Consider the following 72089-nt stretch of genomic DNA (forward strand, 5'->3'; position numbering starts at 1 on the left):
GAGCCTAGTTATTACATTTGAATTTCTACAAAATACTCCAGGAAATACAAAGAGCTGTTAAAAAAGAAATCAAAGTATAACCTCTTGATCCTAAGCTTAACTGATTGAACTAACACTGGAATACTTCACTATATTTTTTGGTAAATGACTTAGTTTTATCAGAACATCTTCAAATCAATGTAAAAATAATATTAAAAGTTCAATGTATTTTCTGAGTTTTTGGCACTTGTAAAGAATATAATGAATGAAATAGAATGAACGGAATATAAAAATTGTGTGAAATATCAAAAACTGTAAAGAGGACAATAAAACAAACTTGTAGTCCTGCGGCAGAGACATACATAGCTAATATTCTGATACCTTCACATTGTCTTCTTTCTCTGCATTTTTTAAAAATAATTGAGGTCTCTTTATATTCTTTATTTTGCTTGGTTAGTATTTTAGCATCAGCCCTGTCCTACTGTGGTAGTCAGCCTCCAGTGTCCCTCAACGATCTCTATCTACTGGTATCCACATTTTGTATAGCTGCCTCTCATATTGTACTAAGTTTGGTCTGTGTGATCAACAGCATATGACGGAAGTGACAGATTAAGTTATAGATGATTTCAGTTTTCATATTGGCTGTGATCGAGTGTTCTTTCCCCCTCTCGCTCTCTTTCTCTCTCCCTACCCCAGGGAAACAGCTGCCATATTGTGAGCAGTCTTATGACAGAGCCCATTGAAGCCTCTAGCCAACAGCCAGAAAGCCTCTAAAACCATGTGCATGAGCTTGGAAATGGCTTCTCCAGCTCCAGTCAAGCCTTAAGAAGACTACAGGCCTGGCCAGGAGCCCAACTTAAATCTTGAGCCAGAACCAACAGATAAGCCACTCCCGGATTCCCAGTCCTGAGAAACTGGGTGAGATAATACATGTTTGTTGTTTTAAGATAATAATATGCTTTGGTGTAATTTGTTGTATAGCAAGAGAAAACTAATGCATCCACATTTTGAAAGATTCTTCCAGAAAACTATTTTAGTGGTTGCCTAAGATTCTGTCTCACAGATTTATCATGATTTATTTTACTTTCCTTTTATTGAGTTTTCAGGTTGATCTCGATTTTTTTGCACATTTATGATTGCAGTATACATCTTTTTGCACATTGTCCATATCTGTGATTAGTTCCTTAGCACAGACTCTTAGAGGTAAAATTATTAAATAAAAATATTAACACTTTCAAGGCTTTTGATATTTATATATTGTTCTCCAAATTTATTGTACTTGTGAATAGCCCCATCAATTTAAATTTTGACTCACAAAAGGCAGGTCTGTGACATGACTGAACTGTATCTGTTACAGCACCAAATGTTCTTGATGTACGCTGCTTTCTATTTGATTGCTTTTTATTTTATGTCCTATTCCAGAGAATTAGATCTTAATATCCATTTGCTTATTGGTTATGTCTGGTGATTCAACCATCCAATGCAAACACATTAGCTTTCCCTCCATACTTGTTCTCTTTCTGTTTTTTTTTTTTTTTTTTTTTTTTTTTTTTTTTTTTTTTTTTTTTTTTTTTTTTTTTTTTTCTCATTCCGGAGAATAGCTCCACCACACTCACAGTCTACCAATCCAGAAACACAAGAGTCATCTTAGGACTCTTCCATCTCACCCCTCACATGCACTCTACCCCTTACCTTCAAGGGGTACATTCCTTTCCCCTTTCTAACCCCACGGCTACTGCCTTAGCACAAATCTTGTTCCATCTCCCAGACTGTCTCCTTGTCTTGATTTTCAATCTTTTCTTACCCATGGCTCTCTGTCTCCATAATGGATTTGTTACTCTAGGAAACCCTAATGATAATTTGATTTTATTCAGCTGCAATCACTTACTTTCATCTTCCACTTCTACGACCATTACTGAACATTGTAATGCTAATATTTTTTGAACAAAGACTATAACTGTTTTCTTGAGAAAACAAACAAACAAACATGTGGACAAATTATACCCACCCATCCTGGCAAGGCATGGCTTTCAGTGACCATGTCAATGAACCATCCAAGAGGATTTGGGTACNGACTATAACTGTTTTCTTGAGAAAACAAACAAACAAACATGTGGACAAATTATACCCACCCATCCTGGCAAGCTTGGCTTTCAGTGACCATGTCAATGAACCATCCAAGAGGATTTGGGTACTGCGGATGCAAATCTTGGCATTGTCATGAAAAAATCTGCCCTGAGGGAAAATCATTCCTTCTTCTACCCCTCTCAGCACATTCACTCTAGCTGGGATCTTGTTTGGCCTTAGGAAATCCCCTCACCCCTCCAGGTAGATTTCACAATAGACTTGGCACAGGCTGCAGGACCGGAGGCAAACTCAGGCAGCTCCAGAGTAGAGTGTAGACAATGAGGAAAAATAACAGAGTGAAGATGACTCATCATTTGCTCCACGGCTTTCAACAGTTACCTACTTCGGAGCATTTTGGTATTAGGAGGGGAAAAAAAATGGTAGTTGTTCCAAATAATGTTAATTCTTTGCTAATTATTATAAAATTTTTCTTGACAAAAAATGGATGTCCTCTTCAATCTGTCTTTGGATTATCCCATATCAATTCTGGGCCATCAATTTTGTCAGCTGAAGTAACCAAAAAGAACTAAATGTAGGTCAAGTATGAGTTTGAATGTATTTTACAGATATTTACAGGAATATAGCATTTTTAACGTAGCTGCTCTAGTGAATAGTATATAATAAAATAAAAAATATTTTAAAATGATGTCTTATTTTAGCCAAAGCTAAAAATTAACAATATGTTTATGTTCTCTGGGCACAAACACGATTTCCACAGTTCAAGGGATACATCTTCTAGATTGAGGCTGTTTCTACTTAGTCTAATGTCACTAATATCTGAAGAGACATTGAAAGAACATATTAGAATATGATTCCCATTTTGTTTGGTTCTTGTTATCTAAGCAGTCATTTTTCACTCTCAGTTAAAATTAGCACAGAACATTCTTCAGGACAGCCCCTGCATTCCTAACATATTTCCACAAAGGGCCCTTGTTTAGAGGCCCCTATCCTCATGGTGGAGTATTTTTGTGAGTATTTTATTAATAATATTATTCATAGTCATAGCTACATATTATTTGCTGGACACGGTGCTAAAATTTTTACATAATCTGCAAGCCAAGACTGCAATATACCATTATTATCTCCATCTTCTAGATGAAGAAATTGAAGCTTGTAGTTTGAGCCAGTTGACCAAAGTCACAAAGTGAAGGCAGGAACAGGCTAGTTTAACACCAGAGCAAGTTCTCTCAGCCTTGATGCTGTTTCTTCTCTGTGACTCATTGCCTAGTAATTCCATATCAGATTGACTTATGACCTTGATTTTTCTAAGATATCTTCTGAGACTTTGACCAAGTCAGTGTACATTAACACCCTGATTTATGAAGAAACATCCCCACAGAGAATTAACCTGGATTTAACGAATTCCAATTGTTTCCTGCTCAGAGGAGAGAAGCCTGTCTATAGTCTGTGCTCTAGTGACTTACACACTCAGTTTCTATTTTTAATGTCTCATCAGGGGTGATAATATTTCTCTGAGGGCACTAAATTCTCAGGGTCTAACCCTCAAATGGCATGAGCTTTTGCCTGGATGGACTTATGACTTCGTCTGCACAATTTAAATTTTTCCTATACACAGGTGGGAACTTCCAGAATAACCTCCTACTCCTCAAAAGTATATTTTCAGCCTTTTCCAGACCTATTTAGTGAGATGCATTTACTTGTAGGTGTCAAATGGATGTTTCTTTCAAAATAAACTAGATTTTAAAATGGTTTTCCATGCTTTAAAGTCATTAGGAGTACAGGCACGTTCAATCATCCACAGGGTAGATTGTCCCACTGCTCCTGTTTCCCTTCTTTGCTTACTTTCTTTTGCCCTCCCCACCCCCACCCTATGTATTTTCTTTTTTACCTTTGGAGCATTTGGGTGTTCAGAAGGAAGATGATAGTTATTCCAAATACTGGAGTTAGTTCTTTGTTACATCATTTATGATTTTTATTGGGAGTAAATGTAAACTCCCTAAGATTTGGTTTTGGATTATCTGTTAGAATTCCAATGTCAGTTCCAGGCGATAGAGTTATTGTCTGAAGTTGTCCAAGAGTACCAAGTGCCTATCAAATACAGCTTAAAAAATAACATTAATCATGATTGACATTTGATTGGCATTTTGTAGGTGACAAAGCTCTTTTACAAATATGAAGTTATTTAATCCTACAACTTTCTGTGGAAAGAAACAAATTTTTATTAAACATTTACTACAAGCTAGACATTACGTTAACGCTTTACATTTAGATTCTCCTTGTCTTCACAACAGTCTTCCAAGAGATGTATTATTTCCAGTTTACACATGATAAATTGGTATTGAAAGAAGTTAAATAACTTGTCTAGTGTCACAGAGCTTTAGGATTCAAGCTGAGAGTACTGAGACCCAAACTCCGGTTCCTGGCCCTATGCTGTTTCCGACATCCTGGCCTACTAAGGTGGCCCAGTGTCATCCCAAAGAACATAGTCAAAGCCATGGGAGCCTTAGCATCTGCCATGTATCTCATTTTCTAGCAAGAGTTTTCATCTAGGAGAATGAGTGGAGAGGCTTACACATTTTTATCTACATCACCAGTATATCTATAAATTCTCTTCTTTAAGGTTTCTTCCCTCAACTTCCCAATTATAGACAAGTGAATAAATTCCTTTCTGGTTTTCCTCCAGATGTCCATGGGAAGGTAAAGGGTTGATATAGGAATGAGAGCTCTTGTCTCCAGATAAATGAAGAGCTTATCCCCTCCAAAATGTTCCTCTAGCCCATGGGTAACTCAATTATACCAAGTTCTTACGTGTATCACTGTTCAGATTACATGTCCAATAACCGTAGTGGGTTTGTATTTTGATAGGATCAGACTTACTCAAAAGAGAATTTAGCTCTTCTAGATGGCCTGAAGGATAACTCACACTCTTTGCTACTTGCAGGAATAGCACTGAATTAGTAACATGAACTACCCCCAGGACACTGCTAATGACCTGGGTTAACAGAAGTGTGCTGGTTCTCTTTAATAGAGGAAAGTTCCACTTTGCAGATTTAGGCAAAGGAGAATGACTAGGTGAGTGAGGTATCACAGAAGAGATAAACAGTCCCTGGGTGGGCTAAATTTCAATATCTCTCAAAAAAGAAATTTTCTCTCTTAATACCTTCTAAGACAAATTTTATAAACAATGCATAACTGATTCTACTTTTGTGCCAGATGAAAACTTCACACACACACACACACACACACACATTCATGTATAATCATGTGATTGTATATATGTGCTTCATTATTAAATAAAATTCCCTTTATCATAATAAGAAAAAATAGTCCCATAAATCTGAAGCATAATAAGAGTAAAGTAAAATTAATGAGTGTTTGATAGATGGATCTGAATCACTTTATAAATACAAATGCAAACCTGGGCGTCTAGTAGACTTTGGAATACATAGTCTGTGAAATTCCATAAAGCAGCCAGCTTTCAGTTATAAGATCTGCAATATTGGAATTCCTATATAAATATTTCCTTTAAGTTAACAGCTATTTCTTGGTAATGGCTTTTAGGACATCATTAACTACTATCTATAGTTTTGCATTTAGCTAAACTTCTCACTCGAATCCTACGACAGGTTTCCAAAAACATGTTTTCCAATGTGCCTCCAAAGACACAACAGAAAATGTGACTTTTATTTACAGCTTAATAAATAGTGCAATGATGTGAAGTGTTTTAAGTACAGCGATGTGCTACTTTAAACAAAGTGGTAAAAATATATAAATGACTGTATCTAGTTGTTTTCACTTCTTTTAAGGTTTAGATTTCCCATGCATGCTTGCCTGATTTAACTTAAAAAAAAAAAAACAACTATGGAAAGTGGGAACCTTGGACACTTCAAAGTTAACCAAGATCAAAGGCAAATGAAGTCCACTGACTAAGGAGCAAGCCTGGATGCAAAATGTATCACGTTGATATTGGCTTGAATTCTCTTAGTTTATGGTTGTACCAAAGCCTTGACCTTGAATTTGTCAGGTATCTGAACACTGGGTGTTCTTATAGAATAGAATGGTTTGCTTAGTTTCTCTGGGAGGCTGATTCAAACATAGACTCACCAACATGACCAGGTAACTAACTTACCTGTTGGTAACTGAAACACTGAAAACGTGAGAGGCATCTCACCTACTGCATTTCTGTCCACTGTTTGTAACTCTGACAAACATACACCTTCCACACACCACATCTTGTCTAATTACAGAAACCTCATTTTTAAATCTGAATTAGGGGAGCATGCTAAGAACCTTGAAATTAGTTGCTATATCTTCAGCTGCTTGATGCACCCTTTGGAATGAGACCCTTTTCTTTGAATGTTTGCAAGATTCCAATCTAGCTTTTAAATCTTCACCGGTTCTCCATAATTTTAGGGTCTGGGGATTTGGGCTTATGTTGAATTCAAAAAATGCAGAATTATTAACATGCAAAAAGGTAGTGTGGTCTGTAATTCAAAAGATGCAATGGGTGTTCTTGAATGTTCTGCTTCATTGAAGCCCTCATACACCACACATGTTACCAGTAAAGGTACAACGTTTTTCCTTGAAATGGTCCATGCTGTTTCATTTGAAACGATGTGTGCTGCTGCTGGGTGTTCTGTGGTTCTGTCTCAACAACATTGCTCAGAACTCACATTCAGCAGGTATCAGCCAATAGGCCTTTTGGTATCAGAGGAGGAAATAAATCACATTCTACAGAAACACCCATCTGTTTTGAATAGTCCCATAGATAGATGACTCTCTGTTTCAGGGAATATTTAATGTTAGAAAAAAACTAGTCCAAACAGTTTACTCTCCTTAAGACTAAGCAGCAAGAGGTCTTCCAGTAAATGCTTCAAAAACTGCATAACAGGAGAGGCCAGAAACATCCTTCTGTGACTCAAAAATGGAAAGGAAAAAAAATTACTAATAATCTTTATGACTTTGGTGACCTCTAGTGATCAAAAGGGGGAACAAACATACCAGGTTTTTTTTTTCTTTATTCTAGAAAAGGTGAGATCTTCCAAATTCAGAAATGATATATTTGTTTTGTGATTTTTCTAGCTATTCTTTAAATAAATTAACTGTAACTAATTTGTCTTATTAGTAAACAGCAGTGTATTCTCATAGTAGAATATTTCACAAGCAAAAGGAGAAAAAATCCCATTACTTCAGAGCATATTCTTTTCAGTCCCGTTTCTGTGCATTTACATACAGGTTCCCAGCAACATACAAAAGTAGGTAATTCTCCACAAAGGATCACATGGGACATTTACTTTGCCACTTACATTTTTAACAGTATATTGTGAATATCTTTCCATGCCATTAAATATCCTTTTATGACATTTTTTACTGCCCATTTAATAGTTCATAATTTATTTAAACATGTCTCTACTATTGGCTATTTAGATTGTTTTCCATTTTTCTCCTTCCTTAAAGCNAACAGTATATTGTGAATATCTTTCCATGCCATTAAATATCCTTTTATGACATTTTTTACTGCCCATTTAATATTTCATAATAATTTATTTAAACATGTCTCTACTATTGGCTATTTAGATTGTTTTCCATTTTTCTCCTTCCTTAAAGCTAATTCTTTGAACTCTACCAGCATTATAGCATCAAAATAAAGTCTCAGAAATGACAATTTCTTGTTCAAAAAATAGGCAACACGGCATTGTTTCTAATACATATTGTCAAATCGTCAGATAATCCTAAGAAATGGTCCCCTAGACACGAGTCAAGTGTCATCCACAGGGAACATATGGTAAACTGGGAACTCTCTGGAGGCTATGTGCGGACCTACACACGAGATTCCTTGAAGGACTTGTGGCTGAAGAGGGAACCAAGAGTGACCCAAAATGCTGTATGCGAGCTGCATAATAGCCCTTCCTCGTTAATGCAAGCTTACGCCGCTTGAGAAAAGGACTATGCCAAGAGTTTTCAGGTTCTGAGGAATTTTGCTTTGTAAACACACGCAGACCTACGGTTCCCACAGCAGCAAAACCCTCCAATCTCACATAAGGTATTGATGCACTAGCTATCAACTAAAGGCTATACATGGAAAGCTGTTGCTAAAGGCTTAAATTTTTTTTTGAATGGTTTTTGCATTCACAGGGTAGTTACACAGTTCTCCTCTTTTTTCTCTTTACGTGAAAAATAATGCCCAGGTAAAGTTTGCAATCTAAGGGAAAGCAGGGAAAAGAGAAATTCTGGACATCTGTTTTTGCAATTATCCCAGTAAGGGTAGCACATTCTGCAATACGTTCTGAACGTATAAATTAAATTTCCTGGCTATACTGCTTTATGAGTTTACACAGTCAAAGAGATGTGCTGTATCCAGCAACCACTCTACACACATCCGCTCCCTCCCAGGGGGATGTCTTAGAATCTTGCAGGCCTGTGCCATTTTTAAAAACCATGTTCACATACTCTTTGCTTCTCAAGGCCAATTACAGAAAGTGAAAATCAATACAATCTCCTGGGTTGATTAAAACTGAGGAAGGACGGAAGGGATGAATGACACGACCTGAAAAGATGGAGAGGCGCTGCCTCGGAGCAACATCTGTAAAGCGGTGTTGGCGGTAGAAGCCTCCTCTGGTTGAGTTGAAGGACGGGTGACAAGGTCCAACCACCTAGCCCTGCTTTCACGCCGTGCTCTCCAGGTGCTGCTGGCCTGCCAACAGCTAGGACTCACCATACTGGCTTTTTCCCAAGACCGAATGACAGAAGCAGAAACACCACCTCCCCAGACCTTGGGGCCTCCTGGGCTGTCTCCTCAGTCCTCAGCCTTCTCCCCACACAAAGATACAGATGCCACAAAGATGCCGAGGCTTTGATTAGAAGACCCCAGCTGGATCTGGACGTCCTGGTCCCCTGGGTGCGGCATTGCCTCAGATCCCGAATTTCTGTGAGTGCTTCTACTGGAAATCAATGCTGGCAAGTAACGGAAGCCAGAACTTAAAATTTAAAATAAATAAATAAATAAATACAAAATTAAAAAAAAAAAAACCCATAAATAAAAAGAGTAGCTCAGGGGATCCAGGAGAAAGGTATTAAAGGACAGTTTCTTCTGGGCCTCATTGGGAAGGACCAGCTCAAGCAACGTTCTGTGTTTGAGCCCCTCTACTCAAAATACCATGTGGAATATACACAGTTACCTCCTCGACCGCGTTCACCCAAGGCAAAGACGAGCCCAAGAAATTGCTCTTTACTGAATGGTACGTATCGTCAAAGTGAGACATTTATTTTGTACTTTAACGTTCTCCCCAGGTAAGCAATGATGCCCATTAGGTGTCTCGTTGATAGTCTTGTACCTTTTTAAGGAATCACTTTTAAGTTAGTTCTAGGTTCTAATTTTTTATTAGCTATGGCATCTTGCAGAATCATTATCCTCTATAAAATGTAAACAGGGAAATCCCTAAAACACTATGGAAGCTACTGCAGGACCCCATTACTGCAACCTGTTTTCTCTCTTATGACAGTATTTTCTTGGATATTCTTTTAAACTATATCGGGCATATATTGTATTGAAGGCATTAGAAACATTCCCATATGACTCATTTATTAAATCATACCAGCTAATAGAATGTGAGTCTAGTAGCACAGCAATTAAGTATGTATTTGAAAATGCCTTCTCCTATCATTTCTTGTTCCGAGAGAGTTTTTGTCCATAAAGATAGACATCGAAATTTTCCAGTAATTTCTTCTCCTTCCCTCCTATGTCCAGGATCTGAACAGAATGTCTGAATAAAAAGGATGCCGACCTTCTGTACTGCCACATTCTATGAGGGAAAAAAACAGCCCTGGCTCTTGGGCTGAACCACATAAATGAGAAACAGATTTGTGCGACATGAGTTTGCTCCAAGCCACAGAAGGCCAGCACCATCCTCTGGCATATTTTTAAGGCTAAAGGATAATTGAATCCCTCTACACTAGACAGATAGTAAAAAGAGGGGGGAAAAAGCCGTCAGGGTTTGTCTGGAAGAGACGGTGCCGGCTCACACCTCACTTACAGGAGTGTCAAGGCGGGACTAGGGGCCTATCTGGGTTGTGCTCAACATCCCACCTGATAACCCATGCATACAACGGCTCTGCAGTCCTTGGCAGCCAGGTGATCTGCAGTGACTTGAGGAAGCTCTGTCACCGCAGTCTTCGCTCCTGTCATGGGCACTGGGAAAGCTGCCTCTCTTGGTCCCCGGCCAGGTTAGCCCAGCCTCGGCTTTGCCTCATTCTGGTAATGATTCCTTAATTAGACACATCAAGGCCTGTCCTCATTAAGATTGTCTTGGTTACGAGTATTGCAAACCCACTTCAAAATAGCTTCCTAGAATGAGAGAATTTATTGCAAAGACACTGGGCTATCTCACAGACTCCAGGTGTCAGTAAGGGTGGGAAGCCCCGCAGTTCCATGGAACTCAGGACATTTTTGATGTTCACCCGAGAGCGCCATCATTAATAGAGCTGAACCTCTTACTTCCACTCTTCTGTATTTCTCAATAAAATATTCTCCAGAGGGGAAGCAGATGGTTGGATCAGGTGTCCACATGTGAGCTACTCAGCTATGGTCAAAATCAATGATCACACAATAAAATATATGTCATCTGTGGGTCCACTTCTGAAGGGCAGAAAGGTACCCCAAGAATTCTGGGCAAAAAAAAAATGTCTTTTATAAGGTTTCAGCTGGATGTTACAGGAACCTGGAACTTATTTGAGACGATATGGCTTAGACCACCTCCATGTCTCTAGTTCTCGAGGGGAAAGCTTAGCGACATTCTGGGACCTATCCACTCAGTCTAGAGACAGTACAAACTCTACCTTGTCTCCTGTCCAGTAGTAGCAACCTTCTCTCCGTGTATAGGCTGACAACTCCGTGTATAGGCTGACAACTTCTGTCTCCAGTTCAGATTCCTCTTCTGAGTGCCGAATGTAACCATCCATTTCCTACTTGACCTCGCCACTGGGATCTTCTGGAGAAATCCCAAACTCAATATATCCAAATGAAATTCATGATCTTCCTTCACCAAGCTGGTTTGCCTGCAGAATCCCCTATCTCTGCAAGTGGGACCCCAGTCATGCACACTGGAAAGCTTGGAAGCAACATGTGGCCTGCCTCTCATTCCCCTTATTCAGTTAAACACAAGACCATTCAATATTGATCTCTAAATAGTTGTCGAATCAGCTCAACTAACCCCTCAACAGCTGCCTTATTCAAACACCTGGCTCTTCTGTTCTTCAATTTCTGCTAAGGTCTTCTTACTCTTCTTGTCAGAAGAGTTACCTCCCCAGCAGCTGTTCTCTATCCTGGGGACAGAATGGCTGTGGCTTACCAATTGTCCATGGTATGAAACCCCCAATCCTAACATGGTTTATGACCTCACTGACTACAGTCTTTAGCCTTGTATCTTGCCATTCTCACCTCTCTCTCTCTCTATTCCCTGGCTATAATGAGTCAAGTTCACTCCTCTGAACAGTATACACCTGTCTCAGGGCACAGAGAAGTCTCTATTTAAAGGCTCTTTACCTACCCCTGCATGCAACTAGGAACAATGTCCTAATTTTAGTGTTTGATCTGTTCCTGTCCCTCCAGACCATGCTAATTGACCTTTCATTGTATGGTCTAGTATAACAGGAGGGAATATAGTTTACAGAATATAAACTTGGGCCTTGGTGACAGATTGTTTGGATTCAAATCCTGACTCTGCCACACGTTAGGGAATGGTAGTTAATTCATAGACATATGATGAGGATTAATATATTATCCATAAGAAGTAATTAGTACAATCCCTGATCCTTGGTTAGTATTCAATAGCTTTTCATCAATGTCATGGATTTGTCAGACAAAGCCAACAGAGTAACAGTGTAATAGGTATCTTATGGTTTTATAACCTGAAAATAAATGTACTTTTTTGGGTTTGGCTGGCTCTGAGGGCCTATAAAAGATCACCTATATTTATTACTACAGCAAGCCCCATAGTTTCTGTCCTCTGACTCTAAGAGTGCAGCCAAGAAAGACAAAATACAAGGGATATTGGGATGAATAATCCCAGACTTTTATAAAATGCCACCAGTTTCTTTGGGTTAGTTTTTAAGTTTTTCAAACATTGGAAGTCTAGCACTAAAAATGACTCTTGGCTATTTGCTCACTGACATTTGAAACCCATGATCCGACTACTCCTCCAAATTTGGCATATTGGGGGAAAAGGTGAGAACATCATCAGGAACATTCTGCTATTGGCATCATAATGCTCTGCGGATATGAGAGGTAATAGGGAGTTATATAGTCACATAGAGGGAATCTTTTCTTTCCCTAGGGGAATTTGCCTATCTGCTGATTTCTTCCAAGGGAACATTAATAGGTTGCAAGCAGAAAGACACTATAGGGGGGAAAACTGTCAGAGATTTTGGTGGTTTCTCAGGGCTGCCATAACAGATCGGGAACTAGAGGAGCCCCAACCACAAAGCCTGCTTCTCCTGTGGGATTCTAGAATGGCCCAGTAGTCTGGGGAGCTAAATTGGAAAAACAGAACAAACGCCTGCCAGAGGGCAGAGCCTCCAACAAACCATAATGAATCTCTTCCTCAGGACATCTTCACTGAACCTGTATGGATGGGAAGCTAGAAAGCTAAGGTCAAAAGAATACATATATATATATATATGTATGTGTGTGTGTGTATATATATGTATATATATGTGTGTGTGTATATATATATATATATATATATATATATATAACCCCTTCCCCCAATTACACACAGAACTCTGGGATCATGCCCTGAGCCAAAGGCAGATGCTTAACAACTGAGCCACCCAGGCATCCCTAAGTATGCCATTCAAATGTAAGCTTAAAAATTGTAAAAATGATAAAATTTATGTTACACGTATTTTGCCATAATAAAAGTAACTAAGATAAAAGCTGAACTACTGCTGTCCAGGTTTAGAGTCAGCAGACAAGAACATTAGAATAACTATGATTAGTTATGTTCAAGAAATCAAAGTAAAGGTGTACAGAATAAATGAAAATAGGTAGAATTTTAACTGTGAATTGGAACCTATAAAAAGAATCAAATGTGCATTCTGAATTTAAAAAATGCAATATCAGAATCAAAGAACTCATGATATAGGTTATTTTTTAAAAAGATTTTATTTATTTATTTTAGAGAGAGGGAAAGAAAGCCAACTGGGGAGAAGAACAGGTGGGAGAGAGAAAGAGAATCCCAAGCAGACTCCCTGCTGGGCATGGAGCTGGTCATGGGGCTCGATCTCACAACCCTGAGATCATGACCTGAGCCAAAATCAGTTGCTTAATGACTGAGCCACACAGGCACCTCTCATGATATAGGTTTAACAGCAGACTAGACATAGCAGATGACAGGTTTATTAAAGGTCTTTAGATAACATCCAAACTAAAGCACAGTAAGGAAAAAAGGAATGGAAGAAAATATGTAAAATAAGTAATAGTTAAAAAATCTAATGTATACATAACCGAAATCCCAGCGAGGAAAGCGAGAGACAATATTTGAAAATATTTAAAGGGATAATGGTCAAGATGTTCCAAAACTGCTAAAAATATCAATTCACAAATTTAAGAAGCTCAGATTCCCCTTCCCCAATTACACACAGACACATCATAACCAAAATCCTAAAAATCTAAGACAAAGGGAAAATCTCCAAAGCAGCTGGAAGACAAAAGCACACATTACCCTCAATGAAGGAATGATAAGTTGGGAATAGATGATCTTTTCAATAAGGTGTGCGGAGTCAGTTGGGTAATCACAGTGATATAAAAGAAAGATCTCCTCGCCCACCTGAGTGAATCTCTTGAACTTTATGTTAAGCAGGGAAAAATCCAGACATGAAAGAGTTCATAATATGTCATTCGATTTATATGAAAGTCAAGAATTGACAAGTTCATCAATGGTGTTAGAAGTCAGAGTAGTGTTTACCTCGGTGCAGCAGGATAGAGACTGAGAAGGAGAAAGAGAGAAATCACTGGGAATGTTCTATACCCTCATCTGAGAGGTGGTTTCACACACACACACACACACAAGTGTATGTATGTATGTGTGTGTATATATAACTGATCCATCAAATTGCACACTTAAAATTTGTGTATGTTACATCTCAATAAAAAATAAATAAGAAATTACCATATATTTGTCTTTTATCTTTTGCTGATACACTTCCCCCAGTATTTCCTTATGTAGAGAATGAGGGCCAAATTCATGAGAGAGAGAGAAAGAGTGTGTTCGAGCATGGGTTGGGGGAGGGGCAGAGGGACAAGCTGACTCCCTGCTGACCGCTCAGCCCAACTCAACTCCGGGCTTGGTCCCACAACCCTGGGATCATGACCTGAGCTGAAATCAAGAGTCTAATGCTTAACTAACTGAGCCACCCAGGCACCCCTGTTATCACAATATTACTGACTCTATTCCCTATGCTGTGCTTTTCATCTCTGTGACCCACGTTTTCTATAACTGGATGTTTGCCCATCGTAATGCCTTCATTTTGAGTTTGGAGCCTCTCTTTATGCTCCCGTAGTGCCCTTTGCTCACAATTATTTATCTCTGGCACTCCAGAATGCAATTGCCTTCTTACCTGCTTGTCCCCCACGTAAGCTGCAAGTTCCCGAAGGGGACCCTGAGTTACTGAAGGTTGGCTCTCTGGCACTTGATACAATGCCTGGTAGGTGCTCGCTAATCCTTTGTTCAATGATTGAATGGATGCAGAATAAACTGGCCCTGGTTAGCTTCCATGGAAAGATCATGTCTGACACCGGATTCCAGGAGGAGAGCACAGTGGAATTCGAGCCAACCTGGAGCATTCACTGTCTACTCATGTCGGGATGAGAATTTCTGACTTTTACTCAGCATGCCTCCAACACACAGCACATCACCGTATGGTTGTAAAGAAAGGAAATGGGGACCTGGGCTAAATCTCAGTCCTAAAAGGCCTTCAACAGGTCTCCTAACTATCTAAATTGGATTTACAAACTCAAATGCAGAGCAGAGCTGTTCAGAGAGTATAAATGGATATGGTCGATTCTATCATTGCTCTCAATTATCCACTGTCCTTCCTGAGAGTGAGTTCTATAGCCTCACCATTGCCGGATGACTTGCAGGACTTCCCTTTGGAGGAAGTATACATCCTTGCCCCGCTGATGTCAGCTTGGCCTGTGATTTGCTTTGGCCAATAAACTGTGAGCAAAAATGGCATGTCCTGTGTCTGAGCAGAAGCGTTAAAAGCCATTGCCCTGTTTGGCCATTTTCCTTTTCCCTCCGCAACAAGAGCAGCAGATTCCAAATGGGGGCTGCTCCTTCAGTCTGGATCCTGGAAGCACTAGCCTTTCCACAGATAAAATGTAACGGGAGCAGGAAACGAACCAATGCTGCTGAAGACACTGAGGCTTTGAGGTTCCTCCCGATTATGACGTAGTCTAAGCTGGCTGCATCCGGTGAAGGACTTGGCTAACTCCAGAAAGACTACCTGACCCAGGGGAGAGCCAGTCTTCCCTCAGCTCCAGGGGATCCTGGCTATGTGGCAACGCAAAGCTCACTCCTGACAAATCTTCCTGACGTTTAAGAGGGGCCAGACTTTCATTAAACCCCCTCCTAATAAATGTCTAACATGTACAATGCATACCTTTTCATTAAAATATTAAAAAATAAGTAAATCTTCCGATTTTTAATTAAAATACACCTCCTTCTAAACATTGGCAGCTAAATCAATATGCTTAAGAAGACGCTTCGAGCCAATTCAAATTAAGGGATACGTTTGCAATCTCTTACCTACCCCTCGATTTTCTCTTGTATAAAATAAGAATGACAATACGGGTATCCCTCGCTTTTTTTTGAAAGGTCGTGTTGCACCACTTTGCTCTTACGAAGGACCTCCATCCGAACCTGTTTCCAGTAACCAAAAGAAATCCGAAAAGGATTTTTGCTTTTAGGAAAAGAAGAGGAGAAGTGAAAATAGCCTTCGGTGTGTTTGGCAGCTGACACCCGCGGAGGCGGCGCAAACTGGGGCTCCCAGAGTGGCGCCACCAAGCCCCTTGCCCGGAACTATGCTCAGCAGCATCTCAGCGTCAAGCGGCCACAGCCTCGAGCTGCGTCTGTGCGCACCTGTGCTTTATCTACGTTTATTTTGTGCATCCACTAGCAAGATGTGTCTTAAGGCATTAGAAAAGCCGAAGGGAGGTTTTTTTTTCTGGGGGCGGGGGGGGGATTCTGGAAATGCTCAGATATGTTTCTATATAAATTAATGGCAATAGCTTTTTTGCTTTATGCCATGTGGCTTATGAAAATTTTCACGAGAAGGCTCTACATTTGGATGGCAGGGGAAACCTGTATTCTGCCTGATAGGGTTACTTTGAGCATCAGATTTGCCAAATTTGTGTTTATTTTAATTTTGAAATGCTAAGATAACAAAAAAAGGTTAAGGAAAGAATTTAAACCGTTCTGGCAAAGCAGGCTCTGGCTTCCTAGGGCGACAAACTAATAAGGAAGCCACTGTATCAACTTGCCCACATCTCCCCTCCTCTTCGGTTCTCCGCGCAAAGCACCTGCAGTGGACTTCTCCACAGAGAGATCAGACCAGCATGCAAGTATCTTGAGGCATAGTCTGATCTTGAAACAGTTGGGACATTAGTAATTGACAAAAAAGGGATACTTCCCCTGGTGAAACAAGTTCCAGCTAGGTTGGTAGATGCGGACTGACTTTCCTCCTTTGCCACATTGTAATTCATCCTTCTTCCGGACTAGTGACAGTCAAGAAAAAATTGCACAAAGACATACAGTACCAAGAAATTGAGATAAGGTTTCTATGTTTGATGAAATGTCTCCAAAGTACCTGTTTTACTTTAGGCATAGACTCAAAATTCTCAAAAGGTATATAAATTTGTCTGACACATTTACATGATGTATCTCACAGGTAGGGTTTTATGGTGATCTGGAATATGTGTTTCAGTAAGAATATAAAGAAGATTGGAGAAAGGCGTGGAAGGAAGAAGGATAATCTGATGTATATTTTTTTCCGTTGCTTTTTCAGGTCTCGCATCTTTCCTTCCATTACGCAGACGTGCCACTAGAGGTCACTGCGCAGTTCTGCTTCCGCGCACCCTGCGTGTGATGCCAGGCCCACCTCCAGTTTCTACACTGAGAACCCTACAGGTCTTGCCTTTAAGCTACAGGTTTTGTCTTTAATCTGGCCAGGTCGGGTCAACATGTGTGCCTGCAGGAAGCTACAAAGCCATACTTGACCCAAGGTCAATTCCCGCTCCCCACATTCGTAATAAGAGCTAACTAGTCCTTCCCAGCAACCAAGAGCAAAGCATCCATTTCTCTCTGGTGGCCTGATGCTCATGTAGGTGGCTGCTTATGTGATCTGGTGGCCAGCACTGATGACAGTTTACTGACTGCCCCTCAGCCTGTGTAGGGTATTCTGCCAGATACTGGAGGTAGAACAAGGGAGACAAGACTTACCAATACAACGAAATAATCATCCAGGAACATAAATGAACTAGCTTACGTGTTAGAGGAGTTCCAAGAGTGGTTAATGAAGTGATTCACCAGGAAAGCAGGAGGTCGTTAAGGAAAGTATTCTCGGGGCGCCTGAGTAGCACAGACGTTAGGCGGCTGCCTTCGGCTCAGGGCGTGATCCCGGCGTTCTGGAATCGAGTCCCGCATCGGGCTCTTCCGCTGGACGCCTGCTTCTTCCTCTCCCACTCCCCCTGCTTGTGTTCCCTCTCTCGCTGGCTGTCTCTCTGTCACATAAATAAATAAAATCTTAGAAAAGAAAAGAAAAGTATTCTCAGGGGTCAATCAGTCCAGGCTGAAGAAGGTATGGATTTTAGGCTGATTTTCCTTTTCTCCTTCCGCCTTAGTGAGAGACTTCCATGCTGGGAATAACCTGAAGCTACGATGTGACATAGGAGATGGGTAGATAGATAGCTAGGCCCACCTCTGCTCCCCAACATTGCCTAAGAGAAATTGCTTTCGTCTGCAGTGCAATATTCATTTTGTCATTCATTGCTTTGACAAATATTTATTGTCAACTGTGTCCCAAGCACTCAGTGGTAAGTAAGATAACCACAGGCTGGGCATGGACACTTAGAATTCGTGGTGCAGTGGGGACACAAAGATGACTGCAGTGCAATATGGTAAGCCCTGTGATAAGACAAGGACAGAATACGATATGAGTACAGAACAGGGACCCCTGATGCGGTCCTAGGAAGTCAGGGAAGGCTTCCTGGAGGAAGTACTCTTCAATTGAGATCCTAAGCAGAATAGAAGTAGATCATGTCAGAAGAAAGTAAGTGTGTTCCAGGCAGAGGTTACAAGCACAGAAGAAAAAAAGAATCAAACAGGATTTTATTTTTGTATATAACAGCTTGGGACCTTGCCACTTTCCATGTTTATCCCAAGTCTCCATATCAACTGTTTTTGAAAACATGAGTTCATTTTAGTATTTGAAAACATGATTTTAATAGCTGCCTAGTACTCCATTGTGAGGATAGTGATTAATTTATTTACCTATTTTCAAAGGGAAGTAGCATGCTTAAGACTCATGCTAATTGTTCTCACCCTAAAAATATGAAATCATGTGAAATAATCTTTATTGCTCATATTACTATCCAAAATAAATCTCCTTTATTCACTATCTGTTAGAACAATTTCTGCAACCCAACCTGATATCCAGCCATAGCAAATACTAAATTTAAGCAAGCTATTGGCTTCCTAAATATTGGTTACATTGAACTCTGTAATTTTGCTATAATTGCCTTGCATGCATTGGTAGGACCTTCAGAGGGGTCTCCAGGATTCTGGGGCTTTAAACATTCTGGCACTGTCCCTCAGTCCTAGTCCCCCTTCAGCCCTGATCCCAGCGCCGGCTCTGTCCCTTACAGCCCCCTGTCTGGGATGTTAGTTGACATTTATCTCATCTTTTCCCCAGTAAAAGATTTCTTTTTTTTTTTTTTCCTCTGTGGCTCTATTTCCTGAGGCTCCAAACCATTAGTTTCATAGTTTTTTAAACCACATTTTGGGTAAAAATATACATATCATTTTTTGACAATGTGCTGACTTAGCAAGTCAATTTTCTGGGGCAAGCAGGAAAAATATTCACGGCTCTAACAGGAAGATTTAGGTAGATTACCCACTTGCCTTCTTTTGAGCAGTTTCAGATCTAATTCATATTGTTTTGTTTTGTTTTTTCCCTCCCTTTAAAATGGACCTTCCTCAGACAGCCATACCCCTCAATTTAACCTGCTTGACAACGAGGTTTTGGGGTCATTCGCTTTTGGTTTTGCGTGTTTGTGTGGTTGTGCTGGCACGCACTTGCCCTTGCCTAAGTGAGGCATATTTTGGAAACAAACAACGCCCTAACTCCAGCCATTCAGGCACTTACTGTTGCATTGAAATGCTGGTTTGAATTGAAATTTTCCTGTGTCTCATGTATTCTCAGATCACTGTGTGACTTGTCATGAGTGTGAGAGTCCTTTCAAACCTCAGAGCACTCAACAGCAACGTTAAGTTCTCCAATACATTCAGTTCAGAGGTTAAGAAGTCACTTTCACCTTGGCCTGCAAGGATCTCTACATGAAACATAAGAAGGTCTCTAGCTCCCTAACAGCTACCCCAGCCTGGCTCAGGGCCCCCGTCTCAGGCCTTCAAGGCCCACTTGGGCAGCTCCGGAAGACCAGTGCCTTACAATGCCCACTTAATTTATGCCAAGTAAATTTAACATGTAGCAGCCCGTTCCCTGCAGTGAAGATTTTACTTAACGTTTTCCTAATGCCAGTTAAGCAGCTATCCACGTATCTTTACTGACAGATGTTTGCCAAATTTGCATAATTTAAAATGCCTCCCAGGCCTATCAACTACTGCCTCAAAAAAGTGTGTCTGAAAGATAACAGCACCCGGCGGGGGCCACGGACTGCCACACCAGTCCGTCTTTGGTGGTTTCCCGGCACTGACTTTTGAGTCACGATCTCAGGATGTACAAAAAAATAGTAATTATATTACTACTCTCAGGTAAGTGGATTTTTTTTAGCATGATGCTGTTATATTGGATATTAAATTATAGATTAAAATATAAACTGCCCGCTCTGAGATCTATCTTACTTAAATGAATAAATGAATGAATAGTACCTCAGATCCCAGTCCGGTGGGTGGATTTTTACTGGAACTGAGCTGGTAAGGTGGAAGGAATTGGCTTACAGTGCTCAGGTGCTCGGTAGTTGTGGCTGGATCACTATTTCCCAGTCTGAGAAGCATGCTTCAGTTCTAAGCCTAGCTACAGTGAAAAGAATTGTTAAGAAATAGCCCTGTGCGAATAAATTTGTTGCCTTCTTTGTGTTTAATTTCTAAATCAAAGCGTCACTAATGAAGGTGAATATCCGACCTCAGTTTTCAAAAAATTTTTCTGAAAAATACTGATTTCCTCCTTCTCCCGCCAAAAGAGTACAAACTGCACGCGTGAGCTCTGAATTCACGGGGGAGCAGCTGCCCACTCTGTGTCTGTTACTGAGGTACGAGGGAGGAAAAGGAAAAAGCAACTCTTATTGGCTTAGGTATTCTGTGGTTTGGGGAGAAATCAAAATGTCAAAATCAATTCATTAAGATAAAGAAATAACATGGTATCATTTATTTGTATTTATTTTATTTTTTAAAAACATTTTATTTATTTGAGAGAGACAGACGGATAGTGAGAGAGAAAGAGCACAAGTTGGGGGGGTGCATAGGGAGAGGGAGAAGCAGACTCCCCACTGAGCAGGGAGCCTGACGTGGGGCTCCATCCCAGGACCGTGGGATCATGACCTGAGCCAAAGGCAGATGCTTACTTAATTAACTGAGCCACCCAGCCACCCCTGTTTTTATTTTTAAAATTTTTTAAATTTTTTTATTTTGAGAGAGAGAGAGAAGGGAGGGCAGAGGGAGAGGGAGAGAGAATCCCAAGCCTGCTCCATGCTCAGTGCTGAGGCTCAATCTCACGACCCCGAGATCATAGTATTATTAAGTTGGATTAAATTAGCAATATTTTTGGCCTTTTCCTGAGAGTGGTGTGGTTAATGTCTTCTCAAAAGCAGTGTTTATGTGTTAGAAATACTAGTGCCCAGCACAGAGATAAGGAGCAGGCAGTTACTTGAAATGTATTTAGCCCCCAGACATTACTCTGACTCAAATTGGAACACAGATTAAGGATCTACTGGGCACTCTGTAGGAGGCAGGGGAGGGATCCAGCATTTTCTAAGATATATTAGGGGATAAAATAGTGTAATGGTTAAAATGCAGGCATGAGAAACAGATAGAACTAGGCTCAAACCTGCTTCCACATCTGAAAGGCTGGGAAACATTAAGGAGAAGGATCCTCTTTGCCTCAGTATCTTCATCTGTAAAATGTGCACAATGTTGGTGCTCGCCTCCTAGGAATGAAATAAGGACTAAACAAAGTAATAGTAAATTAATAAATAATTTAGCTATGATAGTAATTATTGATTAGGGAGCAAAACTCTGTATGTGATGATGATTGCTGAGAAGTCAGGGAGTGTGGGATAATTACAGGAAAACAGAAGACTGGGGGCGCCTGGGTGGCGCAGGTGTTAAGCATCTGCCTTCAGCTCAGGGCGTGATCCCGGTGTTCTGGGATCGAGCCCCACATCAGGCTCCTCCGCTAGGAGCCTGCTTCTTCCTCTCCCACTCCCCCTGCTTGTGTTCCCTCTCTCGCTGGCTGTCTCTCTGTGTCAAATAACTAAATAAAACCTTAAAAAAAAAAAAACCCAGAAGACTAACAAAATTGCTCTAATTTTTTTCAAGTAGCCAAGTATAAAGACAGCTTGAAGAAGGGAAAACAAGCAGAGGGGATGTGAATGATATTCAAATATATTCCATTACTTGTAGAACTATCACACAGAAGAGAGGAGGTATTCTTTGTGGTGTTCAGAGGGGGAAGGGGGTCTACTTAGTCCAACTAAATGCATTACCTCTTTTTTTCTTTTTTTTTTTTTGCGGTGGGGGTGGGATGGGATATTTGAAAAAGGTTCCTGGAAAAGAAATAAATTCTTCATATCTACACCTGCTCAAGCGATAGTGTGCTAGGGCCTTCGATGAAAACTTCACAAGAGATCATCAAGGCCACATGACTCCAGCGGTCCCCTGGGCCCTCAATGCCAATGCTGCTACCGTCTTTGCCTTTTCTGAAACCCTCTGAAGAAATTCTCTGGATGTGACTACTTTATAGAATAATGGAAAGGTGTTTGAGCAAGATCCTGCCCCCCCCCCAACTCATCAGCTGAAGTGGAGAATCTGGAAAGTGTGGGGCTGGTTAAACATCTTTGGCTAAGGAGAAAAAAAGAGAAGATTATTTTTCTTTCCCTAGGAATCTTCAGGGTAAAACCAATATTTCTAATTCTAAATTTATCAGATGTCATCCTCCAAATGGAGAGTAAGTTCTCTTGAAATTATTTGATTCCCAGTCCCTGAATTCATGTGCTCCCTCAGCCCTTAAGTGCCAGGTGCAGGACACCGAGTCCCCAGCAGTAAGATCAGGGAGCTCCTGGGGGGCAGACGGTGGGAGGGAACACCAACACCAAACCGAATAAGTGAACTAACGCAAGAACAGTGAAATAACACAAAGAGAACCAAGCCAGGAAAGGTAATAAGCATAATGCAGCAGGCTGCTTTACAAAAGGGTAGCAGGAAATGTTTCTCTGAGTAAGTGACTTTTATGCTGAGAAATGAACCACGAAAAAAAGCCAGCTTGAGAAATCTGGGGACAAGGCACTGAAGGTAGAGGGAAGAGCAGGGCCAGAAGCTCTGACACAGGAGACGACATAGTATGTTCAAAGCTTGTCTCTGAAAATCAGATTCTGACGCTAAGAAGGAGTTTGAGAATAGAGTCCTGCAACCCTCCGACCAACAAATGGTGTCATAAGCCAGGACCCTCTAAAAGTGTCCTGATTTTACTTTAGAATGTATGCAGAATTTGTGTTCTAGGCCATAGTATACTGATTGAATCGGAAGATCCAAAGGCACGGATATTATGGCTGTTTTAGTCATTAGTGTATCTCCAGAATCCAGCACAGCTCTTGACATGTGGTAGGGTATTGGCTGAATCAACAGGGAAGCAAGTAAAGGGAGGGAGGAAGAGGGAAAGAGAGGGAGGGAGGAGAAGAAAGGAAGGGATGTTTCTTTTCTTTTGTTTAGACAAAAGGAGAGCTCCGTGTAGATACACCCTGATACCCTGAGCATCTTAGTACATAGGTCTATAGGACATCAGTTTGAAAACACATGCTTAGAATGACTGAGTGAAGAAACAAGGCATCTCCTTCTTCCTCGGTGATCCCAGAGTCTTTCTGCCCATGTAGAAATTCTAGGAAAGCGTTCTGAGCTGGGTTTCAGGGACCACTTTGATTTCTTTGAAGTAAAACCTGTATCTTTACTTAAGCATCCCACACATCGCTAGGCACAAAGGAAGCACTCAATCAATAGTACTTGCAGAAATGACAACTGACCAGAATTTGGCTGCAGACTAGTTTAACTGTGGAGAACCAATCCAGTCTCAGTCTCCTGTGCCTATAGAACAAAGCACAGAATAGATAGCACCCAAAACCCCTTCCATCTCTAAAGTCAGTGGCTTCTCAAAGCTCGGCCTCAGGTAACCTGTACTGTGGTTCCCAAACCTAGGAATGTCATTAGCCTGGTGTGAAATTGGGTTTTTAGAAAGAAATGGACACCCCACTATGAACACCTGGGGAAGGATCCCTGAGAGGGGAAAGAAGAGATGGTACATCAAAATTGACACACACTTGGGGTGCTTGGGTGGTTAAGGGTCCAACTCTTGGTTTTGGCTTATTTAATAATCAATAAATAAATTTTTTAAAAAACCCTGACACACACTAATTTTCAATTGGGAAGCCAGACTTAATATTCTTCCAATGAATTTTTTTTACTTTGGTTCTAGAGGATTATTGAAGACACCCACGAACCATTTTAGGAGGCACATTTTAAGTGATTGCTCCAACTTGTCTTTATAGGTTATGCTTCTACTCAAGAGGACCCTGCTTCAACAGCTCATAAGTCACCAAGTAAGTTACTGACAAGAGCAGATGGTAATAGACTTCTAGCCATTAGCATTATTTCTGCATATTTAGTAAGTCCCTATCTGTGTGGTCATGTGATACATGGCCTAGATGGAAACTAAAGGAAAAGTCCTGAGAAGAAACATTCCAGGGTCCTCTCTGAGTGTTGGGATTGTAGGTGACTTTTTTGTTTTGTTCTGTTTTTCGACACTTTTTAAATTTTCTGCAAAGAGAACCAAAATGTAATTAGGAAAAGTTAAAAACAAATTTAAAGCAAACTGAAAAAAATCTCTGCTTTCTAAGAGGCCTCTCTCATGAAGCAATGCTGACAAATATTAACAAGAAAACCAAGAGCCTGGTAGATGCATTTCATTGTGGTTATTACTACTCAAATATACTTGATTACGTCTAGTGAAAAAGATTTCAGGGATCTGGTAGGAAAAAAAGCAAGAGTTTTGGTGAACAGATGAGATTAACCATCATTAATGATTTTCCCATTTTCCATTTTCTATAGGGTTTGTTTCTGTTATAATACACAGCTCATACACATGTGTCAGGGTGCCCAGCCCCCAGCTGCCAGCTGCCACATTCCAGCAGCTCAGAGTATCAGAAAAGTGACAGCATCTAGCACCTTAGGATGCTTTATTCACTAGGAGACTTGTACCACATCATGGGACTCGGGGAGTGTTCTGGCCCATGCCTGTCTGAGAAAAGTAAACGACTCTAAAAACATAGCAAACCCCAAATCATAAAACATTTTTCAGTCCTCACTTGCAAATAAACAAGTGTCTTCAGAGGAGAGCTGGTGGCCAAGGCCAAGCTCACCTCTCTGCACCTCCCCTCCCCCTCCAGAGCCCGCAGTCCTGGTAGGCTCTGATGCCCTCCCTAGATGTTTCCCATTTGTCCAGCTCTTCTGCTTATCATGGACAGAAGGCTTGGTCTGCAACACGCTAATTTCCCTTAACTAGAAGCCAAAAGTTTTTGTTTATTCCTCCAGATGAGTTTCAGAATCATTTGGGAAACTTATTCCTTATGCAACATAAAAGTATTCCCCTGTTATTTGGTTAGAATAAATTGAATGATGGAATTAAATGAATAAATTAGCTCGTAGCAAATAAAAAAAATAGTAAAAAAAATAGTAAATCTCAAAATTGGGACTATATCATATATTTCTACTGAGTCCTATCTTACATCCTCTGAAGAGTTGAAAAAAAATTCTGAAAGAAACTTTAGATAAGCGGGGCACCTGGGTGTCTCAGTTGGTTTAACGTCTCCCTTGGTCAGGTCATGATCCCAGAGTCCTGGGATACAGCCCGGGGTCGGGCTCTCTGCTCTGTGAGGAGTCTGCTACCCCCTCTCCGTCTCCCTCTGTGCTCTCTCTCTCTCTTCCTCTCTCTCTCAAATAAATAAATGAAATATCAAAAAAAAAAAAGAAACTTTAGATAAATTTATGGGTTTCCTTTCTGAAGAGGTATTTTTTATGTTCTGTTATTGTCTTAATTAAAACATGCTTTGGGGCACCTGGGCGGCTCAGTCACTTAAGCGTCTGCCTTCCCCTCAGGTCATGATCCCAGGGTCCAAGGACAGAGAGAGCCCTGCATCAGGCTCCCTGCTCAGTGGGGAGTCTGTTTGTCCCTCTACCCCTCCCCCTCCTCTGGCTCTTTCTCACACTGTCTCTCTCTTAAACAAATGAAAAGTAAAATCTTAAAAAACAACGTTTCATTATACTTTCAAATTGTTTATTGATAGCCTAAGATGAATTTATTATTTTGTATATGCTCATTTCATATGTGACATCACTAACCTTTTTCTGGTTAAGATAGTTGATTCTTTTCAATTTTCAAAACTAGGCAACTGTGTTCCCTATAAAAGTGAAATTTTGTTTCTTCACATGAAAAAAATATTTATAGCTGCTCCTTTGCTATTGTATTGCACTTGTTAGAACTTCTAAATGTTATATATGTTCATGTTCTATAATGGTCATGATAGAAGACATCCTAGTCTTGAGACTGTCTATAATATGAATGTCACACCATTAATTGTGATGTCTGTTGCGTTCAGTAAATTATCCTTATCATGTTAAGAAATTTCCCCCTAACCTTAAATGAAGAGATTTAATCAAGAAAAGATCTAAAACTCTATCAAATACATTTTCTGCATCATAGTTGAAACTTTGACAGTTGACTCCCATAGCTTAATGGTATAATAATAAATTTCCTGACACTTACATGAGGGAGAAAATACCTACTATACCAAGTATAACAGGAATATTTTTTAAACATTTCTTTGCTTTCCTTTAAGAATGTCTCTTCATTTTATTAGTTTCTGTTTTTTTACTGTATTTTTATTCTTCAATATGTTGAAGTGATGAATTATATCAATGGATATTATCATATTGCCCTATGCTTCCCATCCTACTATCAGTTCCTTGGCTCTTGGAAAGTTTTCTTTTAATATTGTGCTGCATTTAATATTTGTTTTAGGATCATTCTACCTATATTTGTTATATATAATTTTTTCTGTTGTTAATTTGTGTGCACACATGCGTTTGCTATCAAAAAGGAAAATGAATTTTTGTGCCTTTTTTTCAAAAATAATTTATTAATCACTATGCCAGTTTCATGCATGAATGATATTTTGAAGAAGAGTCATCTCTTCCAATTATAGTAGAAGGATTTGTTTTTTACAAAAATAGGCAAAAAAAGACTTTCTTCATGTATACATGAATATGGTACATTTTACTATCCCATTTCTTTTCTCTAAATTTGTATTTTGAAAGATTCCAAACACATGGGGAAAAAATCAAAGAAGACTAGCAGAAATATTCATGAATTATCTTTCTGTTTTCGATAATTGTGAATAATTGGCCACATTTGCTTTATCTGTCTATAAATGTATATATATATATATATATATATATATAATTTTGTTGTATTATTTGAACTTTTTACAGACATTATGACACTTCACCATAATCATTTTCATATTCATCTCCTAAGAAAAAGGACATTATCCTAAATAATCACTATTTCATATTTCAGAATATTAATAGTAATACCACAATATAATCTTTCTATTCACACTTCCCCAATTGTCCATGAATGTCTTTTATAGCTGCTTTAAAATCAAATTTTAACCTACATTCATTCATTGTATTTGGTTGCTGCATCTATTTTAATTTAGAATAATTACCCAATTTTTTTTATGGCATTGATTGTTTTGAAGGCTCCAAAAGAGTTGTCTTGTTTGATTTGCCTCATTATTTCCTGAGTGTATTTTCTGAGAGAAATTTTTGACAGTGTTCTTTTTTTTATGGCTATTTTTTCTCAGGCTTTTTTTTTTTTTTTCCATTAGATGCTTAATCATGTATATTTTTCCAAGACACTTTTTATTTTCTTTTCTTTTTAATTTTTATTTAAATTCAATGAACATGTAATGTATTATTGGTTTCAGAGACAGAGTTCCGTGATTCATCAATCTTTTTTTTTTTAGGTCGTTAATTTGAATGCTTTTATTTATTTATTTTTTATTATGTTAGTCACCATACAGTACATCCCTAGTTTTTGATGTAAAGTTCCATGATTCATTACTTGCATATAACGCCCAGTGCATCATGCAATATTGTGCCCTCCTTAGTACCCATCACCGGCCTATCCCAATCCCCCACTCCCCTGCCCTCTGAAGCCCTCAGTTTGTTTCCCAGAGTCCATAGTCTCTCATGGTTCATTCCCCCTTGTGTTTACCCCCCCCCCTTTCTTCTTCCCTTTCTTCTCCTACTGATCTTCCTACTTCTTATGTTCCGTAAATGAGTGAAACAATATGATAATAGGGGGCGCCTGGGTGGTTCAGTCGTTAGGTCTGCCTTCGGCTCAGGGCGTGATCCTAGGATCCTGGGATTGAGCCCCATATTGGGCTCCTCCGCTGGGAGCCTGCTTCTTCCTTAGGGCACCTGGGTGGCTCCGTCGTGATTCATCAATCTTATATAATACCGGATGCAATGTCCATTACCCAGTTACCCCATTCCGCCAACCTTCTCGCCTCCAGCAACCCTCAGTTTGTTTCCTGTGGTGAAGTCTCTTATGGTTTGTCTCCCTCTCTGATTTCGTCTTGTTTTATTTTTTTTCTCTCTTCCCCTATGATCCTTTGCATTGTTTCTTAAATTCCACATATCAGCAAGATCATATGATAATTGTCTTTCTCTGACTGGCTTATTTCACTTAGCATAATACCCTCTAGTTCCATCCACATTATTGCAAATGGCAAGACTTCGTTTTTCTGATGCCTGAAGAGTATTCCATTGTGTGTATGTGTGTGTGTGTGTGTTTACATATATACAGATATATATACACCACATCTTCTTTGTCCATTCATCTGTCGATGGGTATCTGGGCTCTTTCCGTACTTTGGCTATTGTGGACATTGCTGCTATAAACATTGGGGTGCAGGTGTCCCTTCGGATCACTACATTTGTATCTTTGTAAATACCCAGTAGTGCAATTGCTGGGTCATAGGGAAGCTCAATTTTCAAACTGTTGAGGAACCTCTGCACTGTTTTCCAGAGTGGCTGCACCAGCTTGCGTTTCTACTAACAGTGTAAGAGGGTTCCCCTTTTCTCCACATCCTCGCTAACATCTGTCTTTTCCTGAGTGGTTAATTTTAGCCATTCTGACCGTCGTGAGGTGGTATCTCATTGTGGTTTTGATTTGTATTTCCCTGATGCCAAGTGACGTTGAACACTTTTTCATGTGTCTGTTGGCCATTTGGATGTCTTCTTTGGAGAACTGTCTGTTCATGTCTTCTGCCCATTTCTTGACTGGATTATTTGTTCTTCGGGTGTTGAATTTGATGGGTACTTTTTATTTTAATTAAGGTTTTCCAATTAAAAATGTTATCTGTGAATTTTATGCATGTTTTCTCATTCCTAATAATTACATATTTGTGTTCTATGTTCTCAACTTGTCTTGATTAAAACCTGTAATGGTTTATTTTATTAATTCATCGAAAATTATTTTGACATAGTAATCAATTTTGGTATTTTACACTTAGTCATTTTTGCTCTTATCTTTATTGACTTCTTCCGTAATTTCTGTAAGCTTTATTTTGCTATTCTTTTGCTCATTTTATTTATTATCATTTTTGTTTAATAATGGTCAGTTGAGATTATGAGTTTTGAAAGTTTACTTTTGGCCATTAATACTAAACTTTGATAAGAGGTGTTCTTGTTGTGAATTTCAAAATAGTCAATAATTCCTGCATTAATACTTTACTTTGTTCCAGTTGGTTGCTTCCTTAAATTTTTTTTCCTTCACTTTCTTCCCCATATAAATTTCTCATTTTCTTGTGTTGTGGTCACACACTATGCCCTATATAATTTCTCCTTTGGGATTTTGGTTGAGTTTCTTTGTAACCCAAATTATTATATGTAAGCACTAGAACAGAAGATGTCATCTTTATTTGTAGTGTACAAAGTTCTATAAATAGCTATTTAGTCAACTTCAGTACATCCATCTCTAGATTGGTGTAGAATAGGTTAAGTTCTGTATACAGTTAGATTCCAAAGAATAATACCACTATTCATATAGCATTTAGTTAGTGCCAAGCTCTACTCTAAGCCAGGTATATACATTTAACTTTTTTTATTGTGGTGACATACATGTCACAAATTTCACCATTTTAACCATTTTTAAATATGCAACTCGGTGGAATTTAGTATATTCACAATGTTGTACACCCATAGCTACTCTCTGGTTTCAGAATATTTTTGTAACCCTAAAAAGGAAATACCAGATACATTAAACTCTCATTCTCTCTCCCACCAACCTTGGTACCATTAATTTGCTTTCTGTCTCTGTCAGTTTTCCTGTTCTGAATATTTCACACGAATGGATTTATACAATACATGACCTTTTATGTCTGGCTTCATTCATGTAGCATAATGTTTTCAAGTTTCATCCATGTTGTAGCAAGTGTTAGTACTTTGTTCTTTTTTTATGAATGAGTAATATTCCATTGCATGGATATAACACATTTTATTTATTATTCATCAGTTGATGGATGTTGGGTCATTTCTACTTGCTTGGCTTTTGTAAATAGTGTTGTTATAAAGATTTCTGTACAAGTTTTTGGGGGGCGTCATATGGTATTTTATATATAACTTATTGAGTAGATGCCATACTTTTTCCATAGAAGCTGCACTATTCTACAGTCCCTCAGGAGTCTATGAGAGCTCCAGTGTCTCTACATCTGCAGCCACACTTGTTATTTTCTAGTAGGTGTGAAGTTATATCTCATTGTGGTTTAGATCTGCATTTCCTTAGTGACTGATGGTATTAAGCATCTTTTCATGTGCTTGTTGGCCATTTGTATATCTTCTTGGAGAAATGTCTACTCGAGATTGTTGCCCATCTTTAAATTGGGTTCTTTGTGTTTTTTTACATTATAACAGTTCTTTACACATTCTGGATAATAGACCGTTAGCAGACAGATGATTTGCAAATATTTTTTCCCACCCTGTGGATCGTCTTTTTACTCTCTTGAGAGCATCCTTTGAACACAGAAGTTTTTGATTTTGATGAAGTCCAATTTATCTATTTTTTAATAATTTTGTTGCATGTACTTTGGGCATCATATCTTAAAAAAAAAATAAAAAACACTGACTGTAATCCAAGGCCATAAATGTTTACTCCCATGTTTCCATCCAAGGGTTTTATAGTTTAAACTCTTATATTTATGTCCTTGGTCCATTTTTTTATTTATTTAGATAGTGTGAGATAAGAATCCAACTTCATTCTTTTGCATTAGGATACTAATTGAACCGGCACAATTTGTGGAAGAGTCTATTCTTTCATCATTTAATGGTCTTGGCACCCTTGTTGAAAACCAATTGATAAATACATGGGGTTACTTCTAGACTCTCAATTCTATTCCATTGATTCTTTGAGCAGTAGCTCACTGTTTTGAATACTGTCTCCTTGGAGTGAGTTTTGAAATTTTGAAGTGTAAGTCCTCCACCTCTGTTCCTTTTCAAGATTAGTTTGGTTATTTGTGGTTCCTAAACCATTCCCTATTTAAGACCAGCTTTTCTATTTGTGCAACATTTAGACATATTTTAACTCATTTACCACAATCAATAATTTGTGAGATAGAGACAATTATTATCCCCATTTCACAAAAGATGAAACAAAGATACAGAGAGATTAGCCAAGCTACCCACGGTCTCAGCTAGCAGTAGGGGAATTTAGTTTGAATGCATGCAGGCTGGCTCTAGAATCTGTGCACTTATTCAATACATTAAATTGCCTAAGGAGTCTCTTACACAGTGATGTTCCAGGCTTGGCCCTTCCTTACCCTTGCAACATTGTCTCTCTGTGCTCTGCTTGTGCTTTCGCTAAAGTGGAGAAGGTACCGAAGGCTGACGATCTGTCTTCTCCTTCTGGTGCACTTCATGAGCCCGAATTGTGTGACTATGACGTCAGCCTTTTATTCCTTTTAATCTGGGCTAGATGACCTTTTATCTCGGGATCTCCCTTTGACGATTACCACTTATTTCTCAGTCACGATTATTTTTAAAAATCAAATGAAATGAAATAACCCCAAAGAATAAAACCAGAGTATAGTACATGGGTTGAAGGCAACTGGCAAGATCAATTGTGGCAGTGAAATTGCATCCTGCTAGGAGAAACACTGCACAGATATGCCTGTTGGTGTCCTCCCTGAACTACTCTGTCAGGTAGAGATTTCAAGAGCATCTTGTCAGGCAATTCGGCAATGTCCCTTCCAAATGAGTGTATGGAATGCAGGAATCGTGATAAAGTTTATTCTCATTGATTTATTGCTCCAAAAAAGTAAACATCAATCACTTGGGATTGCATGCCAGACACGTCTCAGGTCCTGTCACTGTTTATTTTTTTGCATCGATCTATCACATTTGTAGAAAACTGCTAAAATTGTGCCACTACTATTATAATTTGGTCAATTTCTTCTTTTGCTTGGTATTCCTTGGTGCTGTGTTTTGGGGATATAATGGTCCATATATCCCCAAGAATCATTGTACAATATGTCCTTTAACAGTGCAAATTAACCCTCCATGTCTTTTTAAATGTCTTTGCCGTTGATTCAACTTTGTCTAAACTTAAATTTTGATTCCTGTTTTTATTTATCTTTATTTGTCTAATATACCTTTGCACTTCTTTCACACACATTTAGCCTTCTTTTGTTTTATTTGTGTTCCTTGTGATCTAGCATACATTCATTGGGGTCTTTTTTTCCTGTCTGCTTTGACTCAATCTAAGGGTCTTTGTATTTTAATGAGGAAATTTCATTTACATACATTTATGGATTCACAATTGACATACAGTGTCTTTTCTTATCTTTATTCCATACTTTCTTTTTTAATGATTTTTTTCTGATGTTTTGACATATATGCTATGGTCTGTTGGACTTTTACCTCTTATGTGTTTTGAAGGTAAATAACCTATTTGTAATTATCCTGTTGGCTAACTTCATGTTTTTAAAGAATTCTCTCTCAGAACCCCCAAGTCATTTTAATGGCACAGTACACATCGAAACTCCAACTGCTTTGATGGACCCTATGAAAACTGGATAGGATTGTTCTAGGATGGAGCCAACAGCTCCTAGGTGCCTTGAATGGATTTCAGTTGTGTCATGGGCTATGGATTCCCTCAGCCCCTCTGGAGGCCAGGTATTCAGATAGGGTATAGTAAGGTATAGCCACCTCCAGACTCATTCAAATGTGATCGAGACATAGTGAATGTACCCTGCAACTCACTCTACACAAACACATAAACATATATGATGCAGAATTCCACAAACTAATAACTGTCTTTACTATGTGAGGCACTCTCTTCGATTTTATACAATTTAATATTTTAATGCCAGCAATGACACAGTGAGTTGATTTCAAGGCCGATTACTGTAGGTATTCACTATCTTGATTACATGTTGGAATCATCTAAGGGGCTCTCCCTAAAAAATACTGATGATTGAGTTCCATAGCCAGGGCTTCTAAATACACTAACGTAGGCGCCGGCACACTATAGATTGTAAGCCAAATCTAGCCTCCCACCTGGATTTGTACAACCCTCAAGTTAACAATGGTTCTTACTTTTTAAGTGTTTTTTAAAAATCAAAAGAATAGTAATATTTTGTGACACGTGACTATTAGCATAAAATTAAAATGTTAGTGTCCATAAATAATTATTGGAACAAAGCCACCCTTATTGAATTATGCTTTGGCTTATGGATTGTCTATGGCTGGTTTTGCACCATAACAACGGAGCTATAACAGAAACCAACCAAGTCTAAAATACTTGTTCTTTGACCCTTTACGGAAAGTCTGCCAACTCCTCCACAAGGGATCTCATTCTGTAGTTTGAAAACTCAGTTTTAGACTGAGGATTTCCCAGCTAAGCCCTTGTGGAGTTCCTTGGAGCTGCTCCCAGCTGGCCGTGGACACAGGGTGTGTGGCTCCAGGCCTACGACCCACGATTCCATCCGAGCCATTCCACTGTGTTCATATTCCAGTCTGTTCACACACGGAGGAACTTACCTTTGAAAAACGCAAAAGTTAAATCAAATGTGGGGAGAGGGGCTTTTCTAAGACAAAACCACAAGAAATGCCATCATTTAATATGACAAATGGTGAATGTTGTCATTTCTCAAGGAACTCAGGCTAATATCCAATTGTTTTTGGAATTTGTTCACGCTCTAGATAAGGGTGATATACGAACCTTAGAAAACGTAAGAATAGGTCACAAAACCCTGGAAAATGAGGTTTCTACATGTGCACTTAGTCTGGAGCAATGGCTCTCACCACTGGCAACACCCTGGAATCTCATGCCTGTGACTCCCAGCTGATTCTAACATGCGGCCAGGATTGAGAATGCTGATCTAGTTTCTGTCGTTGCTGTTTGTGGTTGTTCAACTGGTGGCAGAACGTATCGGTGGTGTGAGAGCTTTGCGATAAAATTTTCACTTCTAATGAGAATTTTTCTCATCCAGCCTAACTTCTCTAAGCTCAAACCTAATGCATGCAGGGAGTTCAGCTACCAAATGCCAACGCCTTAAATGAAGCTGGTGCACCTACAGTGTGTGAACTGCTCTGGTTCTGGGGATTTGGAGTAGGCAGTAGTAACTGGATTAGAAGATACTTGGCTCAAAACAGTGAAATTTCAGCTAACAAGTTGTTACTAAGCAGACACATCTGTCTATCCATGATGTGGCTACATCTCTTCTATACACCCTACACTTCCATGGTAAATGTACGCCCCTCCCATCTCAGATTATGCACAAGGTGAATTAGTATTTTTGTACTTCTTCAGTTAGCCCTCATTTGTCATAAGTGAAGGCTTGCTTGGGAGTTGCTGCATTATTTGCTGAGAATTTGCTCTCTGGAAGCAACTTATTTGGTGCTCTCATTCTTTTTATTCTGCATAGATCACAGTAGACCTTCCCAGACGATTCTGTGGTCAAATAGATCTGAATTCAATACCCAGTTCTACCATTTATCAACTGAATATCTTAGGCAAGTTAGGCAATGTTTCTGATCTTTGTTTTTCTCTACAAGTAAGGATTAATATAAAATAATATGCTCTTGGGTAATTGTTTTGAAGATGGCAAGATAAGATACCTGGAATGTAATGAAGACGCAATGTGTTAAATATTATTTTATTATTATGAGTATTATTATCTCAGCAATATAAATGTCCATGATTTGGGACTAGTGAAGTTCCTTGGAGGATAATATGTTCCATTACTCTCATACTAGAAGCAAGAAACTGAGGCCCAGATAAGTTCAGTGACATACTCAGATCCTCAACCAGTTAGTGGCAAAGGCAGGACTGAAAGTCTGACCTCCTTTCTCGCTGGGATAGTGGAGATAAATATCCCTTGCTTTCTCTCTGTCTGGCCTGAAGAAAGTACAATGGCTGAGAGCATAAGCTGATTTTTCTCTCTATCCCTGCTGCCTTGACAATGATTTTGGACGATGGGTATGGGCAGCAGCTGGGCAGTCCAGAACAGCTATCAGGTTCGAGGTTCCTTGAAGGAAGCTGTTGTCATCCTAGTCCACAGTGAAGACTCAATGAGGAGTTGTTATTCCTTCAAGTGAAGGAGGGCAGAAGTGTGACCAGCAGGCTGCTGGGAGCTGCCAGAGCATGTCACTCCGTAGACGAGCAGGAACTGGGTCATTGCATTGAACACCTTGCCCACAAAATGCACCAGTCAACAGGCTGGTCCTTTCTTTAAGAGATCTTGACCAGAGTGTTCAAACAGAATATTGAGGGTTATTCAAATCACTACACTCTAATGTCATCACAATGACTACTTTTTTCTTTGGGAAGCTCAACTTTCCTAAATTGTAATTGGCTATTTTAACTTCCTAAAACCCTTCGAAAAAAGAAAAACGAATGACAAGAGACCGGATGGACATCTGACTATATTATTACAAACTCAAACCAGATTGAGTTTGTCAATCCTGTGGTTTCAAGAGCAAAACTGAATATTTCTTTTAAAATATTGCTTCACAGCAAGAGTGTTCTCCAAACATTTTTTTGGGACACGCAACATTCCCATTTATACATTCATTCTGTATAAAATAAGAGGGTCTGGCGGAAAAAACATTGAGCTGGAAGTCGGGAGACGTAAGTTTTTCCCTGTTTAACCACAAATGAGCTGTGTAAAACTTCCACAGATGAATTTCTCAATCAATTTTCACGGTCCCCCCAATGCCAAAAGCAAACAAACAAAACTATAGCACTTAGAAAATTTAGTTTTCTGACTTGGAAGCTACTTAAGGCATTTCATATCCAGGGTGTGTCCTTGTAAGAGTTTGCTTTTGCAAGATAAGACTTCTATCAGCTGCAAGTCGGGAGGGAACCAAACCCAAGCCAGCAGCTGCCAGAGCCGGTGTTATCACATCCTGACAGGAGTTCAGCTACTGGAAGGTTGGGCATTCAGCAAGACTGTACAGGGTATTCCTCCAACATTGCACTTTATTGTTACCCCTTCTTAGAACATTTCATATTAGAAATGTCAACTGTTTGGGAAGCCATGTGATTTGGGGGTAGAGCATAGAGGGGGATGTGAGGAGACTGGACCGCTATTCCCCATTGTATCCCTAACGTGTCGTGGGCCCACAGGTCACCCCACCTTTTTGGTGCACTGGGAACAGTGACAGGGGCCTTCTCAAGCTCCCTCCTTCAACACACGGATGTCTCAGGCTGGTAGAGTTTTAATGAGAAACTGTGAGGTCAGAGCAGTGAGGATAAGGGACAAAAGAGGTGAATGTTCTAGAACGATTCAGTTGATATGTAAGTGTGAGACGCTACAATCATGAAAATTAGAAATCTTTAATATTCTCGAAGGTATATATGAATTGATTCATTACACCCTTCCCGAACCTAAAATTACGTGATTCCGTTTCAGTCCCTGTAATGTACTTTTGAGGAAGTACCACAGCAAATGCCATTTCAGTGTCTGGAGACGGGAACAAAATTTTAAACAAGGAGTTTGAGGCCTTGCTGCAGCTACACTTGTATTTTATTTTGCACTAATTTGCCACTTGAAGTTTAAACTCTTGTCAGTCTGAGAAGTTGGCCAGCCTCGGCCTGCTGGCTGCCACCTGGCCTTCACATGAACGCACATTGCAACTCTCCTGTCTTCGCATTTTAGCTCCCGTTATTTCTTGACCTTAATTCCCCCCTTCCACATTTCTACCTAAAATTCTTCCCATCCTTCGAGGTTCAGACAGTGAGTCATTGTAAGTAGACATGGGGTAAGGACTTCAGAGTACGTATTTCAGAGCAACTAAGGACATGTGCAGTTTTGATGCTGACACACCTTCCATAATACCTCACGCTCTACAGGTTTCTCATTGAGAAGCGGAATTGTTCAGGTAGAGTCTGGACGTGTTCTTCCTAAAAGAAGTGAACGGGTATTTTTAAATGACCCTTATATTGATATTACTAGAACAGAAAACAGTTTCTCTTTGTGGCTATAGCACGAGGATCCTGACGGCTAAGAGATAGAATGTAATGAGTACGATAAATTGGTGTGAAAAAATAAAAATGAAGAATATATGACTAGTTTAAAACCCCTAGCTCCTAGGATCTCAGAATTGCAAGGGATTTGTCTTTTTGTGTGTGTTCATTGCACGCCAGTGTTCACCAGCTAATATGCTAAGACATCCAAGAAATCTTGCTGACAAGATTTCAACCGGGCACAGGTCTGGAAATGGGAATATTACTGGAAGTCAGCAGAATTAGGTCGTGGCTCTGTTCCTTACCAGCTGTGTTAAACTGAGCTTATCAGTTAACTTTTATGATATCAACTTTCTTATCTGTAAAGCAAGCAAGTTGGATTAGATATTCCAAGAGCCCCTGTAATATAAAGTATAAAAGTACATTCTGAATTAAAGAGGACCAGATTTAAATTGAGTTTTAATTTGCGAATGATGCAATTGCATTTGTTGAAGCTGATTTAGCTATGGAAATCCAGGGGCCCAGAGCATGAGAAAAAAAAAAGAAACACGGAGAGAAACATTTCTCATCACCCTGTCCCTAAGAGGTGTAGGTAAACCACATCTGCTCTTTAATGGTTACAATCTGCTTGAATGTTTTCTATCTAGTCAACCCAACTGAAGATTCTTTTGTAAACAGTCCCGCTTAAAATCCTCTTATTCACAGACATTTTGCAGCTCTGTGTACCTGCATATGTCCGCAGATGTCCGGTAGCTGATTAGGGCCCAAGGAATGTGGGACAGCCACACAGATTGAGGGCTATTGCTGCCAAGTGTAAGCATCAAAACACTTCTGGTGGTTGTTAGGGGTACGTATTATGGGATTTTGGGTTCCTTACCGTGAATTTTGAAAGTAGCTTAAGCATGTGAGAATGTACAAAGAGATACAACTTTTGTTTCTCCTAGGTGACGTTTCTCAACCAGGGGCTGGTATAGTTAATTTGAAGTGATTGATAAAATTCTTCAGATTGCCCCATGTGATTCTATTTTAGAATCACCAGCAAGTTCTTTAAAATTTAAGTGCTAGAAAATAGAAAAACTTATGTGAGTGAGCAGAACTATTAATCCTTCAAGCTTACATTTTTTTGTGAACTATGTATTTCAGTGAGAGATTCTGAGCCCTCCTCAGACTGCTAAGCAAGGAAGGGTATTAACTACTATTGAAATACAAGATTTTTTCCCCGAAAATAGAAAGAAAACTACTAAAAAGATCATTTTATGGATAGTTCCAGATATTTGATTGTTGAGGAAAAAACGTATAAAAGATTTTTTTATCAAGTTGCTCTTAGGGCATTTATTTACTCTATTTATTTACTTACTGCATTGTTGGCTTTAAGTGACTCTAATATTTGCATCAAAGCAACTAAATCTGGAGAACTAAAGCAGGTATTTCTAAGAACGTAAATGGAAAATTTCAGTCTCAAATCAACTTGGCCACCGATCAGTTTTTGTAAGGGTGCAGGTAGAACGTAACATTCACAGTTGGGACTTGAATCAAGTATATGCAATTTTTGGAAATTACCTCAAGGACTTTGTTTCTCTAAACAATGTGTTGCTTTCAATGTTAGATATTCCTGAGTTCTGACTACAGTTTAGAGCCTTGGGCTTCAGCCTCCACTTCTTCTGGACAAAATTTGCACTAAATGCTCCTTTCCTCTGAGTAATAGCTGTTGGAGAAGAAGGACATCTATTTGCTAGAGGCTGAAAATGGTTTTGATGGGGTTCAAAACTTATTTAAATGAGGTCTGTCTCCTTAAGCATCTTCTCATTTCGATACCAAAGAAAAAAAGTTATATGTACTTTGCTCCCTCCTTCCCCCGCTGCCTTGCTCTCTTCACATCTTGCGCTGCAGTCCCGTAGATGCTTGCAGATCCCTCAATGATGTCTCAAATTCCAGGGCATGGCTGGCAGTGCTGACTCAGTACCAACATGTCCACACAGTCGAAATCCTAGTGTCCTTGCAAGATGAGTTCCAAGAACACCTCCACGAGGTCTTTCGACCTCCTCCTGCTCCCCCTAGAATTGACCACAGCCTATTTTGTGCCCTACTTCCCCAGCACCCAAAACACATTCTGAGACTTAGATCAAATTGTTGTGTCTCTTTACTAAGTTGGAATTTCCTTGCTGGGAACACCATGAGTCAGTTAGTTAGTTAGTTAGTTAGTTATTGTGTTCTCTGTATGTGCACAAAGTAAGCATGCTAAAACACTTTCATGAACTAATGAATCAATGAACGAACACCCAAGGTTCCCAGTAATCATTGAGGCCCTCAGAAGACATATCTGGATTCCAAACAGTCAATCATAAGATTTCATTGAGCCTTTACCACACCATGCCAAGTCCTGGGGACTTGGTAGAGTTTGTGGTCCCAGTAAGGTAGATAAGAAAGGACCTCCAAAAGGAAATGGTATTGAACTGAGACCTGAAAAGCAGACAGCTAGGCAAGATGGGGTGGGAGGGCATAACTTCAAGCAAAGGGAAGAGGAGGTAAAAAGGTGTGGGCGTGGTTAGGAGTATGGTGCATTTGAGGAACCAGGAGGTATCTGTCATGGCTGGAGCCTGGGGAGAGAAGGTTAAAGGACAAGCAATGAGATGGGGAGGCAGGTGGGGGACTGGGTCACACAGGGTCTTACAGGTGTTCACAAAGTGGGGGGGGGGCACCAGCCCATAGACTGAGCACCTCCCTAACTGACCCTGCAAATCCCTACTCAGACGGTCTCTGATGTCCTGTGGAAGAGTTAGGAAGCCTGAAGGAGGGCATATTTGTGTTCAAAGCCAAAACTCAATGGCTTTGGTTAAATTTTTAACATTTTAACTCTTTTAACACTTAAAAACTTTGGTGTGGATTGTTTTGTTTTTCAGATTTAGATTATTTTGGTCTTCAAAGTATGGGCATGTTGTTGAAATGTTGTGAATATTTTGTCGATTTTCTGTGAATAGGTGTTTTTCAAATATGCTTGTCCTCACCCTGTGGAAGCCACTTTGCCATATGGCTTATTTAATTCATTGTTATGTTCATTTTAGATGCAGTCTGGAAACTCACCCGTTGATTCTCTATAAGAAATTGGCTAAAAATTTATAACTATTAGTATTTCACTGAATACCTATTATGTACAAAACACTGTTTTAAAGCTGAGGGGATTCAAAATGAGTTAGCCCTGGGAACTAGCAACCCTGGAAACAAGTTTTATGTCTCAAAGGAATCCATTTGGTGTCCTAAAGTGATTATAAATGTATGCCCTACCTGTAAATAATTATACTGAACTGAAAGGTCTAAAGGAGATGCAACATTAATGAAGAGATACAGAAAATTTTTGTTCATTAGTTATCCTTTTTTATCTTTTTTACATACTTTCACTGATTATTAATAAAAATAGTCCTCTCCCTAATTTTGATTTCAATATATGCTGAAACTTGAAATTCCTATCATCACGTTATTGTTTAAAATGTTTCTTCTTATATTATCTTTTTTTTTTTAAGATTTTATATATTTATTTGACAGGGAGAGATACAGCGAGAGAGGGAACACCAGCAGGGGGAATGGGAAAGGGAGAAGCAGGCTTCCCGCTGAGCAGGGAGCCCGTTGTGGGCTCATCCCAGGACACCGGGATCATGACCTGAGCAGAAGGCAGAGGCTTAATGACTGAGCCACCCAGGCGCCCCCTTCTCATATTATCTTTTAAATCAATACACCTGAGTGTTGAAGATGACCTTAGAGATAGATGCTATTCATCATGCTATTTAGTTCATTTGTGTAGCCATTATTTAAATACACGTGAGGAGCAGGTGGTAGGACCAAGTCGAAGAACAAGATGAGACTTTATAGGAGAGGAGAAAACATTGCAGACAGTTTGGGGACAATAATTCCTGCCTGCACAATTTGGGGGTAAGGATTCATTGGCAGCTGGTTAAAAGAGGCAGGTCTTGGTACTCGGTCTTTGAGAAGACCGACCAGAAATGTCAAAGACATTTTTCAGTTCTTTGTGGATTCTCTAGGAAACCTCGAGCATTTAGCTGAGAGGCCAAGGTGACAGTCTCTCTGGGGAATGTCTGCAAGTGCTCATGCACCCCCTCTTCGTCATACCTGGGCATCATTCCCCTCACTAGAAGGTCTCAAAGGAATGAGCAGAGATACACCCACAGAGTTTAGTACACTGATGGTTATCTAAGAATGATTCGTAACTCTCAGAATTGTAAAAATAACATAAACGCTCAAATCAAAGACTGATGACTAAACTATGGCACATTGATATACTGGAATACTATACAGCCATTAAGAACCTTGTCACAGAAGAATATTCAACAACATAGGAGACCTGTCTGTAGTATATATATCTTAAACACTATGTACGGATTTATACATACTCAAACACAATGATCCTGTGTTTAGATGCAATAGCTAAAAGTTCAGATGCTTATACACCAAAATGTTTATTTAAAAAAAATTTTTTTTAATTTTATTTATTTATTTGAAAGAGAGATAGCGAGAGAGAGAGAGAGAGAGCATGAACAGAGGGGAGGGGCAGAGAGAGAGAGAAGCAGACTTCCTGCTGAGCAGGGAGCCCAATACTGGGATCATGACCTGAGCCGAAGGCAGGTGCTTAACTGACTGAGCCACCCAGGTGCCCTTAGATTACTTTTATAATTAAAACAATCCCATTTAATTTATAAAATCCTTATAACATAATTCATAAATTTTATATTTGTACAATTTAAAAATCTAATTGTTTAATTATAAAAAATCAATGTGTTTAATGGGATTTTAAAAGGATAGATGAGAATACGTATCTTGTATTCATGTTTGTGTGCAGATATGTTTTTATTCTAAAGAATAACCATGGCCTAGAATTCATTGCAGTACTTGGTTATCTGGATCCTCAGCCAGTTGTCTCAGACTAGAGCCAGCATTTCCTATAATTCTATTACAATTCTGAAATGCTACTTTTGAAAGAGAAAAAAGAAGTATGGGTGGGGAACCTTAGAAATGACTCACCCTCACATTGCATCAAAAACTGGGGATGTACTGTATGGTGACTAATATAACAAAATAAAAATTATTAAAAAAAAAAAAAGAATTGACTCACCCTCTAACAACCGAGAAGAAAATTGAATGTAGTCATGTCTTGGTTTTAATTTTTACCGGGGAGGTAGAATTGTACCAAGGAGGTGGAGATAAGGAGGCATGGGGCACAACCTTCATCTTATGTCATCCCTTTCTTTAACATCGACAATTTCCCAAAGGTACGGAAAATGCCATGCAAAAGCAGCTTCCGGTCTCTCCTCCCTTTATAAGAATGGTAACAACAATAACTAACCTGTGTGCGATGCTCTTTATGTGCCAAGTACTCTACTAACACGTGTGTGTACTCGGGCACACATGCAGGAAACTACTTGAGTCCTCACAATGACATTTTGAGGCAGATTTTATCATTGTACACAGGAAACGAAGATACACTTTCCTCCTCTGTAAGCCCCTACTATGTAGAAATTCTGGAGTTGCCACTGGGAGGGACATGGGATAAATTTGCTTTTTATGGTATGCTCTAGAGTCCACTCGGTGACCTCATTGCTGATCTTTTTCTCAACTTCTGTTTTCTACAGGTTTGGTTTCCACACAGCAGCCATCATTTGTCATTCCTGGTACAGGACAAGACCCTTTAGTTACTCTACGCCAACATCTCCCAGACGGGGCACAAAGTTTATTCATTTTTAAAATTTTTTGTAATTCAAATATAATTAACAGACAGTATGGTATTAGTTTGAGGTGTACAATATAATGCTCACAAGAAATGTACTCTTAATCCCTTCACCTATTTCACTATTGGTGGAAATGCAAGCTGGTGAGCCACTGTGAAAAACGGTATGGAGTTTCCTCCCAAAATTAAAAACAGAAATACCATATGACCCAGTAATTCCACTACGGAATATTTACCCAGAGAAAATGAAAACACTAATTTGAAAATATATCTGCATCCCTATGCTCACTGCAGCGTTATTTACGTTGCCGAGATATGGAAACAGCCTAAGTGTCCATCCGTAGATGAATGGATAAGGAAGATGTGGTACATATACACAATGGAATGTTCCTCAGCCATAAAAAGGAATGAAATCTTGTCATTTGCAACAACATGGATAGATCTACAGGGTATAGTATTAAGTGAAATAAGTCAGAGGAAAAAAAATGCCATATGATTTCACTCATATGTGGAATTTAAGAAACAAACAAAGAAAAAAGAGAGAAACAAAAAAACAGGGTTTGTTCATATTTTAAAATAGTTGCTTTGGAGTGCATTGTTATGATGCAACTCTATTAAATTGGACCTGTCACTGTGGCGAAACTGTGACCAACACTGAGAAACAGCATTAAGCAGACACAATCCCTACTCCAGAGGAATTCTCACTTCTGGACTATCTCACAAAAATAATATGGTGGTCTAAAGAAATTAAAACAATCTAGCAGAGTGCATAAATGCTGACTGTGACTATTTCATGGTATTTCCAGAAAGAAGGGATCTCATTGTGCAGTGCTGAGGCGGCCCCGGAGTCAAACCATGCAGGGGTCAGCTGTCCCACTTGCTGACCCTGAGTGAGGTTTGCAAGGGGTTTCTGTTCCCTTCGTTTTTCAAATGGGCCCATAATTTTCATCTTACAGTATTTCTCTAGAGATCAAATAAGAAGGTGTATGCAAAATTGCTTCACCTCAAGCCTGACGTATCGTAACTGCCTAGTAAATGAGAAGAGTACTGAGAGTAGGGCGGTCAGGCCGCATTCACTGTCCCTGGCTACTTCTCTCAGAAAAAGAAGATGACTTCACTAGAGCTGGTTGAAAGTAGAAAGGGAAAGCATCTCTTGTAGGTGAAGTTTAGGCAGGATACTCCAGATTTTTAAAAAATAAGGCTCAGAAAATATCTCTAGAATGGCTGCAGGACCATTAGTATTAGAAACATGGAGAAAATGCACTGGGATAAACAGAAGCAGCAGATTTTAAGAATAGAGACCAGGGAAGGAAAATTAGGCTAAGGGCTGGGAACTAATTATTAGGATCAAAGTGACTTCAGTGTGAAGCCAACATGATGGTGTCCAACTGGAAAGCATTTAAAGGGCAAATATAGACACACAGTGCTACATGCCCTGAATGTTAGAAATAATGGTCGGGCATTGTAAGTGTTTTCCCACATTACCTAAGTTTATCCTCACAGGAAGCCAAAGACCTAGGTGTTATAATCTTCATTTGCCTAAGAAATTACTAAAACACAGAGCAATTAAGGAACTTATCCAAGGCCACATAACTAGTAAGAGAGATTCTTGTGACTGGCCCCACCTGTTTTGCTCCAGAGCTCATACACTAACCACGACTACCAACTGCCACGAGGAAAGAGAGGACAAGCCCCAGTTAGCCTTTAAACATAACCTCCAAAGAATGACCCAATAGAACCAAGTTCCTGACTACATGGTAGCATATGGTAGGATACATTATTTATAATCACTAACTTCAAGAAAACTGTAAGGCTGTAGTAGTCTTACTCCTTCATGACATAAAATGGCGACTTCAGAGAAAGAAACGTAATCAGGTTAATGCTAGTGGTGCCTTAAGGTGCATTGAGACAACAATACGAGAAACTTCTGCAGATAGGGAATCCAGTGCAACTGTACACAAAAGCTCAGATGAGACACAATAAAGGTTTGGATTCAGATGGTGACTGTGGTCTAAATCTGGAAAATTGTTACCAGACATGACATGACCTCTCTTGGGTTTGGACTCAAGTTCATGTGGGTTGATGGCTCATTGGGTCTCCTTTCTTCTCCCCATTTTTACATATATTTTTAAATGTGCTGTTTTTTGTAGAACTCAGTAAGTGGTTCTTCCAGAACTTTCTCAAACCCTTCCCTTCATTTAAGGAGATGGTTTGCTAATGTCTGACCCATGACTACCTGTTGGGTTGTTGAAAGTAGATAGTGGAATTACTAATGTTAAAATTGACACATTACCCCAGAAGTTTTACTAGCTATTTAAAATTGAACAGTATCTCCCCAAACACAATTAATAAAAAGAAACCCACTAAACAATGTCATTCCAATATGGAACTTTAAAGATACACCCTATGTATTTTAACTTTATTTTGAAATTTTGTATTTTTAGAAGCAAGGCAACAAATTGAGCACATTTTCTCTGAACCAGGTATGTTAATACTTGACATAGAATAACAATAATTTCAACTTAAATGACACATTGCTAGTTAAATGCCTAAGAAAATAAGAACCATCAACTTTTAACTTTTTAATTTTTTTTTAAAGATTTTATTTATTTGTTTGAGGAAGAGGTAGAGTGGGGAGGAGCAGAGGGGGAGGAAGAGGAAGAATGAAAGAATCCCAAGCAGACTCCGTGTTAGCCACGGAGCCCGACTAGGGGCTGCATCTGACCACCCCAAGATCATGACTTGAGCCGGAACCAAGAGTCAGAGGCCTAACTGACTGAGCCACCCAGGTGCCCCAAGAAGCATCAGTTTTTAAAATAGAAGAGGGTATATTATTATACCTTTCATGATACAAAATTGTAAAGGCAAGCAAAATATGCTTTTTAAAATTAAAATATGCATTTCTTATTTTCCTAAATATTTTGGAACTAGCAGTGCATAATTTGATCATTTTTCTTGTAATTTAGATTTTATAGCTTTCTAACCAACCATGGGTACTTGAGAAAAGTCTCGTAGGAGCTTATGAAACAATTGAACTTCCCCGTTTCCTGCTTGTAAAGAAAGCAAGGAGCTGAAAATCATCTGATTCCTTGGCACATATCAGGAATAAATAGAGACCATTTAAATCTCAATCCTGATTCATTTGGGGCCCTGTGCTACCAGTTTGGGGTTATCCTCTCAACCCTCTCTGACTGGGGGACTGTCACCTCCACTTCTTAGGTGCTGCTGTGGATCTGGCTTTGGTTGATTTATGTGACCATTTACTATTCGGCCTTTCTAAGCCTCCCTTTGCACTTGGCCTGCATCCATACTTCACACAAGAAAAATGGATTGTAGAACTGAATCACTAGCTCTTGAATTAAAGCTACATGGACGGGAAGGCTGGGCAATACCAGTGGCAGGAAAAACTACTTTTACTTTTTTAAAAAATCAATAATATGTCTTTTAAATATAAATAAGCCAAACAAATATGCCATGTTACTTGTATGTCTTGCCTTCAGTTCTATTGACCTCATTTGAAAGCACAACAAATATGTATGAATAGGCAAGACTACCTCTCAACATGTAAAAGATTTGAGAAATATTTTTAGTATACTCCCAATGTAGTGTATTTTGACTATCACGTTAGAACTATACTGATTAGTAAACACATTTTATATCATATTAGTGTATATGATATTGAGTTTATTTCCTCCAAAACTGCTGATTCATTGATCTGCCCAATACCCTTTTGTATATCAAGACATTATTTTCTCTCATAACTTTGACACTATGAAAAGAGTTTGTGGTTTTTTCCATATTGAGATAGGATGTCCACAATGGCTCTTCTCCATAATTATGCCTGTGAGGTCCTGTGAAGAAAAATGGGAGTGAATTGGGGGGGCGCCTGGGGGGCGCAGCGGTTAAGCATCTGCCTTCGGCTCAGGGCGTGATCCTAACGTTCTGGGATCGAGCCCCACATCAGTCTCCTCCACTAGGAGTCTGCTTCTTCCTCTCCCACTCCCCCTGCTTGTGTTCCCTCTCTCGCTGGCTGTCTCTCTCTGTCAAATAAATAAATAAAATCTTTAAAAAAAAATTTAAAAAAAAAATTAAAAAAAGAAAGAAAAATGGGAGTGAATTGGAACTCTGGAGCCTTGGTTCTCATTAGATGTGTGACCTTGAACAAAGATGTTAGTGCTCAAAGTTCCAGTCTCCCACATGGTTACTGTGAAAAACCTAATTTTTGAAAATATAGTATACGTAAAAGCATATTAATGTATTTTCTATAAAAAAGCAAAGCGATATTATCCCTGATTTTACCTGTTTTATTTTTCAGTTGAAATGTGGTAGTTTATCTCATATTTTTGTAATTTTCTGCTCTCTTTTTCTCCCATAGAGATAATAGGGATCATTTATGCAGTAATGCTCGGGGTCATTGTAACTATCCTCTCATTTGCTCTCTGTATTGGCCAACTGACAAAGGTGAGAATTCAGTTTTTAATTTTGCTGTAAGTGCTGGTGTGAACAACTCTATTCTTCTGAGTTCAATTAAACTCAAAGAGAAACAAAACTGCGTAAAACTCCATCTTTTTCAGTCAGACACATGAAAGTCACTGGGTTATTCTAGTAGAACTTTTTTTTTTTTTTGCATTTGCTCTATAAAGGAACCCAAAATATAAAACTCTCCCCCATTTTCCAATGAAAAATTTTCCAAAATTTTGTCTCACTTGATTTAATATACTTTGATGGATATAGATGAAATAATCAAATGCCTAATTATAGTGTGTACTTTAACTTATGTGTGCAAAATATTTAAAATAACATGATATATTTACATATGTTTAAAACCTTTCCTGTTTTAGAGTCTCATATTTCCTGGTACAAATTTTTCAAACTCCACTCATGTGTTTTCCAGCATGACTCATTTTTTTCATGACTAAAGCTTACTTTAAATCCATGTGACACAGCATTCCAAAACACACAACATTTACTATAACTTTCTATCTAAGGTGTTTAAGACACAACATTTGTGTGTGTGTTTCTGATGCTATAATTAGAATTGTAGTCCTAGATCATTAAGTATCTGGTCACCAAAGAATGGTACAGTTAGGTTCTCATCATTCTCTGTTCTTGATCTCTCTTTGTGATCTCCACATCATAACCACTATATATATTCTTTTAAAAAGGCTTATTTAGAGAGGTAACAACTTTGTAGTGACAGGGGTATAATAACAACTTCTACTGGGTGACTTCTATAATGGTCCAAACCTATGATTGATTATCATTACTCCGTGTGAATATATCTTATCTAAAGAGTACTTTTTAATAAAAGTCATTGAGAATGCTTGTTGTGGTTTGAGGGATGTTGTAAAGACTTGAATGTAAGATGAGTCCTCTGGTCTGCTGTATAAATACTGGGGGGAAATCACCTCCTTTTGATTGGGCGTATATGGCAAATGAGTTGTCTTCTCTCTTGGCTGATGGTCTAAAATCTAGAAAAGTCAGTAAAATACTTAGTTGGCAAAATTCAGAGAAAATCTTCTATTTGTATATAGAAAAACTGGGTCATGATCAATGTGCTAAGAGACCTTACCCCTTTTTCAAAAATTTCCATTTTGGCTTTTCATTACAGCAGGGAAATATGAAAGTCAATGTTTGGGGATAATAATTCACCTATGGAAATATCAAATATTATTTTGAAAGACAAATACAAGTTGAAATCAAAGTTTGTAAATATCTATGGAATTGTGAATTTTTCCAAAAGTAACCTCTACAAAGCACATTTTAATCAAAAGAAAACGTTAGCCAAAAAAAAAAAAAATCTTTGAACTTGAGGCATTTTTCTTTAGAAGGTCTTATGTTTCAAAAATTGTGGCATTAATATTTGGTTTTTATTCATAGAAAAGTTCACTTCCTGTCCCATCTTCACCCCCAGAAGATGCAGACTCTGAAGTTCTGTAGAAACAAGAAATCCAGGTTAGTGCTAATATTCTTAATGCCTTTTGCCTTTTTGGGGGGGAAATAAATTAATTACTTCTTTCTGAGTTGTGGGGTATGCCCAATTAGGATTCATTTATATTCTATTTCATCAGTGCTACCTCTGTAAGATTTTTTTCATGTGGACATTTGTCTTTAGCATAGTGAAATTATCCCTCAGGCAAAAAGTGTCTTTTAAAAAAAGAAAAGGTAAAATAAATTCTACAAGTAAACACAAAAGTTAAGTTCTTTTGTACACTTCCTATTTTCCAAACTACAAAGTTTTATATAGGAGACCCTACAATGGGTATGGTTTAATAGCCCCTGATCTACAGCCAGACCTGGATTTGAATCCATACTCCAACACTTAGTAGCTGTGTAACCGTGAGCAAGCTACTACTATGGAGATAATGATAGTTAATGTGGCGATAATTTAATATGGATATAATGATAACGCTGACCTCATAGAGTTCCATGAGGATTAAATGAGCTACAAGTGAAGCATTTAGAACAGTTCTTGGCCCTAGTAAGTGCTCGTGCCTGTTAGATCTAATAAGTAATGCAGGCTCCATGCCCAAGTGATCTCCTCTGCACAACTGGCCAGTCACTTGGCCCCCTCTTTTCATTTCCATCTGCAGGTGTTAGGTAGGTACACAACATGTGGAAAACTGCAGGTCAATTTCGTTCACACAGAACAGTAGTAGCCTACACAGTGATTTTTGAAAAGAGCTTTCATCGCCAACTTAAAAAAATAGGAGATTTTTACGTAAAAAAACACCCAAATATTAGACCTCCCTTACAGAAAAAAATGTAAACTCTCACAACGCTGGCACCTCTGTATCAGCATGAGAGCTATTCCCAAGAGCAGAGTAGTGGTTGCTGCCTCACCTATCGGTTTAAATACCAAATCTCATTTATTTCACTCATTATGGCCTCTTGTATCATCTCCATAATTAAGCATATAGTCCCTATGAGATGTCACCTGAAACCAAAGCCCAGGTGATGTCTATTTTGGGAGATGTCCATCAAGAACAGGCTGTGGAATGTGCTTTAAGGCTCAAGCAAAAAGGACCTGACTGCCCCTTCAAAATCGACTAGGGTTTTTCCATAATTACATAATTACAAAAAATCATGATGGGGTGCCTGGGTGGCTCAATCAGTTGAGCATTTGACTCTTGGTTTGGGCTCAGGTCATGATCTCAGAGTGTGAGATCCAGCCTGGCCTGGGCTCTGCACTCAGCGGGAGCTCTGCTTGAGATTCTCTCTCTCTCCTTCTGCCCTCCCCCTGCTTGCTTGCTCTTTCTCTCTCTCTCAAATAAATAAATAAATAAATAAATAAATAAATAAATAAAATCTTTAAAAAATCATGACAGAACGGAAAACCTATAAATTTTTGGATTCTAGTTTAACCTAGAATCCAAAGCACCTATCTTCAAAGGACTTTCTGGGTTTCTTAGACTTTGGAGTGAGGAAAGAAAGTTTTAAAGATTCACTCCAGCTACATAACCTATAGGCAGGACTTGCCTCACCAAGTTGTCTTGCAGATTATTCTTAAAGCTTAACCATGATTGTTACATAATTACTTAGTCCCAGGAAGGTCATGCTCTGTAGAGTAAACGGCATATGCAAAGTTCTCAGCGAAAAGGATTAGTAAAACCCGGTTGGCTGATACTTAACAAAGTTTGGAGTCATGTGCCAAATCCACTTCATTTACTCAGGCTACCTTGTTATAGGACTTGTGGGTGGAACTAATATCTGTATTTTTTATCTACATTATGCATTATTTCAAAAAAATGTTTTGATGCTGTTTCAAAGTGGAATGCTTACCACCCAAAGCCATGAACATTACCCAGGGCAAGACAAGGCAGTTCGGGGCAGAAGGACAACATGACAAAAGGCAGGGGGGAAGACAGAGCATGCTGTACCCAGGGAATGACGTGCATTTCTGTACAGCAAGATGAATACTTCGGTTCCCAGTTCATGCCTCAAATATATGGAAAGACAAGGGAAGGTCAGATAAATCAAATTTCAGGCTTCTTTCATTTCCCCATATTTGTGCTAATGAAGTTATTGAATGTGTCTTAGGAAGTTAGTGAAATGGGGTATAAAACTGATCCCATCTCACAGGAAATATCGGGAAAAATATAAAAGTATTTAAAAATGCTCTAGTCCTATTTTTGTAGCATACTGCTGTAAAGCAATGTATAAACCAAAGACAGTAAGAGACAGAGGGACTGTGTCATCTCAGCGAGAACTGGAAATGTTAGGGTGTAAAGTATTAATTACTTTAACCCCCTTGAACTCGCACATAGTTTATGCCTGATGGGAAGTGAGAATAGGTGGATCTGAGTCAGCTGTCCATGGTGGCGACCGTGGGTGACTCCAACAGTTCATTTCTCATAGGAGAATGTTTGGGATGCACAGTTTCTGTGATACGCAAATGGAAGAAAACTGTGGAAAACACTCCATTTTCACAAGAGCAAAGGCTCTTCTCATCCCTTTAATGCACTCTCCAGGAGTAACATAAACCCAACTTTCTAGCCAAGAAAGGTTGAGGGTCAGATTTGTTGAAAGAGACCAACCCAGCTCCCTTTTCCCACGTGCTAGTATCAGAGAGGAATTTAGCAGTGAGGTGCTGAACAGACAGCTCCTTGCTAATGTCCAAGGAACAAAGTTATTCCCAAAACAGATCATAGACGAGGGAGGTTCAGAGACAGTTATGTAATTCAACTTACTTATCAGTTGCTGCCTTCCCACTATATTCAGCCCCTATACAAGTTCTGTGTTAGCTTCTCATCTCTGTAGAGATTACGAGCAGAGTAATTATGGTTGTGCCTTATCTAAGGCTTTTAGAATAGATTTTCTAAGAAATTCTTTCTTTACATATTATTCTCTAATAGTGCTAATCTGAAAGAAAATTCCTTTCATTTCCTAATAATTATATTCAAAGACAACTCTGAGAATGTAGAATTCTAAAGTGTATTCTATGCATTAATTCCCTACTGTGCTTAAATAGAACTATGTCTCATACTACTGCTTTTTTTTTTTTCTCCCTCTGTAATCCTTCCACAGAAAAGTCATTCATGAGAATCGGCTCGTCAAGCCAAATTTTGGAAGAAGTCAAAGACACAAGACTTCAATCAAATGAAAAACGAACATGTCAGTTACATACTCCAGTATATGGTGTCCCTTCCTAAGCGGGACAACTTCAGGGTGAAAATTTCATCGTGATGAGTCCAGTAACTCAATGATGGAAAATGTCTCTACTCATTAACATTTCAAAATGAAGAACAATTCTTTCCTTTTATGCTCGCTTTTGTGTGTTAGCATTATTTTTATAATTAATTGATTTAGAATTCTGATCCCCAGACCTCGCTTGGCTTCATCTGCAGTTCTTTACAACTTATTCTATTTTATTGTAGTTCGCTGATTGTGCTGTCAAGGGAGAGGCTTGTAACGTCTAGATGGTATCTAAGCTCTCATTCCAAACTTCTGACTCTTGTCATTGCTTTCAATATATTAAGGGGACCTGAGATCCTAATACTTTCTTCCACTGCAAGCTAAGGTATTACACTGACGATGATGATATTTTAGTCACACTAATAAAGCTTGTGCTTGGAGATGCCTCATGTATACATATGCATAAACACATACATTATAGTGTAGATAGAGATGTATAAAATGACAGTCACATTCATCCTCTCATGCATAAATCAACACAAAAAGGTTTTCCCACTTTAAGAAGTGAGATGTTACACTTGTGTAAATGACCTATTTAAAAGACTTTGACAGTCGAGTGTTAACTCTTTCAGGGCACTGACTGATGCATTGTGTTCCACAGGCAGTTATTTCTGTAAGAGGTCATGGTGTCCTGACAAAGAAAAGAATTAATGACTTTTCCTTGCAAACTTAATAATTCTCTAAATGCAGTATAATGAAACTTAATAACGCTATAAATGCAATAAGATGTGCAAACTTGACAAGCAGGTGAATATTGTAATAGGCTGTTCTGTATTCTCAATTATCTAATCCATCCAGTTCTACTTCCCCTTTAATAAAGCTTTGAAAATTAGCCTAAATAATCCAAAAGAAATTTCTAGAGACTTCATGGGACAAAGGCTTTGTAACCATACAGCTATCACTCATTAATAGTAAAACTTAAAAAGCAATATAAAAACAGAGAAGTACCCTCCTACGATAGTCTATTGCCAAAGTACTAAAAATCCATGTGGCTTTTCATTGTGTGCTAATTAAGTAAATAATAGTATGTAGATATTTGGGCCCTACAACTTAAATTTTTTTAAATAAATCACAAAATCTAAATCTTAACCTACTTGTTTGTTCTGAGAGTGTTCTTGTGTTAAATTGACTATTTAACTGAAAAGAAGAAAAGCACATTTCTGTTGTTACATATTTTTTAAAGTAGTTTAACAGTATTATTGGGTTAATCTAATCAAGTGAATTACTCAAGCATCAATGCAATTTTAAAGGTACTTTTTTCAATAAAAATAAAGTGTTGAACCAAGAGAGAACAGGAGAGGAGGCTTGTCTCTAAAGTAATTTACAAGTCAAAGACAATAGACTAGCTTGGCTGTCCCCTCTCAACAAGGGCAAGAGAATTCAGAGAATAATTAAAGTATAAATTACGTTAACCTCCTGGAAATTTTCCAGTTCATTTCTCTGTACTTCTATCTGCGGACTTGTCACATCTGAACTTAATGTTTGTAGGAAGAAATTACCTTTATGGTCTTTATAGTTTTATCATTAAATCAGCCTATAGTAAAGAATCTTACCTTGGAGGCCAACATGAATGATTCATGTTGAATTTCTTGAAGTTGAGACCAGTCAGGGGTAGGAGTGAAGCTGATTAGAAAATTTGATCCTTCAGGACTGGGTGTTTGCTTGTGTAGGTGTGAGCAGAAGGTCTATGTGAGGGGAAATGAATGGAGAAAGCTGAGGAACTTGTGAAGGGAAAGCATGGGGAGCCAAGGAATGACTTGGTGGAAGGGGTATTTTAGTACATTAATATGCAGTAATGGATCAAGAGCCCTCTGGTTGATTCTAAGTATTTGTCTTATCAAATGCAGCACATTTCTCATAAGAAACTCCTAAGAGCCAAATGTCATCCAAGCAAAGATCAATACAAAATTCCACCCAGTATCATGCACACGCCTGTCCCTGCGTCCATGGGTATCTAGGTAATGAGTATCTTATGCCCTCAGCTCTGTTCAGCTGGAATGTGTGCGCTGGCAACTCACCGATAACCCACTTTCAGCTCCTGGACGGAAACATGGAGTCGGAATGCTCACAGCATCTGTGCATCTTGTGCTGCTTTACTCTGATCTGAACTCTATCCCCCGCTTAACCGTGAGTCCTTGGGAGCAGGGACTTTAATTCATCTTTGTGGCTCCTGTGAGGCTTCACAAAATGTGCTCTTTTCTTAATATGTAAAATGATGTTACTCATAGTGCTATAAAGGCTTCGCATGGCATGGGTTGGAAAGAGAATCCATTTTGGATCCAGAGTTCGAACCCTTGCTTGTTTATTCACATCTCTTCAGTTTCTTTATCTGCCATGTGAGGATAAGACTAGCTGCCTTGCAAAAATGCCTTGACAGTGGTGTGAAAAGAGGAAAGTAGGGCGTGCCCAGCACCCAGAAGGTGCTCGATAGATGGCAGCTCTGATTAACATCACCTGTGACAAACTCTTCCCTACCCGCTACCAGCAAAGCATCATAGAGTTCTATAGCCAATCCACCTGAAATGCTTTCTGGAAATATTTAGCCTTTGAAGACTGTTCCCACATTTCTTTTCGCCATCTCATTTTTTGTTGTGCAAAATAGGAAAGCCAGTATTTCTTATCTTTTGTCTCTGGAATATGACAATATGTGTTTTCACTGATTAGATGTACAAATCAAAATCAGTTGCCTTTTAAGATTTCAGTTACCGTTAGTAGCTTTAAAATGTTACTTGAGATTAAATTGAAAAAGTAGGTTTGTTTTGAAGACAATAGGTTTAGAAAAATTGGATCTCAGTGATAAAATGAAGTACTCTACTAATTTTCATCATTTTTAAAACATCCAACACACTCACTCACTCACTGTAGGGTTTTGTAATTGGAAAAAAAGCCTTCCCCTCTCATACATCTGACTTGCTTTCTTTCCTTTCTTAGAGAATTAGTTGGAAAGCATATGGAGAGTCAGAGTGTTATGAAAAACATTCTTGCCATTTGTGCTTAACAGCTAATAATGGAACCAACCTACCAATTAAATATTGTGTAATGCTCAAGTGTCAGTTACAGTGTATATAATTTACCAGAAAAAAATTTCCTTGAAGTAGGAAGTCACTATTTTTTAGATATTAAACAACTATTAAACTGACAGAGGCATAGCCATTCTTTTTGGAATTACTGATCCTATTGACTTTTAAACCCAGAAAGTTTTGATCATGTTGACACATTCTCTTAATGTGAGAGAAGAAGAGATACTTATGATGTACTATATGCTGGCTAACTGAACATAATAATAATAATAATAATAACAATAATAATAATAAAGACATATTCTCTTCAAAAAGAGAATTCTCTTTTCTAATTCCGGGTGTTTCTGGATTCATAAACCTTCCTAAACTGTCTCTTCTCCTTAAGTGACCTGGTTGTGATTATAACAATGATTTGTTTCATTTTGCTACCGACATAAATGTGAACATTGGCAGTATATGTCTTAGATTTTAAGGTCTTAGCAGAAACAAGCTTGATATTTTTTTCTTTTTTATTACCATAACACCATACTACAATTATGCATCCAATAAATATTTCACCATTTAAATTTCTTTTAAACACAAACTTCATGGATAATGATATGTTAGCATTTGTTGAGCATTTACCATGTGCCAGGCATTGTTTTCAATGCTTAGTGTGATCTTCACAAAACCCTTAAGTTTATTCTTTTTTTTAAAAAAAGATTTTATTTATTTATTCATTTGACAGAGAGAGAGACAGCCAGCGAGAGAGGGAACACAAGCAGGGGGAGTGGGAGGAAGAAGCAGGCTCATAGCAGAGGAGCCTGATGTGGGGCTCGATCCCATAACGCGGGATCACGTCCTGAGCTGAAGGCAGAGGCTTAACCGCTGTGCCACCCAGGCGCCCCCTTAAGTTTATTCTTGAAAAAGTGGAAAACAGTATGTTTACTCCTAACTAAAAAAACAAAACAAAACAAAAAACAAAACAAAAAAAGTGCATAAGTTAATAAGTTCAGAAAATTATGTGCAGCAAAATTCAATAGTTTCTTTTTTCTTGCTGTTAAGAGGCACTAATTTAAAATGAAGTGTTACCAACATTGCAGGATCCTGCTGAGTATCTTGAAGCTAGAGCTCTCTGTTAAAACCGAGCACCAGCAACATCTTAGTATCACGCCATTGTCCTTATCTCATGAAACACGTTTGTGGGTGTGCTTGAAATGTGCTGTGACTTGGCAAAAATCGTCCTTGAATGTTGAAGGATAAATGTTTCAAAGAAAGTGCAAAACAGAAAAATTCATCAATAAAATCGCTTGGTCTGAATGCTTTAAAAGGAATGGAATCCTATTTTTTTTTAATGTGCCACAGTCTTAGAAACTATTTTTTCATAGTAAGACATAAATCAGTTTGGTGCAGTGTTAGGGGTAGGTATGCATATGATCTTCCCTGAGCTCAACAAATCCTACATCATTTAAATCCTTGTTTGAAAGAATTAGGCTACTTCTTCCTCTTAGAAACCCAAGGAAGCAATAGCAGAGTGTCAGCCCAACAACAGAAGCCAGAAAAGCATGCATCTGTCTCTCCCACACACTAAGTCTGCTAGAGGACCGTGTTTATTCCCGGATATCTGATAGCCACACCATTCAGCAGTGGCCATGGTTCCCACTGGAGCTTATAAAGAAAACACAAAAGGAAAGCGAAAGAAGCCGTTCTCTCTTTCCCCTGGACCATTGGAGTGAAAGGTATAGGAGTCATGTTGCCCACTTCCCCTGACATGTGACAGTTCTTTTTCACTTCTAAAGCTAAATACAATCCTCTATGTAATGATAACCATGTCATAATTTGTTTAAAGTCTTTAATGATTTGTTTTGATCTCCTCACCTCAGGGTTGTTACAAAGCTTCCAATATATGGGAGTCCAAGTTCCCAGCATTCTCCCTTTATTCTTGTTTAATACAGCTATATAGCATGACCTCTCCTATCGTGATTTACTCTTCTCTGACTTCCGGTGCGAAACGTGAGAGTCTCAAAGGCAACAGAGAGGATCTTCAAGTCATAGTTCCTCCACTGTGCTCAGAATAGAGCCCACCACAATGATACATGATTACATATATGTCTAGTAACTCTTCTTGAAATCAAAACTAAGATAGACCAAAGGGGTGCCTGGGTGTCTTAGTTGGTTAAGCATCCGACTCTAGATTTCGGCTCAGGTCATGATCTCAGGGTCGTGAGATTGAGCCCTGTGTCAGGCACCGTGCTGAGTGTGGAGGTTGCTTAAGATTCTCTCTCTCTCCCTCTGTCCCTCCCCTGTGCATGTATGTGCTCTCTCTCTCTCTCACCCTCTTAAAAAGAAAAAAAAATTGAAAAAAAACTAGGATAGACCAAGAGTTCATTTTTTCCCCTTTTTTCTCCAGTATTCTGTAGACATACTTGGAAATGAGAATAGTACTGTGTTTCCTGGTAGTATGAAAAAGTTTCTTGAAGTGACCAATACTGATTTTTGGATTTTATAGGAATGGCTTTTCCCACAGTTCTTCTACTAGGATTGGAAAATGGACTTGAATCCTAACTCTTTCATCTGGTTGTTGACCACTTGGATAGCCCTCTTCCTATGAGAGCTACTTCTCCGTATCCTCAGGACCAGATGTGATCATGATTCCAAACCTAATCAGGTTGTTCGCTGCCCTCCATTTAAGTCTGAGAATTGTCACTGCCTGAAATTACTGCTACATTATCTCACCCACTAGATTGCATGTGGCTTTAACTAGAACATTTAAGACCCAAAACATAATGATGCTAACACATAAGAAGTTTATTTTTTTGTTCAGGTAATGGTACAAAAATATTCCAGGTCAGTGGAGAATCGAGATTATCCTTCACATAGTCATTCATGGATCTAAGCTTTTGGCATCTTTGTCATTGTCAAAACATGGTTTCCAAAGTTTCCCTGGATGTCACCATTCCGGAAGAGGGAAATAATAAGTAGGCGCACACATGGGAGGTTTAATCCATCCCTTGCATGAATCAAGAACCAAAAGGAGGAGTGTGGGGAATGGCCACTTCTCGACTCACGTTCTGTTAACTAGTATTCAGTCACACCACCACCCCTGCCATCAAGGGACTCTGGGAAAAGTCAAGCCCTGTGCCCAGGAATAAAGGTAGAATAGATTTTACTGGACAGTTGGCAGTCTCTGCCACAACCCATGCCTCTGGTCACGACATACTCACACATGCCCTTATTCCCACATGTGTATCACATTCTCTCCTCCCCTCTGTTACAGCATGTAGCTCAAAGCCCAGGACCTCTTGGTGATGTACGGTTTTCTCATCAGGTTGAAATGCAGTTCCTCATCATCAGACAATCAATAAAAAGGCAAGTTTTCTGCCCACTGCTATACCCAGTACACCATGGTGAGCTAGGATATCTGCAACAAAAATTACCATCCAAAAAAGAGATGAATTGAAACACACATCAGGCATTGATCCACAGCACTGAGAGAATCTGAGGGCCAAACACTGTGAAGACTCCTGGATATGGAAGTGTCTGTTGTTCTCTGTGACAATGCACTTTGCACTTGGCTTTGCACATCGTAAATTCCTCCTGATCGTTAAATTTCATGGCCATATTTGAAGTGAGTGTTGAGCCTGCTTGTGAGCTATACAAATTTGGTAACATTTTCTAATGGCACTAGGGTTGTTTTATAGAGAAATAGGCAAAAGCTTTTTCAAGACAGGCTCACACTTACTTTGGCAACACAAATCCCCTTAAGAAAATTAAGTGACTTCTGGGGGCGCCTGGGTGGCACAGCGGTTAAGCATCTGCCTTCGGCTTAGGGCGTGATCCTGGTGTTATGGAATCGAGCCCCACATCAGGCTCCTCCGCTATGAGCCTGCTTCTTCCTCTCCCACTCCCCCTGCTTGTGGTTCCCTCTCTCGCTGGCTGTCTCTCTCTCTGTCAAATAAATAAATAAAATCTTTTAAAAAAAATTAAGTGACTTCTGGTCAATTTGCTTTCAGTCAGCTCCATTTGCCCGTAACTACATCCAGAGTTATTTCCGAGACAAAATTTTAAATCTTTTCATTTCTTTGTGTACTTGCATTAATCCTTGCCTCTAACTTAATGACAGCTTCTTTGAGTCATCTTAAATAATGCGCTATAATGAAAAGCAATATTCTTGATGTGATCTCAGCCCTAGGGCTGATTTCTTTTGGTTAATGAGAAACATTGATGTCTTTTTCTGTCTTATCTCTTCTGTTTTAGGCCCAGAAGCATTTGCTTTCCCAAAGACTCTGAGATTCTTAATTTCTTCTTGAAAATCACCCAATTATTTCCTAAACTCATTTTTTTGTTATAATATTGTTAAAAGCTGTAACAATGAACAAACACTGAAACCTGGGCTCTTTCTGACCATTCTCCTAAACTGTAGATGCAGAAGGCACATACTATCCCTTCCAAGTTACCGTAGACAGCACTCACCAAATAGCTTACATCAACACAGAATGAATAATCCTCTTTCCTGAAGTAATATCTCATTCTTTGTTTCCTGATACCCAGATACTAACCCACTGCCATATATTTCAGGGTTTTGCTGTGGTGGCATCCTTATTTATGTGTTAGACAAGCTAAATGCTACAGTAAGTAAGAGCAAAATTTTAGGGCTCAGCACATAAAGTTGGTAATTTTGCTCATATAACTGTCCAGTGTGAATCTGAGAGGGGATGGGAAGTGATTTCTGCTCCATACAGTCATTCAGGGTTCTAGGCTTACAGTTCCTCTTGGTCTGCAAAGTCATCTTCCCTATCACCTATCAGGGGCAAAGAATGGAGGGTCGCTTACGTGAGGTTTTCTGAGCCAGGCTGACAAGGGGGGTAAATGGTAACCTTCACTCCTGTGCCATTAGCCAGAGTTAGTTGCATGACCACAATTAAAGGTCATGGAAGCTAAGACTTGTTGTTTCAGCCACTATCTTCAGTAATATGTCATACAAGGGCAGTGGTACTGGGCATCCTTCTTCCTCTTTTTCTAAAGGGAATATGTCTGAACTGTTGTGTCCGTTAAGAATAATGTTTCCTCTAAGTTTTTCATCTATAACCATTATAGTTTAAGAAAGCTCTTTCCCAGTTGCTAGGGGATATTTTTTTCATCATAAGCAGTTATTGAATCCTGTCAAGTGCTTTTTCTTTCCTGCAGCTGTGGAGAATTTGTAAATTTAAATTTTTCTTACTCTTGTAATTATTACTTGAGTACAACTGCACCTGATTTCAAGCCCAGGCTTTTCCACTACAAAAGGATTTTGCAACGACTCATTAGAAGCTTCTGTGCAACATGGAATGAAACTATGCATAGAAATGATTGTAATAAAGGAGAAATCATGATGCACCTCACCAGTGAAGTGCCACAAATGTTCCAGGAACTGAGATTAAGGAGAAAGGTCACGTTCAGCGGCAAGTTTCCAGAAAGACTGAAGGGGTTGGAGATGGGAAGTAAATGCCCTGAGTCAGAAAAATACGAAGCCTTGAAGTGGGAGTCAAGTTTGGGAGAGCAGGCTGGGGGTGGGGCACAACATACACCCGAGGAACCCTAATGCCAATCGCACCTCTCTAGGTCACGTCAAAATAGACTTTTCATTCAAGATGGTACAGTGACCATGTACGTGTGTACTTTCTCTTTTCTAAGCCTCCATCTAATAATAGTAAAGGGTAAGAAACAAAACTGAAAGAGCAGAAGAAAGAATAACAACAGATGAATATTTCAGTAAAGATCTGGAAAACTGAAAACAAATGAAAGAGGTAACTGATGAATTAGAAAGGAAGAGGAAATGTGATTTGTGCAATAGGATTTCCCCCTCAAAACACCTGAATAAGCTACCTAGAGAATAACAAGACTGCCTGTGTGAGTTTATTTCTAGGGTCTGAAATGAGTCGTGGGGAGAGGCTGGGACAAAGAATTGTTGCTGAATAGCATAATGGTTAAAAATACTGTACTTACAGCCAGGACACGTAGGTTCAAATCCAAGCTCTACCATGTACTTGTTGTGAGGCTTTGCATATGCTGTTTAATCTCTCTGTGCCTCGATTACTCTTATTTGCAAAATAGGGTTGATAATCACAGTGGTATCTTCTCAAAGGGTGGTGGTGAGGAGTGACCGAGTTTATATATACAATATTTAGAATAGTGCCCAGTGCAATGCTAGTGATCAATTAATGTCAGCTATCGTGAGTTTTATTATAAGCTCATGAAAAAACATTTGTTAAAAATGTTCATGTATTACCCTAATAATTTGTTCTTTTCAGTCCATTTTTAAGATTTTAAACCCAGTAGGCTAAGTGTGAAGGAACGAAGGTGTGAAAAAAGCCAAGAGCAGAGAACGTGCAGAAGGCAGAGGGAGACTTCAGCCTGCATTCTCACTGCATGGCGGTCTAGACACAAATGGAATAACACGTGACAGATGGCAAAGGAATGTGGCAGAAAAATGGGATTTAGTCAAGTACCACAGGTGCCTGGCTGCTGAAACGACAGTGTGATTAAAAACAAGCAGAAGAACAAGTTTATTATTCTGTGAGCTCCTTGAGGGCAGGGACGGAGTGTACTTCAAATCTTTGTCTCTAAGGCAGGGTTTTTGAAAGGCTTCTATTGGTATGAAGTGATCTCAAGTATAATTCACCCGCCTGGAGTTTAGTTCTCTCAACAGTAAAGAGAATGACAGGCATAGGGTAGGAACACACAGAGGAGGGCCTGACTTCCAAATGACCCCTGGAGAGTTCCTATCATCTCAAGGATGGCGCAGATCCTGAGTCAGAAATCTCTCAGGGGCTACATGACACCCTCATGCCTATGACACAAAGTTAGAACCCAAGGGTCTCGTGTCACAACGTGTAGTCCTCCCCCTCTCCATCCCTTACCCCAGACATGCCATGACAGCCTTGCCCCAGGGGTGAGGGTAAGGGATGTCTGAGGTTCCGTTTCTCCCATCCTAAAAGACAGGGAATGGCAGGGCCCTGGCCATGTGTCACAGGCCTTCCCTTGATGGACAGTAAGAAGACTGTCACAAAGCTGTGTTGCTCAGCATCAGCATTTGAATCAATGTGTCCTGTGAACTCCCAAAGTGACTGCTTAGAATGTCTAAGTTCTGGAGCATATTGGAAATCTCAGGACATGACTTAACAGTCACATTATGCTGACATCTGTTAGATTTAATGACAAGGAATGGGGTTTGTTGCATGTTTGAAAGATTACAGATGGGTCCTGTAGTAAGAGCTCATTGTGTGTGTGTGTGTGTGTGTGTGTGTGTGTGTGTGTGTGTGTGTTTAGGGGCCTGTATTTATAGTGAATTTTAGTTTTTCTCTTTTTTACATTTGCCTAACTTCCAAATTTTTTATAATAAGCCTGTATTACATCTTCAAAGGAAAAGTAAGTAAAAATCATTAACTTTTTCATTTTTTTTAATTTAAATTTAATTAGCCAATATATAGTACATCATTAGTTTTTGATGTGATGTTCTCAGTCCTGCACTGGGTATCCAAAAAGTTCTTTAGCATAGATGGGTTTGGGAATAGAATTTGAGATGATCAACAGGTGCTGAGTGGTTTCTATTTTTTTGTGGTTGGCCTTGAAATTATCTGTCCCCTAGAGTCATTCTTAGAATTGATCTTATGCTCAGGCCAGTCATTTCACAATGAAGAACATACAATTTCTCAAACTTCCCTCTTTCCAAGTTTTATGACTAGAGTTCAATCTGAGTTCACGTTATCAGTTGATGAACATCACTCAGTGAAGCTTATTAACTGGGATTGTTGTCTCAGTTTGGGTCTCTTCCAGATGGTTTTGCCAAATGCTGTCACTGCATCATATATTAGGAGAACACATTATTTCAGCCTCTACTTAAGTCACTCATAGGATGTCCTTGACCCTTCTCCTGGCTCTTCTCTCATGTGGGTAGTGTTATTTGTAATAAGATGTGCTCTGAGGAAAGCTAATAAAGTAATTTTCAGACCATCTATCAACTGAAGTTGAGTAATTATTTCCAATATTGCCAACCATGTGAAAATAATTTCCATTCTCAGATGAAAGATAATATTAAATCAAAAGCAATCAGTTTAATGTAAGTCTTACTTAACCTAAATCAATTACATTCTTTCTAGGCCTACTAAAGCACAAAAGTGCTGAACATTTTAATTTTCTCAGATCAAAGTACCTCCATCCCTGAGTATTTTGAAATGAAGAAAAGGGAGCACTGAAAAGTGACCAACATCATTTATTCTTACTACAAAGAATAGATGAGATCGTTGGGAACACAGTGAGAGTCCACATGTTATTTCCCTACCTCTTCTTATTTCCTACTCTCCCTCTACCACAAAGCAGTCACAGGAATTTTTCTAAAAACTTAAGACATAAATTAAAATATAAATATCTACTTTCCTGATCTAAAAATCTCCAGTGGGCTCCCCATTGCACCAGAGCAAAATCCCCACTCTTCAGCGTGCTCGTCTGGATCTCACCTGTCCTTATGCCGACCTTCTTCCCCCCACCCCCAACACCTTCTCCAAATCTCTCCTTATTCATAGGCTTCAGCCACTGACCTTTTCTCTTGAAACTCCAACACCCTATGCTTCTTTCTTTCTTGTTCTCATTTATTCTCATATCTTTGCTTGGTTACCTTCTTCATATCATTCCTGTCTCACACCTTCCGAGAACATTATTGATGGTTTTACCTTTTGTCTGCTTTGTTTATTACTATATCCCCAAAGCTGGGAATAGTGAGTGGGCTGAAAAACACTACAATATTGTTGAATTAAATATATCTCCCCTGCCTACCCAAGGCAAAGCCTTGGCAGCCTACCTCTCTCCTTCCCCTGTTAAATTCTCATTTTTTCCCTTTATTTTCTTCATAGCATCCAGTTTCTAGGACCGTCCTCCTTCTTTGCCACCTGGTTATTGGCAATTCCCAATTCATAGGGTAAAAAAAAATTCAATCTTTTATTCACTTATGCTATATGGAATATACAGTTCCTATTACTTCTAGACATCTGAGAAAGATAAACTTCCTAGTATCTTTTGTTATTAATACTATTTCAATTTCAATATGCTACTCTCCATCCAATTCAAAGCTCTGTGGCTACCCTGTCCCTTCTAGTTTTAGCTTCCTGAGGGTTAGAAGTGGAGAATGAAAAGCAGGGAAGGGACATCATTGTACTTAACTGTTCCAGGTTCTGTTCTCTGCTTGATGGTTGCAGCTGCTGACCCGGCTTACACAAACACCATCAATGGGCTCTGGGAGTCAGAGTCTAATGCTGGATCTCTCAAAGGTATGGGTGAATCTCAGAAGACCTTGACACCAGCTGCCTCTTCCATTCTTGCTCAAGTCCCATCTGCAAATTCCTATCCCAAGGCTCTTACTCCTAGTGTCCTCTTGCTTAGGGGGCCATCTTTTTGTGTGAGATACTAGCAAGATAATTCTTTGGCCACTTTCCACTTGATCCATTGGATATTCTGGCATCTGTACACACCAAATGGATAGAGTTCAGCTTCTCAAGCACTGCCCTTCTCTAAGCCTTGTTGTCCCATTCCAATAGTCTTTCCTCTACTCACGTAGAAATAGGGACATGTTAGCAAAATGCTGCCCAAAGAGCCTTCCAACAATAAGCAAAATGCCAGTCTCTCCCATCTTCTTACAGGCATCCCCAATATTTATAAGCTTTTCTTTCAGAGCTTCCCTTTCCCTTCCCCACTTACAATCTGGGAACGGAGAGCAGCCTTCTTTCTTCCTCCATACATTCCCTACCAGGTCACTGACAAGGAACCCCCAGTGAGTTTCTTCCCTCCACATTGCTCACCTTGTATGGACCTGGCCTGTAGAAAGTCTGGCTCTGTAAAGTGTAAGAAACCCTTGTGAGGTGGTTGGGCCCCAGCAGTGAGCAGCAGCTCAGTGGTTCTTAAAATGAGGTGGTACTCAGTCTTTCTTGGTTTGTCATGGATGCCAATTATGAGAGAATAGGAATATCTCACAAGATCTTATAACACTGGCTTACTACTTTATCATAAACTACCCATAGCTCCACAGACATCAGGCTGTAAGTTTCCTGAGAGGAATGACTGCATAGGTCTCTATGTGCCTAGACTAGTAAGTAGAAGAGGGACATCATCCAATAAACAGGTGGTGGAATGACTGACAGGAAAGTTTCAAATACCTTCTTAGGACCTATAAAATTTGCTAGAGCAATTAGCAGATCCCATCTCCTAAGAATATTTAACATATTCAATGTTGTTTTTTCAAAACAACTGACTTATTCAAAACTCATTCTATCTTCTGACCAGTACACTTCTATTCAAATTTATGGCCACTCTGGTAAGAGATGCCAGCTTACTCCTTGAGCCAAGTTTTACCAGGTCTCTTTTATGCTCAGAGCCCATCTTTCACAATGAAAACCTCTCACACAACTGATTTGTCATAGATATGTGTGTTTTCTGCATAGATAGCTGATCTTTCTAGACCCTTGTGGATTTAATCAATCCTACAACTTAAAAAGTGAGCAAAGCGTGGTTTTCCTTCCATAGTCACTTACCTCACCGATTGTGACCAGCTTTGTTGTGAGCACAGCATTCTGCCCCAATTCAAAGAAAGCTTCATTTTGACTTTGCTTTAGTTATCTATCCTATCCCGTCTATTCATATGCTGGTTTCATCATGGTTTAGTTTAACGATGTGTTTTTTGCTTAACCCCACCAGGGTTCTCCAATTTCACTCCCTATCTTGTGTTTAAATAGCCTGTTTCAGTTGTCTTCCCAAGTCAGCAGCTTTGAAATCAGGGACTGATTCATCCATCACCATTGTACCCATAGCACCCCATGTAGTAAGGGACATACATTGAGCACTTACAGATACTCAGTAATGGAACGAATAAGTGGACTGGTTTATTAATACTCTAGTAAAATTTTATGAAAGACATTCATATCAGCTTCTAAAAGTAAAGCTTGCAATTACATGTTGAAAAATGATACTGCTTTTGTTATTATTATTACTGTCTATAATAGAATGTGAGTAGAAAAGCAATAGATAAGCACAGAAATTGCATTGAGAAAAATCTAAAAATGAAGGTGAAAATTATTTTCCCTAGGAATTCTCTTCCCCCAAATGTCTAGTTGGTTTTTCTTTCATGTCCTTCAAATGTACTCTCAAAAAAGTTTTAGGAGAGCTTCTCTGATCATCTTTTATAAAATGAGCAATCCCTTCCTTCTCACCCTTGACCGTGCACACCTTGTAATGAACACGGTGCTGCTGGCTGAGAGCTGCTATTGGCCCTCTCTGGGAATTGCCCAGGGCAGAAGAAAGCCACCTCACAAGACCACACCCCCTTCCCAGGCGACAGCTTGCAACCACTCTCTGGTCATTACAGGAGCATAAAGACCTGGCACTCCTTTGCCACAATTCAACACTACTCTAAAGGCCCGAATGGCTTCCCAGAGGGTTGGCAGAGGCCTAGTTGTATCTACTTTATAGCCCAACTTCTCCCTCCACCCAATTCTGCTTCATATCCTTCTCTGACAAGTGTTTGATCCTTTCAATAAACTTTCTGCATTTAATCTCCATCCCAGTTTCTGTTTCCTGGACACCTGACCTGTAGCATTCCTCCCTTATTCTGCTTTCTTGTTCTTCATAGCCCTTCTTACACTTATTACTCTATCATATAGCCATTACTAACCTATTAGATATTCATTTTCTACAGTGTTATGGACCACACCTCGCCCCTCATTAAATTGTAAGCTCCACTTCAGCAGGTACTTTGTTTTATTCACTGCTGTGGCCACAAGACTTGAAATACCATAAGCAATAGATTTCAGTGGTAAATATTGAATGAATGAAAGTTGGAATTTGTAAAACTATATTCTAGTTACACTGCCATTGTTCAGAGTTTTCCTAAACCTCCAATTTCACTGTCTGCCAGAAATCTAATGTACCTACACTGGTATACATTAATTAAGATCAGAGCAGAAATCAAGAATGCACAAAAGATATACCCTAGCATAATTAGGACTCCAGCATCAAGAGTTAACATTTCCAGGACAATGACTTCTGTTATATTTCTATAATTTGTGTAACATTGGTTATAATACTCATCTTCAGAATACTGATAGCCAGCATTTGCATAGAGTGCTATGGGTCACAAAGCACTGCACATATTATTTCATTTGGTTTGATACTGATACTGACAAAAATCATGCAAAGGACATAGAATTGTGATGTCAGTTTTACTGATGAGAAGACTAAGTCTCTGAAAGCTTGAATGACTTTTTCAATGACAGCTGGTACCTTAGTCAGATCTGGGTCCACTGACTCTAAATCCACTGTCCTATCTCTCAGGACACCACCCAAATAACTTCACAGAGAGTCACTCTACAAAACTAAATTTGTGTTGTAATGCCTGTCAGAATAGCAAAATATGAACACCTCAGCCACTCATTTTTTAAAAGATTATTTATTTGAGAGAGAAAGAGAGAGAGAGAGTGCGTGCACAAGGGGAGGGGCAGAGGGGGAGGGAGAGAGAGAATCTCAAGTGGACTCTGCACTGAGCATGGAGCCCGACGTAGGGCTCGATCTCACAACCCATGACCTGAGCTAAAACCAAGAGCTGGACACTTGACCGACTGAGCCACCCAGACACCCCCTTTAAAAGACATCCTGCATGCAGCTTATTTAAATTTATTCTTGATAGTGGGGCACCTGGGTGGCTCAGTCATTAAGCATCTGCCTTTGGCTTAGGGCATGATCCCATGGTCCTGGGATTGAGCCCCACGTCCGGCTCCCTGCTCTGATGGGAGCCTGCTTCTCCCTCTCCCACTACCCTTCCTTGTGTTTCTCTCTCACTGGCTGTCTCTCTCTCTGTCAAATATATGAATGATATATTTTTAAAAAATTATTCTTGATAGTATATTTACTTCAGCAACATTTTGTGGAAATTCTGAGTGATTTATTTGTTTCATTTTTTACATCTGTATTTGTGAATTAATGCCATAGATCTTCGGGACAAAAGACACATCCTATTTGTTACTTCTTATATCACTAAACATTCATTTACAATTCTTTGCCTTTCTATGGAAGAAGATATGTATAGTTGGCCCTTGAACAGCACAGGTATAAACTGTGTGGATCCACTTATACTCGGACTTTTTTCACGGTATAAGACTGTAAATGTATTTTTTTTCTTCCTATGATTTTAATAACATTTTATTTTCTCTAGCTTACTTTATGTACAAGTACAACATATAATATACATAATGGACAAAATATGTGTTAATTGACTATTTATGTTATCAGTAAAGCCTCCAGTCAATGGTAAGCTATTAGTAGTTAAGTTTCTGGAAAATCAAAAGTCATATGTGGATTTTCAACTGCATGGTGGGTCAGCGCCCCAATCCTTATGTTGCTCAAGGGCCAACTGTACTTGACCTATCTGTAAAATTGATTTGCTTTTGATTGATAGTGACTTTTATTCTCTTTTACATATTACAAAGATAGAAATATAGATAAATTCATATAGGGATGCCTGGCTGGCTCAGTGGGTGGAGTGTGCGACTCTTGATCTCAGGGTTTTAAGTTTGAGCCCCATGTTGGGTATAGAAATTACTTTTAAAAAACAAAATCTTTAAAAAAATTCATATAAGCAAAAACAAAGAAAATTACATATAGCCTTTCCACAAAGAGATCACATTATCATATTAATATTTTGTGTATAGCCTTTTAATACTATACATATGATGCTATATTATGATATATATTTATTATTTTATTAATTTATTTTTCCTAAATTTTTTCTGATGATACAGAAATGTTGTCTTTCATTTGAACATCTAGAAATCAATTAGGATTTAAAAAGCATTTTAAGTTTGTAAATAAGTTCTTATCAACACTAACGTATGCAATTAATATGATTATCTACAGCAAATAAGTAAATAATGACCTGAAACTTACACACTAAAAATAAAAGGAAAACATCTATGTAGAAAATCCCAAAGAATGGACTAAAATACTCCTGGAACTAATAAGCAATTATATTAAGGATGCAGGGTGCAAGTTTAATATACAAAAGTCAATTGCTTTACTATATACCAGCAATGAACAAGTGGAACTTTAAATTAAAAACACAATACCATTTACATTAGCACCTAAGAAAATTAAAAACTTAGGTGTATATCTAACAAAATATGTATAAGATCAATAGAAAGAAAACTACAAACCTTTGATGAATGAAATTTAGAAACTAAATAAATGGAGAGATATTCCACATTTATGGATAGGAAAACAATGTATTTTCAAGATGTCAGTTCTTTCCAACTTTATCTGAAGATTCAATGTAATCCCAATAAAGTTTCTAGCAAGTTATTTTATGAATATTGACAAGCTGATTCTAAAGTTTATAAGGAGAGGCGAAAGACCCAGAATAGACAACAAAATATTGAAGGAGAAGAACAGGGTGGAAGACTGACAGTACCAGATTTCAGGATTTATTATAAAGTTATAGTAGACAATACAGAGTAGTTTTGGTGAAAGAATAGACACATAGATCAATGGTACGTACTAGAGAGCCTAGAAATAGACTAGACCCACATAAATATAGTCAACTGAACTTTGGCAAAAGAGCAAATGATGGGGAAAAAAAAGTCTTTTCAACAAATAGTACTCAAAAAACTGGACATAGACGTGAAAAACAAAAATGAATCTAGATATAGAACTTACACTTTTCGCAAAAAATAACTCAAAATAAAGCATATATATATATATTACATATATATATGTAATATATATATATATAATGGAATCTGTGAAATTCCTAGAAAACTTAAATGAATTTGGATATGGTAATGACTTTGTAGATACAACACCATAGGCTTAATCCATGAAAAAAATAATTGATAAGCTGTACTTCACTAGAATTAAAAATTTCTACTCTGGAGAAGCTTTTTGGGGGCACCACCAGGAGCTGCTGCCTTCACAGCCATGGTGTCAGTATCTAGAGCTCATTGGCTTTCAGAGTCCTCTGGCTGGTTGCTCCATCCTCAAGGAGGACCTGTAGTAACTGTGATGAGACTTGAAAAAACCCCTTTATCACACCAACAGCAATGTCATAAAAAATGGCGGCTTTCCATGGAGCGCCTTCCTGGTAACAGACCCTGAGTTAGGTTCACCACTAATGTTACCTCATTTATGTCTCACAACTCTGTGGGGTTGGTACATTCATTATTCCCATTCTACTGATGGGGCAAAGAAGTAGCTTCAAAAGTGACCTGGCCATATAAAAATATAAGGGGCTGAGCAAAGTTTCAAGCCACAGCCTAACTGTCTAACTCCAAAGTCCATGCATGAGTCTACCACAGGCTGGTGGGTGAGGGGCAAGCTAAAATCAAGGAAGACTGACAATTCAGAATTCTGAATTGCTGGCAAAGGTATCTCTCATTTAACTTTCAGTAAAGGCTGAGAGCTGAGCGGTAACATACAATCCAACTTTGTATCAGAGCTCTGACAGGAATGACATAAAACAACTATTACAGGCCAAGTGTGAAAGAAAATGAGAATGATCGACTTTTCAGAGCTATTTATTTTCACCCAGAGATAGAACTGATATTAAACTCTCATTTATATCAGGTAAGGGATCATACATATTGTTGAGCTCTGAATCTGATTATTACCATGGCACTGAGCAATGCACTTCAGTGTAAACAGAATAATTAATTCTGAGCTTGATTTAAAAAAAAACATTAAAAAAAAACTACCTGTGAATGAGAAATCATAATTCTCTTTTGGTCTCTTTTTTCCCTGAATGGTGAGCATTTTTGCATTTCTGAAAGACATTGAAGTAAATTTTACAAGGCTTAACTTGCTCACGTGACTTTTGATACATCTTTTAGTGCCACTGATGGGATATAGGACAAAGCATACCTCCTTTGCTGTAGTTTGGGTCAAGCTTAAAACACTGGACTTGAAAAAGAAGGCAGAACCTTGCTGTATACTGAAAATAGTCCATATTTTTCTCTCAGGAATGTAAAAGTTTTAGAGGTGAAAAATAATTGAGAGAAAGGGGTAAAGGCAAAATACCTTTTTTGGATCATATGTAAACATCTATAAGCAAATTCTCTCCTGACACATCAGTAATACAAGTAAATTAATAGGCTAGCAGCCAGATCTCCCCTCTAATACAGTGTCTATTTGCTGTTCCTTCTTTTCCATTAAGCTTCCCCAAGGTGGTACAACATGAAGAAAACTGTTTGGAAAAACAGTTAGCTTTATAAGTACTTTTCAAATATCCCTCTCCCATGACAATTTAAAATGGATCTGTTTACCTACCCTGGCCCCAGACAAAGTAATGAATATCACCCTTCCTCCTGGTGACTTTCACAGGCTTCTACAGCTTTTTTACCCAAGAAGCCATAATGCATCTGCTTGAAAGAAATATATTCAGCTATCTCAAAGTCACACCTTCCAAAAAAATGCTCCTAAAACTGATTTTTTTTAAGATAAAATTTATTGAATGTTTTTTCCTGTTAAGATAATGTTCTTCTGGACATATCCTACACCAATTTACTGGTATTGCTGATATTTTAGGTTAGGATCTGTTTTTAGCTTTTACATATGATCAAAAACACTTTTACATTCCCAAGAGAAAAACATGGACTATTGTCAGTACACAGCAAAATTCCATCCATCTTAATATCCTCTTGGTCTTAGGTTAATGCATACATGAAACCAGTAGATTTGTTCACGTATTTTAAGAAGGTGTATAGTCTAAAAGAAACAATGCAAAGAGAGGATGTAGGAATAAACAGGACAGAGTGAATTTTATGCATAGGTATAGATGCAATTCACAGGAGCGGATATAGCCAAACCCATATCCTTGCCCTTCTCCCATGACTGCCTCCAGCAGTGTCCATTTTCTATAACACAACAAGGCAGCGTATGTTGTTGACACACTGTGCACCAGGGCATGTTCCTAATGCCAGCTAGAAAAGGGAATCTGG

At 38.9% G+C, this 72089-nt stretch overlaps 1 protein-coding gene across 1 annotated transcript; it reads left to right on the plus strand.

The window, feature by feature from the left end:
• The first annotated feature begins 19970 nt into the window (after positions 1–19970).
• Positions 19971–53174, plus strand: LOC105236255 (glycophorin-A-like). The gene is made up of 7 exons (XM_034661567.1): positions 19971–20114; positions 24116–24166; positions 42798–42836; positions 45337–45375; positions 47268–47353; positions 48773–48847; positions 51920–53174. The coding sequence occupies exons 1-6, from the start codon at positions 20078–20080 to the stop codon at positions 48830–48832; spliced, it is 312 nt and encodes a 103-aa protein (XP_034517458.1). The 5' UTR covers positions 19971–20077; the 3' UTR covers positions 48833–48847; positions 51920–53174.
• The last annotated feature ends 18915 nt before the right edge of the window (positions 53175–72089 follow it).

Source organism: Ailuropoda melanoleuca, chromosome 5, assembly GCF_002007445.2.
Source record: "Ailuropoda melanoleuca isolate Jingjing chromosome 5, ASM200744v2, whole genome shotgun sequence".
NCBI lineage: Eukaryota > Metazoa > Chordata > Mammalia > Carnivora > Ursidae > Ailuropoda > Ailuropoda melanoleuca.

Coding starts and splice junctions, on each gene's coding strand:
- LOC105236255 (XM_034661567.1), top strand. CDS start 20,078: ATGTACAAAAAAATAGTAATTATATTACTACTCTCAG. Junction 20,115..24,115: donor AATTATATTACTACTCTCAG/GTAAGTGGATTT, acceptor TTGTCTTTATAG/GTTATGCTTCTACTCAAGAG. Junction 42,837..45,336: donor GCCATCATTTGTCATTCCTG/GTACAGGACAAG, acceptor TTGTATTTTTAG/AAGCAAGGCAACAAATTGAG.